The 72089-nt window shown below is 39.9% G+C and overlaps 1 protein-coding gene across 1 annotated transcript; it reads right to left on the bottom strand.

Annotated features, from left to right (window-relative positions):
* Window positions 1–11161: 11161 nt before the first annotated feature.
* On the bottom strand, window positions 11162–52043 carry SCIN (scinderin). The gene is made up of 16 exons (XM_069860369.1): window positions 51856–52043; window positions 49193–49347; window positions 47688–47849; window positions 36839–36988; window positions 27433–27525; window positions 24138–24270; window positions 22333–22421; window positions 21914–22129; window positions 21114–21235; window positions 20842–20932; window positions 18305–18475; window positions 17636–17813; window positions 17040–17161; window positions 15168–15245; window positions 13827–13887; window positions 11162–12859 (listed from the first exon to the last, which is right to left on the bottom strand). The coding sequence occupies exons 1-16, from the start codon at window positions 52040–52042 to the stop codon at window positions 12726–12728; spliced, it is 2142 nt and encodes a 713-aa protein (XP_069716470.1). The 5' UTR covers window position 52043; the 3' UTR covers window positions 11162–12725.
* Window positions 52044–72089: the final 20046 nt, after the last annotated feature.

The following is a 72089-nucleotide window of genomic DNA, read 5'->3' on the forward strand; positions in this document are numbered from 1 at the left end:
AGGACATTGGCTAGCAGCAGAATTGCACAGTGTGCTGTGGGCAAGGTTTCATGTTATTGAAATGCTAAGATACCCATTATAGTCCTAGTAAAACCAGCAAAACTCTCATTTGCCTATATCTGAGATTAATGTTTCACTGCTTTTATCTTTGTTAGTTATTTACAGTGTGATTTTGCAGATGACTCTGGAGGAAGTTTGTATAGGAAGGTGATTTTATATCTATGGAAAATTCAGGGTAACTTACAACCCCTAAGGCCAACTAGTAAGGTTTCTGATTTGGCAGTATTTTACACTACTTTTGCAGAACATAAAGAATTGCATAGCATATGTAATAATAGAAGAGCATTTATGGTGACAATAGAAATCGACCTTAATTATTTCATGGGTGGTTTTCAGAAATTTAAAATTGGTGGAAACCAGATAGAAATACCTTGTTAAGGAATATTACTAGGGATAATAGATGTTTTCATAAATCAAAATAACTTTTATCTTCACATACAAAATTATGTATTTCCTACTTTTAATGGAGAAATACGTCTATTACGTATAAAAGCCTTCTAAACATCAATGTATGATTGTTACCAAGATCTGTTCATGCTTTAGCACAGCTTTATAATAACATATTTTACAATTTATTCCACAAGGAGGCATATGGGCCAGCTCTTACTTTTATTGGAGGTATTTTAATTTTAACATAAAATGTGGAAATATGCCTTTATCTCTTGCTCTCTGCTAAAAAGCAATCAAGACATAATAGCAGATTTCAGTGCCCTTGACAAGGGAGGGATACAGAAATGATTTCCTATAGTATAGTATATCCAACACACTAAGTAGAGGACGAATATAATTGATTACATGTTTCATTGGAAGAAGAGTTTTATGACATCATAGAGATTGTTTAAAGAGAAATTAACATTTTCAGCAAAATGAGCATATCCGTACTTGTAAATACATACATGAAAATGGTCCACACTGTCCAGAAAATGCTTGGAGAAGTAGATTGTTTTACTTCCCTTTCCCTCCCTACAGTTAATTTATCTCCTCCACCTGTTGTAACTTGCTGTGAGTTGAATTATGAACTCTGTGGGGCAGGGACTATTTTTCATTGTAAGCCTTCTTAGTGTTTAGCAGCTTGATCTTAATTAATGCCTGTAGGCATTTCTGCAAAACAGCTATTAAATAACAATCCAAGTTTATCAACTCCTCCCGTGCACTTCATGATACTTTAGAAGTCACTGGGCAGGTGTTCCAGGTGTTAGGAAGGGCGTAATGGTATCTAAATTAGTGGGAGTGTAAGAAAGCTGACACCTTCAACCTCTGATAATTGAAGGTAAAGGCGAAGCAAGACTTTCATTATCCTGTAGAAGCCTTGAATGAAGGTGGTGTACAGCAAGAAGTCTACTTACTTTCTTTTCAACTATGTGGCTAAATGGAGGGGGGAGCACACAGGCACTGTTATTAAATGACAGGTGACAGTAACTGCAAGATGCATGTATGAGGCAACTAAATGGAAAAAAGCTTGAGCCATGGGCAGGTTTTGTAATGCAAGATAAGGAGGTGACTAGTTTCTGTGTTGGGGTCCTTTCACCTACTGATACTTTTCTCACTTCTTATCTAACATCTACATTTCTGAGTTCTTTCTAGCTAACCTTACCTTACCTCATGAAAACAGCTGCAACTTCACCTTCTCCAGGCTGAAAAAACTTTTTCCTTTCTTTGATACCAGTTTAACAGGGTAAATGGTAATACATTATTTTCTACATACATTTCATCTATATAGACGACATGTATTTTCCACACAGGAAAGGTAGCCTGGGACAAACCTTTGTGTTTCAAGAAAAAGAAGCAGCACCTGCACAACATGTGGCTTCTTTATACTTGTAAAATAGGGCAGGTTTTATTCCTAAATGACTCAGGAATAATTTTGGTTCAAGGCAGGTTTAAGTTGCAGCCATTAACTACTTCTCTGAAATATAGATAGTTGTTATTAGGGATATGAACCATGAAACAGATAGTGGCGAGAGGAAGGTTGAAAACGTTGCCAAGAAAGAATTGACATAGAGTGGAAAGAGATAACTCTCAGAAATCTTAATATTATTACCCAACAGAGACATAGCTTAGCTTTTGATACATACCACTTCATGTGCTGCCGGAGCTATCTCAGTGCCCAGATAATGACAGAAGTGTTCTGGTTTTGATGCTACATATGAGCTTTATAGCCTTGGCTTGTGTATTTTCTGCAATGCTTTTATACTGATCAAAGACATCTGTACTTATGTTTGCCACAGCAACAGGTGTTGTCCCCCTCCCCAGCTCTGAGTTTGTGATACCATTTTTATTTTTTCTAGACATACTGACTTGAGTCAAATGTGCTCTTTTGCTGAGAACGCTGGGTTATTGATGCTAGTGTTAAAAAAATCTCACCAGTTACAACACTGGTTCAAAGAGTTTTATCTTTTCCCCCAGAAAAGCCATAGGCACTTTAGAGCTTTTTTGAATGCCAGAGCTATTCTAGTTTAACATTCTATCAAGATGAGATTTCAATATCTGCTACCACCTCCTCAAAATGCTTCCTTTAAAGAGGGTTCCTCAATTTCTAAATATATCACTTTTCTTTAATACAATTGATGCAGTTTGCAAGCAGATTTAAAGTGCTACAGTTTCAAATAGAAAAGCAGCATCTGCTTTATTTTGTCCCTGCAGAGCTATATTTAATATGTGCAGGACTTTTCCCCACTCCAGAATAATAATGGAATTGTAGTAGTATATCAGATACTGCTATTTGCTTTGCAATATTGCCAGCACAAAGTAACAGTGAAGAAAAGAGAAAAATACAATTAAATCTTTGCTTTCCTAAGAACTTTCTAAATATTGTGTAAGTATTTGACATTTATAAAGGTGCTGAGGTTTGCTGGAAACTGATAAACAAAAAGACCTTGAACATTAGAACTAAGGCAGCTTATTTTTTGATGAATTTGTATCTCGGTTGATTGACTATAGTGAAAAAGAGATGAATGTTCTGACTGAGACATCTGACTAAGTGTTTGTGGGATGAAGCATTCATTTAAGCCACTTATTTAATAATAATGCATCTAGTTGCAACAGCCACTTATATAAAAGCTGTGCTTTGTTTTTCAGGTACTGTGTGTATCCAAAAGGAAGTGCAAGGACACAAAGTATATAGCACTTAGTTCACAGAGTAGGATTTAGCATACAGTTAATGAAATGCTTAAATGACAAGTACAGCGCACTGAAACCTGGTGTAAGAGAATTTCAGAGACTGTCACAAAAGACAAAGTGCAGAAGCTCCATTAATTTGCAGGGATGGGCCAGTCCCTGTGGCTGGCAGGGAGGCCTTTCTGGTGTGTGCACAGCCAGCTCCTAGACGTGCTCTGGCTTTTTTGGCAACAGCCAAGTGGAGATGTCCATCCAATATACAGTCCACTGTGAAAATGAGCAAGCTGTTGGTCTGTAATAGCTTTGTGTAAATCAAGTTAACTGTAGACCTTGAAGAGGGAATTCAGTTGCTCATCTCTCCTAAAAAAGGCATAGCAGCAATAGAAAAAGATTTTAGAGATTAGAGTGTATGGAAATAAAATTTTATGGGAGATACACCTCAGCTCCCAGGAGGGCTGTGAAAAATCTAAAGTCTCTGCTTCAGTGCATAAGTTGTAGGTAGTACAGTGATAATGTAACAACTTGTGCTTGGTGTTCAGAGTTGACTAATATAAAACCCTGCTGAGACAATGAAACAGAGCTCAAACAATTTATTTGACGTTCTCTGACCACTGTTCTGTGATTTATCAGTGCTCCTAATAGTAGGAGCGTGTGAGCGTTCCTTTTAATTTCTGGTCACCTACAGATCAAATACATACAGAATATAGTTACTCCAGCCTAATGAAAGCATGTCTTCCCTGGTGGACCTGTTGGTTCCCTAGATACAGGGGGAGTGTTTATTTTTATTTCTTAAAGAAGGCAACAATTTCAGTCAGATAACTAAACTCAAGTGTAGTTATAATTTCTTTAATGATGTAATTAATCAATTAACAGTGTTCCTGAAGATAAACAGTACAATATATGCTTTAACAGATAAAATAACTTGGTGTTTTGTAAACCGTAGAAAACAAAAAAGTCTACTGAGCATCTGTGCAGTCCACTAGTCTCATCTTCTCCAGTACCTGCTCCTCTTCCTACCAGAAGTCTTTCCCAGTCAATTCATTTTAGTACTGTAGTTGTGAAGAGTTTTCAAAACCTGTGTCAATGGGCATATCTTTTAGTCTGTCTTTTAGTCAACAGGTACCTGAAGCGCACAGGGGAAAACCATCTGGAACAGTGAAATACAACAGATCTGCATTCAGAACGATGTGTGGCCCAGTTCAACACTTGCAAGGAAGGACAGACTTCTGAGGGGCTTTTCATTTACAGATTTACTGGGGCCAAGAAATTTTGAGCAAAGAATTATTTATATTTTCCCTTCTTCCAAGCCAACAGCACTCTGAGGTGTAGCACGCTCAAACCATGAGGTAGGAGTAGCTCTGTAGGTCTACAGCTTTTCCAGGTGTGTAGCAGTTGCATTCAGCCTCTGAACGTGTTTGGATTTTGACCAAGACATTAAATTCTGCTTTGGATCAGAATGGTGTTAAAAAAACCCAGCTTTACAGGAGGGAGTGGAAAGACCAAATACTTCCTCACTTTGATTTCTAGCATTAAAAGTAGACTTCAGTCAGCAGCATATGAACCACAGCTAAGAAGTCTAGATTGAATTTTTCTCAAACCTAAACAGAGTTGTTGGCTGCAGGTGATAAGAACTACAAAGTTTCAGTGCAACCCCCAGGCTCATGAACAGTTTCACCACCTGGCCTAACGGCTTCATGGAGGTCTCATTCTCTTGCACGAAGACACAATGGGCATTTGATACTTGTGTAGTACTGGATATTTGTTGTGGTTTCTGAAACTTCCACAAAAAAGTGCAGTTATTCTTCTGAGTCACAATACTTAGGAGTTTCAGTGAGAAATCTGAGCCTATTACTTTGTGGTATATGAGCATAGCAAAAGGAAAACCAACCCTTATTCCAGGGAGCTCACAAGCTTGCAGTATGGTTAAGTACTAAAAGGAGGAAGAAACAAACCAAAGAAAAGAGAAGGATGAAAGAAAGTTTCAGGGAAGACAAATATTGTGTGGGTGGGAAGCAGCAGTTTCAGCTCCCTGCTGAGCTATAATCTAGAATTTTAAAGTCTTATCAGCTCGTCATGTCTTCTTTCTAAGTTAACAGTAAATTTCAAAATTGCCTCAGTGAATGCAATATTGAGCCTACTATTTGCTAAAGTTTAAATCAATTGGAAATTGATCTGAAAGCTGATCATTAGAGTGCTAGGCAGAAAGCTTTCTTCCCCTGGCCTAGGCTTCAGTTCTTGGATGGAAACAACAGTAAACTCACTTTGAAGACCTTATAAAAGCTGTTTCGGCAAAATCATTTTTGCTTTCATCTCACAGAGAATACGATTCAAACAAACCACATTATACACTCCAGTTTCATAACGATGAGAAAGAGCAGAAGTTTTTCAGAGGATCTGGCACCTAGCAGTTGTTGCTACTACAGTTGTAAACTGTACTTTTATAAAAACCTGACACAATATTAATTTTTAAATACGTTTTTGAGTCTTAAGTTAACATCACAGCTTTTTACTGGAATGTAAGTTTTGCCTGTTATGGCCGCGCCACAGTACTTAGCAGGCTTTAAACAAAGTAAGGAAGGCAGATAAACTTAGGGAGGAACAGATTGTTTAGCTGAGATTTTAACCACATCACTTAACTCCAATGAGTGGAGACAATACTGCAAGAGCCAGTAGTTCTCCAAGGGTAAGCTCTGCACTTTTCACCTAGTCTTTGAAGGCCTTTCTCTGCCAGGGCAGGACACACAAAGGATTTTAAGGTGGAGTCCAGGCAGATCTCTAGGAAGCAGAAGCAGCAGCTGTATTCTAGAAACATAATGTTGGGGTTTTTTTCTAATTTACTTATTCTATTCAAGGCTTTTCTACTACTGGGTTATAAAAGGAAAATAAAATAAATAATACCTCTTTATGTAAGGAAAAATAAGCACGGACATTCTACAAGCAGAAAGGGATTAGAGAATTCTTCAGGCTTGAAGTCTCTGGATTACAGATGGCAAGTAATATGTGATCAATATACAATGCCTATGGCCCATGAGTACATACAACCCCAATTTGAATCTTCAAATGAAGCATCATGAATCTTCAAACGAAAGCTTTAAAAGGGACAGATGGTTGCGCCCCTTTCTCCTATCTTAATGATAGAAGGCCTCTGAAACCATAGGACGTTCTGCAAAAGCCTGTTATTAAGTCTTAGAGGTCCTGCCTGCTGAGTCTCACTTCAGAGACGTTTTAGAGACATTGACATCTGTATGGTCTTTAATCTCAGCACAACTTCAGAGAGAGGGGTTTTTAGGCGAGTCCCCTCAAATCACTGGTCTTTGAGTCCTTACTGAGGATTGATTGAAGGCCCAGCAGTACAGCACATAAAGCATATACATCTTTCTGCACTTTTCAGACTTCTGATAATTCAGAATTGAGATAAAATTAGAACCATTAGCAGTCACCATGGATTCCCTAACTCCAAGCTTTCTCTGTTATAGAACTATGGAATTCTTTCTTTTATGTGAAACTGATTGTAGCAGCCAGCAGACATTTCAATAGTGGAGATACCATTAAAATGCAAAACCAAAGCCTTAAAATGAACAAGATATTTGGCAGTTTATCTACATTCTCCCATCTGCACTCAGCAGGCACTTTTTGGTCCTCGCAGTCCCTATACTTTACTGTGGATGTGACCCCTCACACTCAGCTTCTGGATTGAAGCCATGTCCGCAGATGTCTGTTACCCAGTACAATTCAGTAGTGAAAGAAGAAAGATGCCACAGTCCGTGAGTCACCCAGAAAATACCATGTGCCAAAGCTAAAATGAGCTGTACTGCAGAGAGGCCTTGTCCCTTTAACAACAACAGCAGAAAAATTTAAGGACATGGGAGATCAGACAAGTTGACATACCTTTCAAAAATAAATGTTCACACTCTCCAGGTCAAAGTAGAGAGGCACCTAAGGATTTTTCTGTTCCTTTATAAAAATGGCAAAGCCTTGCCTTCCTATCCCAGTTGCTACCCCAGAGCTGCTGGAAGGAGTTTGTAAGGACCTGATGCAGATGCAGTTGTAGTTAGAGCTTACAGAGTGCTGAGACAAAGCAAACCTGACCGGTACAGCTAGCAGGGGTATTTTTGCTAATACTGTGTCACAAGGTAAAATCTTTACTGCTCCGCTGAGCTGTCTCCAGCCCCTTCTCTGCTGCCCCAACGGCACCACTGGTGAAGCTGCATCCGTGCTTCTGCAAGTCTCCAGGACGTTGCACTTGCCTTGTCTGATTTTGCTCTGAGCAGCTCTGTACTAATAACCCCAGCAACTGTGTGGATTATGAGCAGTACCTACTAGATGACAGTCTTGAGGTGTGACTTCACTAGGTCAAGCGCTGTATAAACACACAGTAAAAGACAGCACAGCTTAAATAAACAGGGAAGATACCCTCATTTAGTAGGGGGAGAAGATAAGCACAGACATTCGGTGATTTACTTCAGGTTATACAAGGACACACAGTCTACAGGAAAGGCAGGTTACCTGAACCCTTGTCTGCTGCTTTAAATGCAGGACAAGTTTCCATCACTTCTTTTCACACAATCTTAAGAACAATCACTTTGAGCTTTGCGAATTCACAGGTGGGATGTTTAGGTGGTAGATACTAGAATTCATCTACAAATACTGGGATGGGACAGAGACTGGCTGCAAAAGACTCCTACGGTTGACTGGGACTAACTAGCAAGAAAACAGGATTGTTCGAGAGGGCTTCTTACCTATTGTCCTTGCTGATAAGACATTCACTGCCACTCCTGTCTCTTCTTCCTGCTGAAACAACTAACTTCTCACCCAAGTCCAGCAGAAGCATCTGGTTAGGGGTAGGAAGAACAGCAATCTTTAGCATCATCGAAGATTACTGCCCTGCTCAGCTGGTCAAACTCGGCTGTGCTGCCTTGCCTGTTCCAGGGCACCTGTGACCTTTCTGAGCCACCGCTGTAAAAATCTAAGCCTGGAGGAAGCTCTGTAAGGTTCCTCCTAGCAATGATCTAATTTAATGAGGATTGTTACTGTTCGTGGCTCTACTGTAGAAGAGGAATCATACAATGCAAAGCAGTCAACTACCAGGTAAATGGTGCTAAAATCACCTGATTGCATTCAGCCTTGATGTTAATATTGCCAACTGCTGTGCAATCTCCCTGAGTCACCCCTGTGAAATCTGTTAAAAGAGCAACAGGGAGAGCTGTGCTTTTGTAGCACTGGTCAAAAGGCTTTATCAGAATAATCAAAGCATTAGTGCTGTTCAAACAAATGTGGCTGTCTGTGACTTGTGGTGGGATACGACTCAGATTGTCCCAGACTCGCTGCTTGGTTTCCTGATACATTCCTGCACAAACAGCACACACCTTCACTGGCCTTACTGCCTCTACCAAGGCAATTTTCTGAGCAAATTATATGTAGTCTACCAAACAATAATTTTTTTTTTTTCACTTGCTGCTTTCATTTAATTCGCATGGAGACCCACGCTTCACTGCCAACTGATTACACGTGGTGGTAAAAAGTACAGTCTTCTGGATTTTGGCAGCATCATACCATCCTTTTGAGGGGAGACCACCTGCAGGATGAAAGTGTGGCTGCATTTAGGAAGAAGCTTGATACAGGCAAGTTCCCCTGTGACAGGGAGAGAAGAGTCAGAACAGTCATCCATTAAATTTATGGCATGGTGGGCCCCCCAGTTCCTATTGGTCTGCCTTTCTCCCTCTTGCACCTTGCAAGCTTTAACTGAAATGAGTGCAGTTTATTATTTTTAGCACAAGGTAATTTGTTAATAGCCACAAGAGGTCGAAGTAACATTAGGCCAGTCTAAAGAGGATGTAATGAGACATTACAGGTGTGTAGTGAAGATCTGATCATGTTTCTAATTAAATCACAAGTTCCTCCAATTTTAGCAGCAACAGTCCTAGCCATAAGAAAGGAAAAGTGTATAATTTATCTGATTTATTGTCTTTAAAAATGAAAAGGCAAGGATTTGGAAATGCAGCACATTAAAATAGTACTTAACTCTGGTTTTATGCTATAACTTATTTGTCTTACATAGTTACACTTGGCTCAATTAAGCCATAAAGACACAACTTCAGTGTGATGCTTAGGAAGTAATTGTATTCTAAAGCAAAATTGGCAGGTTTGTTTTTTTTAAAAGCTTTCCTGTAGAGAACTGGACTCTGAAGGGCAATTTCAGTCCATGAAAAATAGTAGTCTTCTTTTCTTGGGTTTGTTTTTTTTTTCCCCCGGTAACAATGAAGGTGACAAGAAGATCGCAATATCTCTAACAAGTGTTCCGGTCAGCTATAGAAGTGCCTGAGAGCACCTCCTGTTGTTGTCCAGTAACCAATATATTTCCTTTATGATTCCTTAGTTGTCCTGTGAGGTTTAGTACCCTCTGTCTACAATCCCACTGTCTGCTATCATTATAATTTTCTTGTTGTTGCAGGTAAAGCCTACATGAATCTGAACTAGCAAGAAATTGAGCGGTTCAGTTGAATTTAGCTACATTTAGCAACCATTTACAGCACATCTGATGCTATATACCACTATGTGCTGTGGTCAAAATGGGTATTTAGAGCAGCGATTCCACAGGCTGGCTCCTCTTCTGCATACGATCTGTAGTTATATTCTAATATTATGCTATTTTATGTAAACTACCAATACTGTGTATAGTACTATGATGTCCTGTTGGCTGTAAGGACTCCTAACATTATCTTTCTGTTGCAATGAAATTCTGTATAACAAAGATGAAAAATGATGCTGTATTTACAACTGATAAAACACAGGAGTACTTGCTGTTTGGTAGCATAATGAAACTGCTAACTCAGGGTATAATTTTGCCATAACAAATACACTGAAAATACTATTACCGGTTGATAATAATGCAAGATATAGCTTATTCTTGATTGAACTTGACTGTACTGCATACATCTGCACCATTTTTTCTGTTTTTAAAAATAAGGCAGACAGGTTTGCTATGTGAATTCACAAAGTTACGTGCTTAAGTATTTTTGTGAAAACAGCTTTAATATTTCCAAATGCTTGCAGTCCATCCTGTTTCTTCTTCAGAGAGAAACAAATACATCTTTGTGTGTACTTGACACATATGTATGAAGAATAAACTTCCTTACAAGCAAGTGAGTCCAAGAACAATGTTGCTAGCAGCCGTTGTCTTTCAAGCCCAGTTGAGAACACTATTCAGTTATGAGCTCTCAATGCTCTTCTCAGCATCAGTAATCAACGTGCCAGGACAAAGTATTGTAAACCCAAACGCCCAGGCCAGGAGACCACAAAAGCTCCTCTGTCTTCAGTGAGGGAACTGAAAGGCTTTCAGTGCTGCAGAATATACTAGCAGACTGTGCTTGGTTCAGAGCCCTCAGTGTTCTGGAAGATATTTAGTACAAGGAGGGCAAATCTTCTCTGATCTTCGGTCAAGAAGCTACTGTAATTGTTATTTTAAAAAATGAGGAGAATCATATGTATGTGTTGAAGACAACCATCAGATAATTACAGGCTGCTCAATGGCTATATGAAGTGCAGTAGCTGAGGAACTGAAAAGGTCTTTGTGCTCCTTTTAGCAGGAAAAGGACAGCTTATCTACCCTCACAAATAAAACTAAGACCTATCCTTTAAAAACATACACCTATTTCGTCCTGGTTTAGAATATAGTCTTTGCATAGTCAAGTATTTTTGCAAGCAGAAAGCTACAAAGCCAAACATTTTGATAACAATGATGGTTTTTTTCTTAAAGATTAAATCATAAGCTAATAAACACCCAGGTCTTTGATTTTCAGTTAGGTTTGTAACTTTAAAATTGTTGGGAAGAGTTAGCTGTACTTTGGGTAAAATGGCCCTGAAAAAAAAACCAAAACAAACAAACAAAACCCCCAGGCTTCTCATTGCATTATCCATCTAAAAAGGAAGATATATACTGAATTTTTTAGGAAGTGTTAGTCATCAATGGGAGCACTCAGCCACAGTGTGGCAGAGAGAGGAACATCAGCATACAGAACACTGTTTCTTGTAATTTTATTTTAAATGAAATTACATTCAGATACAGCCCAGTTATATTATCAGAGATTTAAACAAATGTTTAAAGCTAACAGACTCCCATAATTAATCTCTTATCTTCTCAATTCTTTCATCATTGATACTGATTATGAGCTCAGACTAAATTCACTCTTTTACATTTCTCAGAGGCAAAATCACAATGATATTAAAAAAGTACAAAAATGTCTAAAATTTCACTTTGCAAACTAACTTATAGCATAAAAGCTCATTGAAATGGCTGCATTAAAATGCAACATTGACATGATTTACAGCTGTAAAAATTGTAGTTTAAAACAGGCACGACAGGATAAGTGTTCAAAGCATAAATATTTGAAGCAGATTTTCCCACTGCCCTTACGGAGACTTTTCTGGCTAAGCTGCAAATAAAAAACATTGTGAAAATGTACTCTTAAATTCACCAGAATAAAAAAAAATTAATCCAAAATAACTGTGTGAGAGGAAAGAGAAGGCCACATTCTATGGTGTGTCCTCACACTCCAAGTTCCCAGAACGTGTAATGCTACCGAAACAAGGAATTTCTTTGTGCTTGATGTAACTCGTATGTATCTAAGACCTGCACAGAAAATTCCTGGAAACACATCCTGCACCTGACAATATGAGCAGGCTGCATGCTGGAAACACCGAGTAAGGCAACTGAGACAAAGTGCGGCTTAAGTGCAGTCTGGTTAAGGCAGAGTAAGCGTTTTTGAAACTGTTACTTCTGCTTCCACTTAAAGGCACTAGTGCGCTTAAGAGCTTTGGTTAAAAAGATCTGGAGCTGGAGGCTGGTTTACAGAGATAAATCTAAAGAAATTAATTACAATGAACCACGCAGTCCCAGTTCCTCAAAACATGTTGTCAACTTCATATTCTTACAACCACACAGTCCCAGGCTCCAAATGTACATACTAACAAAACAAACAAACATGTTAATCACAGCTTTCTCAAAATACCCACTCGCCCCCTGCAAGACACAGTGCCAGCTCTAGATTGAGGATCATCTGAAAGTTTATGTGAGTGAGCGTGGCAATATTTTGGCCTCATAAGTATGTCCAGTTCTACCTTTGTAGCAGATGGAGAATTAGCCCTTTATCAGGCCAAATTCTGCATGATTTTATGCTGACCTTAATCTAAAGGAATTTCTTTGGCATTAGCTTGGAATTTCAAGTGAAGGCAGAATTTGGCCCATTTAGCACATTAAAACAAACTGATCCACAGCTTCTGTTTGAAGAATCAATAGATTAAACAAAGTGTTGACAGCACTTTCCATATTTTTATACACTAAGCCCCATTCACCCCATTTGACCAGTTTACAATTCTAATTTATCTTTTCCAGTGCTAAGATTTTCTAGGTTATTCAACAGAAATATACCAAAGCTGGGGAAAATGTAACAGATGCATCATATTGTTGCATAAGCTTATGCTTAAAAATACTAGTAAATAGCAGGGTTCTGATCATTCTTTGGCTTGACGCTGATGCCTCCTTGGATACATCAGTTCTTCCATTTGTTGGAGTCCCAAGCCAGGAACCAGCCTGTGAACGTTGGGGGCTCGTGCCCCTGCTTCACGATTACAATGGGCGTCCCCTTATCTCTGCCAGAAGGATCCGTTTCAATATAGCGTTTGGCTGAAACCAGAGAGGGAATGAAACATGTCATATATTAGTTCATTCCTATGGTATGAAAAATACATTAAAAGCCCTGGTGAAAGGACCTAGGGCTACTACAATACAGCACTCAATTACATTATTTCAGAGGCAATGAAACCATTAGGTAATTGCTGATTTCTCCCAGCTGCCAATGAAGGAATTTTCCATGAGGTAAAAGAGAGGGATTGCTGCTTTGATCTGTTTGTTGCCATTACAGCCAGGTTTGGCTCCTGAAAAGGAGAAAGCATTTGCTGGTGCTGTGCAAATTCACAAGCTGCATTCCCATTTTTCCCACGTAAAAGCCAGTATAGTTTTCCTTGACACCACAACAAGACTTCAGTACGTGTTGGAAACACAGCTAAGTTATCTTAGTTGCTCTAGGGAAATATCTGCAAGAATTTTTGGCAAGAACTTTGTCAGAATGGCTCAGCTATGTTAAATCACACCAGAGATTGCATGATTTTTCAAGGATTGCATGATTTTTCGAGGCTTTTTCAAACATTCCCCATAAGTTTTGTTCTACAATTGGAATTTCCACCTCCAAATTTAACCCAGTGAAGGGGGGCAGCGTAAGGACTTGAAGATTTGTGGGCATTCCTTGACTGCATACATTAGCGTAGGGTGCAACTCAGCAGGTATCTGCTTTTATGTTCTTTTTCTTTTGAGAGCAGTTTCTTCTCATGGAGCTCTCCTATATGGTCTTTAGAAAGCTCTGCAGCCTAGTTGATTGATTTTACTTTTCATAAACTTACAGAGAAGAAAGGTACAATGAGCTTTAAATCACATTTAAAGCAGAAAATAATCCCCAGGCTTAAATCCTAGTAAGTTCAATAACCCTTTTAGGCACTGTAAACATAACTAGATTTCTTCTATATCATCTTTTTTACTTCTTTAAGCAATATTGGTGCTACTCCACTCAGAATTCTGCCAAATTGATTTGATTTACCAGATTTAACGGATTCCTGTCGCTCAGTTTCATTAGCATCCTTCCCAATCCAGACAAAAACCTACAAACGAAGGGAGAAATATTTAGCTCCCATGTTGTTATAAGGATGTTTTGTACAGCATTTTAAGTACAAAATAGTTGATTCCACCAGGAGAAGGAATACACACTCGGAAGTGACTGCAGAGGTACACAGCTCTCACCACAATTGATGATTTTTTTTTTTCCCTTGTGAGAGACTGTAGTTCTGTCCTCTAAAATCTCTTTACACTGGAAGGTCAAACACACTGATGAAAGGAACTCTAATTACCTTTTGCTGCGATATCTTTTACAAGTTGCCAAGGAAATTGCTCTTTAGGTGCAGGCAAACACACAAGAGCTGTCTCTGGGCTGAGCTCTACGTGCACATCAGCACTTCTGCCTGTCACTGGTGCAGGCCAGGGTAACTGCTAGATAATCCTCTGAACAAACCAACATCCAGAGCCTTGATCTGCATGCCCCACTAATTCTTTCATGTCAAGGATCATTCTGGAAACCAGCTGCATTCCCCAGACTTCTTCCTTTCTTACCCGAGTCAGTACGGCACAGCCACTTTCCACCCTCAGCTCTTTCACTCACTTCCCCCATCACTCCCTTCCCACGTGGACCTTTGACATTCCTTGTCATTTCCAAAAACCTCAGCCTTCTTTCCTTTAGAGTTAGGCTGAACAAGACAAATAGAACACGGGATATGTGACCTCCTCCCCCTTTTCCTCCAAGGGGAGAGGAAGGGTAGAAAGATATTCCGTGAGAAACAGATGTGCTCTCAGCACCTGCAGTTTGCCTGTCATCCAAAGGCTTTCAACATTGTCAGTTTTCAGTGAACCTGGGAAAATGACAGAGATTGTTTCTGTCACTGTACACCCAGTTCTTCTAGAAAAGAAGTCTTTTGTTTGTCCCCTTTTCTAGGAAGATTTTTCAAGGGCGCTGCTGATACATGGATTCTGAATACCTTTTATGGAATAAGTTTCTTTTTTTCTAAATTAATAAATTTTAGTGATAAAGTCAAGAGCATTATTGAGAGCCTTTCAGTACACTACTGGGGTTTATGTCTTACAGCCTCCATTGGTTTTAATGGGAAGTGCCTGCAATTGTCTCACATTATGCTTGGAAATTCAATCATGTATGTTCACACTAGCACATCATATAGCTCAAAAACTATAGCTCCCTCTGGTATAATTTTAAGGTGACAAAACCTCTTCCATTCTCACAAACATGATTTTTCTCCTATTTTATGATCGACACGGTTATAAAAAATAATTATTCTTGTTACCACAAAAAGCAGTGGTCAAGTACACAGCTTACCTGCTCCCAAGCATCCAGCAACATGACATCATCTTCAGCCAAATCATCCTGAGTGAATTCCCCTGGGACCTCCTCAATCTAAAAAAAATGTTATTATATTTTTTCTTTTTTTTTACACTAAGATATTCTGATTTTGTACAGACCAAAGATTTTCTTTTTTTAAAAAGGCCAAGCCTAGAAGCTGGCATGCAATTCTTCTTGTTCTTAAAGAGTCAAGCCCTTTACGACTAGAGTTGATGACCTCTAAGGTCTTTTCCAACCTAATGATTCTATGATATGTCCCAAACTGATTTGATGAATGTGTCAAGGGTGTTTCACGGAAAGGAAACAAATCGCTTAACTGCGTGTCTCATGAAATCAGCTCTCAGTTTGTCACAATTGCTAGGATATATTCAGGAAAGGCAGAGGTTTACATTGTAATTGTGACTACTGTAAATTGAGACTGAAATCTGCAAGAAGGGGCAGGATAATTACCATAGTTCACCTTGTATCAAGCAGACTAAATCAATTAGCTGATACCAGCTCATATATTCATGCAGCTCACATTCATTAATAAGGAAAAGAAACTGCTTTGTTTTGCAGTGGGTGAGCTCAGTGATGAAATACACACCCAAGCAAACTTTCCAGTCACTTGACAATGGGACATGGAAGTTAACTAAGCCATCAATGATTAGTCCCCAAAGGAAATGCAGACTGCTTGCTTCTTCCAAGGATGTGCAGACACATAGGAAAGCAGTTTAATGTTATTCTGTATAAGAAGGAGAGGTAATAATAGGAGAGGTAGGTAGTGACCAACCCTCTGCTTTTAAAGGACTATCAAGAACTTGGCTATGCTTCATCGTGTATGAGTGGTAAAGGGATGATAAGCAGGTGGTGCACAAGACATTCCTTTTTCCCCACTCTGTGTTATGGTGGCTAGAAGGTCAGAGTGATCTGACCTACCTCTTCGGGTGAGCTCTAACCGTGGTGGTTCTGTTACTAGAGAAATGCTCCATGAAAGAAGGGATTTCACTGGATTTGAAGAGAATTCAATACAAAACCAAAACAAGTGCATAGCTCCCAACAGACTTCTTTAGAAAGGTTGGTTCTATTACTGCATTTTACAGGAGTGTTTTAGAAGCTTGTTAGAAGAATACACTTTACTACTTTTATAAGATTTTAAAGTCCTTATTAAATTATCCCATTTGTTTTATCCCTCTCCAAATGAATGGGTTGGGCCTTAAGGAGACTGCAGAGACAGTAGCCAACTATGTCCCCTACCTAAAAATCAGTGCATCCTTGCCAAACAGTGACACAGTGTTGCTCTCCCAGAATATGGTTAGGTAACTAAGCCTGAATCACAGGCTTAATACCCTGTGCACCCCTCTGGGTTTTTCCGCTAAGGAAAGCCTTCCTGCCTCCTTGAGTACATGCCAGTGCCTTAGAGGCATAAGTACATGTCTTAAATCTCTATGGAAAATTTCTGACTGCTAGGAGTTTTTGGCAAGGGACATTTCTTTTCCTCACCACCACTATCAAACATGTAAGGGAGAAGGCACTGACCTGCACTTTCTGAGTAAAATGATAGCAGTCTGGCAATGCTCTGCAAGCACACAATTGCTTTTGACTGGGGAAATGCCTTATCTTTCTGCATGTGCAGGCCTCTAGTCCTAGACTGGAGCAGGCTTTGCCTGCAGACTTCTGCAGTGTTAATTCTTCTGTCCATCCTTTGCATTTACATTGATTTAAAGCACCAAACCTCAACTCTCAGCCTCTTGCCAAGCACAACTAACTAAACCAGATCCCTAAATTCACTGAATGTCTGCTGATTCCCAAGGCAAAATATACCAGGAACTTTATAAACAGAGAGGAAAGTATCCCTCATGTACTCACAATAAATCTGCCAGTCTTATTAGAACAACCGTACAGGCGAGGGGGATGGTCTTCAGCCTTTGTCAAGAGTTGTGATGAAGTCTGGTATTTTTTTTTACCTCCAAGTGCTTTCCAGAATTCCTCTGAAATACACAATATTTAATTTATTCATCAGTGGATTTAACATTTGCTTGTTTAACTTGCTTGATACTGCTTCAAGAATCCCCAAACAAGATCTTCTTAGCTGTCTCAAAGATGGGTGCCACCTTCTTACAGTTCTTCCTGCAGTTTGTCAAAATAACAATAAAGGAAGGACTTGTATTCCTAGACAGAGCAATGTGTTACGTCTTCCTCCCCTCCTAGGCACTTGTGATAAAGAAAGAGCTGCTTTCTTCTGCAGCTCCTGCTACTAACTAGTCCTACAGACTTCCATGGCATCACATTGCTTGTGTATCAGCCAGTTCTGGATAGACCTCCATGGTGAAATGTCAGGTTGCATTTTCAAAGAGGGAGAGTGAGTGTATGCATCTCCCTGCAAAATATATGATCTCAAATCCTATTTAGGCTGTGTATTCATGCAGTACTGCCTATTAGCAACCACGTGGCTTCATACTAACCTGGTTCCTGACATTCATTAATCTTAGTAGTCTGGCATTTAAGAATGCTGGCAATGTATTGAGCCCCTTGTTCCTCTTCTCTGTTTGCTCCTTTTCCTACCCAGGTGTAGCCAGAGTTGTTTGGCAGTTTCAGAACAAAGACATCATTAGAGTTTAGTGACATTGCATCAACATCAACCTAGATTGAGAAATAAATTGTTTTATTTGCAATGTTTTCAATTAATGTGATCACTATTCTGCATGCTTATAGAAAATGAGTAGATAGATGTTGATCAGCTGTTTCTTTCAATTTTTCCCAGGTTTTATGATAGAAGTTAGAGAAGAATGTAACTTAAAGTAGGGAACTAACTTGAAGGACAAAACTTCGGACTGTTTGGCAGTAGGAAAGACAATCTCATAAGGTTTGTTTATTTCTTGTCTATTTGTCAGCTGACAGTGTTTGTTATGCATTTTCTTATACTTTCCCCTGAAACACGTAGATTGGTTTTAGCCAGTTATGGCATGTTCTCATTGATTTAATAGATGGGTTGGTCACAAAAAGCAGTGTTGTGATTTGGAGTTCTGCATTCCTACCACACATGACTACCCAACAAGATTAGCTGGAGAGGCTCGTGGCAGCTATAACATTTTCCACGGGCAATAGCTGGTTTACTTAGCAGGTGACCTTACCTCCGCAATCCTGGTAACTGCTGCCAGGTTCCTGCGGATTTGAAAGAGTCTTGTGGGTGGAGCAGGTTTCTGACCTTCCTTCTTGGATGTCCCATCCTTGTAGACAATAAGCGGTTTGTTTTTGAACAAGCTCAGTAAATGCGCAGGCTCTTTGCCTTGGCTGACTCGGATCTGAACGGAAGTGAAGAATTGCAGTAAAAGAAACAAAAAGAAACAGGTATTTATCTTTGGTCTTTGTTGAAGAGCACTGGCGATATTAGCCAATAATGCTAAGTATGTTAGCAAGAATGAGAACTGGCAAGCTGAGAAGATCTAAAAATATAGTTCCAGACACATTAAAGTTAGAGCATTTGTGATATTTTTTTTGTCAATCAAGCTGACACAAAGACAAAATTCAAACTTCTAACATAATGTTTAGCTGATTAAAGTGGCTGCTATCTACTATAATAAGAAAATTACTCTTTCAAAAAGAACTGTCATTTCATAAGAGTTTTATCAAATGACTTATTTCCCCTGAAAAACTGTCTTGGAAGTTTAGATGCCCTGTATTTAAGCAGAAGAGAATGGTTATTCATCCTGTTCATTATTTCTGTGTGTATTTTATCTGCAAAAAGATGAAAAAGATGAGCATAAATCTATCTTATACAGGATAACACAGATGACAAAAATGAACTTCCTTTACAGACGCAAAAGATGTTACTGTAATATCAAAAACATTAAGCTATGAAGAATCACTATTTTTCGGTTAATGTATAAGAAGTTATGTATGTACAACCATTAATTCTTCATTTATAATAGCACCACCTGCCAAGGTGGAGACCTGTGACTCCCGGCCTTTCACTCCCAGGAAGAAAGGGGGAAAAAGGGAATGCAGTGTGCTGCACGGTTAGGAGAGGGAGAGAAGTGGAGAGCCCAGGCCCTTCAGCCCTGCCAGTGAGGCTCTGGGCAGCTGGGGCCAGGGCTCTGGGGAGCACAGGGACACCTGGCAGCCCAGGGGCAGAGCAGGGGCTGGGCAGCAGGAGCCTTAGCAGATCTCACAACTGGACAGACTGGTACAGCTGCCTGATAAGGACACCCTAGGACACAGACGTGTGTAGGTGCCAAACTGCAGTAGGATTTTACAAATGGGAACACCTCCCCCTCCTCTCCCTGCCAAACAACAAAAAAACACCAACAAAAAAGTGCTGAGGGACATATTCCTCCAAAACAGACATGGGAGCCCCTCTTTAGCAATCCCTTGTACTGTAGTGCCATCTAGTGACCACAAAATGGTACATGTAATCACATCCTCGAGGCAGCCATGTAAATGCACACAAATGCACACACGCCTATGTCCATACGTGTGTGCACAGACACATACACATATGTACACACACATATATTTATAAATTAACTGCAGGCTTTTAAGTACTTTTAAGTGTCACGTCCACTGGAGTGAGATGAATATCCTCCACCATTAATAAAAAGGCTTTTTAAGCACATTATTATTGCAGCTGTTAATAGTAACAGTATTATTATTTTTGTATTAGTATCAGCGTTAGGTATGAAGCGCTACTGCCTTGTGCTGAGCTCTGTCCAAATATAGATCATGTGTTAGGAATATTTCAAGGACTAATTAGCTAGAAGTGTTCTAATCCTTCTTTAATATAATTTCAGTCATAAATCATAACTGATTAATAACTAGAAGTACAGTCTTCCATCTAAATTAACTATACCTTCAAGAGTGGGGAAAGCCCTTTATTTTGGTAATTAAGAAACTGGAAGCGCAGAATTATCTCTTGCTATCTAGAAAACCTCTGCCTGTCCTCCTAATCATCTTCCAGCTCTAGGCTTCCTGTGAAAAGATCTCTCACTTCTCACCTCTCCACCTACCAACCACTTCTCACTAGTGATGAAAGGAGAGCACACACCCTAGTCGTCCTAGGACTAGCTTATATCCTCACACCTTTTAGCTGCTGATATCCTGCACCTTGCCTTGCACACTGCGTTTCTGCAAGTGAGGATGTGCATCCTGCTTTCTTGGAGCTGCGAGCACTACGGGATCAGAAAACCCAAGTTATGTTCCTTATTGAGGCAGGCATAAGCCAGATCCCATGGCACAATTCTGGCAGGCTCTCCTGTTCTGGCTGTCACGTGGCTTTCGTGTGTCCCAGTTTTGTCCCTCTTAAAAGCCAGGTGTCTTGTCCAGGCTTCAAAGTGAGTTGCCCTGGGAGGATCTTATCATTTGGTCTCCGCTGCCCATGTAGAGTCCATAAGGCTAGGCAGGACCGAATCCTAATTTTTAGACAGGGAAAGTCAAAGGAAAGAAAAGTCGGTTTCAGGTTGTATTATATCTGTGTTCTTTTGGACATCTACATTCAGAAAGGATGATTCAAATGGGAAATCTCCGGTGGCCTTAAAAGGAGCCAATGCTGCTTCACTCCATACAGACCATAAGCAGCTGATATTCACAGTCTTCAAATGTTACCTCCTTTCAGTTCTCACTGAAATTTGCATATATTGAATGTTGTGTTGACTTTCATCCAAAAGACACTAACCTGCACAGCCTGACCATTCAATAACCGATCCAGCTGAACAGTGAGAAATGCAGATGCAGTCAGTTCATCTTTGGTAGCATGGGCTCCTTGCCTGAGGAAGACAAGAAAGACAATGGTTATGGCCCTTTTCAAAATAAACCAGTGCTTATACTGCATGATAAATGCACTGTAAACAACCTTGCATATACATGTGGTTCTACTTGAAAGGACACCAAGTCAGCATAAAACAATATCCACATGCTGGAAGTCTGTGCAAAGCTGATCAGGCATACCATGTGTAGATGATCTGCCCTTTCGGGTAAGTGTAGAGGATAATGTAGCAGTCGCCACCATAGAACTGTCCATACGTCTCAGGTCCCACAGGAACTCTGCCACTGCTTTCCACACGCCAGATCTGGGGAAAAGGAGAAATCACTGGAGAAACCACACCAATGAGATTGTAGGTATTTATCCCTTCTTTTTCTTCCATAATCCCCACACGCAGGCCTATATTCAGCAGGCTGTGTTGGTACAATGCCAAACCATCCCTGTGTAGTCCAAAGATACTCCTGCAGTGGGATACAGATAGACCTAGAAAGGCTGTACAGTCAGTCATTTTTTTTGTCTCTAAATTCAGGCTGCTTTAGAGACGCACTAGGGACAAAAAAGGCTCCTCTAGGAAGCAGACTGCACACATACATAAAAGCACAGAATGAATTTCTGACTTCAAGGGCAAGTTTTCCAATTCCAAATTTCAAGCTGATGTGAGCTAGAAGGTTTTCTCTAGGCCAACAATCATTTTTAAAGTATGTCTTTAAGAAGTATTCTGTAGAAGGGGACTGTTTCTGCTGTTTGATTTCTATTGAGGACTGGTACAACGTCTTTCGTAAGCACCAAAAATCATGACCCAGCATACAGCTGACAAAGAGATTCACTTTCTACTTTAAAGTACCTTTTCTGATGATTGAGGTAACACTGACACTAAGGTAGTGTTAACTATACACAACAGTGTAAACGGCAAAACAAAGAAGCTTATGCCATAACAGAATAAGCTAGGTAGGTAGAATACAGTTTAATACAACACAAAAATTACCTCTACTTTCCCTGAACCATCATCTACCATGTTATGCTGGGCAGCCATTTGTGGAGACTCATGTAACTTGGTAGCATCAAATTCAATCTGCTCAATTTTAGCCACTCTCTCTGTGACATACACTTTGCCAAAACCATCACTTTGATCTTTATCCTTCCAGTCTTTGAAAAATTGTTTAAAAATTGGCGTTTCACCTCCTTCAGGAAGGACTTGAATCTGAAATGAAGCAAGACATATGAAATGGAAGGTAAATAAAACTGACAGTTTTATTTTTGAACAGAAACTTCTGTATGATCTCTTAATGAAACATTGCCCTTAAGTCTTATAAGCCCTAAGAAATACTATTTTTTGCTGACTTAAAAGCAAAGCCTTTAACAGACCTCATCCTCTGTGGGTATCATCTCATAAATAGATCACACCTGTGTGTTGGCAGGATAATTCATCTGCTGTATGAATTGTTCAGCATTCTTCATGGCAGCTTTTCTTTCTTGTGGGTTAGCATCTTTGCCTGGTTAAAACAGAAGGATAACAATACATGGGAAAGGCAATGAGCTCACAGATCCCTCAAAAACATGCCCTTAAGCCAGGTTCTCTTCAACATTTCTTTTGCCTCAGTCTTGAACAAATATTTACTGTGAGCTATAGATTCACACAAAGTCAAATAGCCAAAACAGTACCTCAGTGGCTTTGAAAAAAAGTTAAAATGGAATAAAATTAAAAAAAAAAAATAGAGGGAATTGCTTTTTACTTAGTGTGTGTGTTTCATCAAAAAAATGCAGGTCATAATATATGCTTGCTTCAAGGCACAAGAACACCCTGGGCTTTTTTCTCTGAATCTTCCCTTGTTGGACTGCAATGTGGTAAATAAAGCTACTGTCCAGAACTGCCTTCAGTTCGTCAGGCAGTGCCACAACCCTAGTAAAAGAAACTCCCGCTTCATCTGGCTACGCTGTGCAATTTACCATCACCATTCCCCATCCATTGTTCAGCCTTTCTCAGTGTTAGACATCTCTGAAAGTCTCTGGGGGATAAGACTGCATATCAAGGTCTGTGTCCCAGATGGTTGTCAATTACTCTACTCCAAAGACCTCTTAATCCAATAAGAAGCTCTGATAAGCTATTCATTGTATTCCATTTTGAATGAGACTATTAGCGAAGTTAATTCACACTCCTTATTTTGGGGGCTTTACAATTTCCAGAAGAGAGAACTGCAGACTCGCAGTGAAAGGGCGAGTCTCACAGACTAATGTTTTTTTACCACAGATTATTGTTACCAACAGCAGCAAAGTGAGGATGCACAGAGGGGCACATAGGGCCACATTCAAAGGACCTAAATGGTATTTTTTTGTTATACTTGATCCTATTAGCTTGGTTCTTCCAGGAGCTGTCAGGCAGAGAGTGAAAACCAGGAATCAGGGGGTGAAATAGAACTTAGGCCATCTAAGCACAATGCTCCCCAAATGCTCTCTTTCCAGGGATGTTTCCTTAACTGCAAATGAAGTTTTAAAGCAAAATCCTTACAATGCTTCCTGGACTGATTTTAGTGGTTTGGCAACTGCATCAGTTAATTATTTGCTATTGCACATAGCTAGAAGAAATGCAAATGCCACAAAATAATTAATACTAATGCAATGATAGCACCACAACAATCCAGCTACAAGGTGTCCAGACCTAGTTCCCCAGTAGGATTCTTCTCATGGGAGATGTTCAATGAAAGCAACTGTAGACACTCCTACAAACACTGATGATACCACAGAGAAATAGTCATTAAAAAAAAGAAGAATCAAAGTATTTGCAAGCTTATGCTTTTAGTTGATGCCTGGACGCTCACCTTTTCGTTTCGCAGCTCTGTGGAGCAATGTATGGAAACATATTGTCTACCCATTAACCAGCCCTCAGTGTCTAGATTTTGTCCCAGAAGACAGGGACTGGATGACAATATAGAGAACTTGTAGAATTCTTTGTCTGCTTTGCAACTGCCACTTAGATAAGCATTTAAGCTTACAGATACCTCAAAAATAGCCAGGATCCTTAGACAAGACCTGGTCTTGAGGCCCTTACACAAGTGAGCAATCCTTGTCCACTGACCACATCAAGGAAGAACTGTGAGCAGGGAGCCAAATCTAGTCAGTATTAAATTCTTGCTAGTGTCCCAAGGGTATTGTGTCAACTCCTTAGATATGTCTGTGTAGCTTCTGCGTCTGCAACAGAAGTGATCACCTACCTTTCCACACAAAGATCTTCTTCGCAGCACCATTGTCCAAAATGAAGCATTCCTCAGACAAAAGCATAGCCATGGAGAAGGGGTTTTCCTCTGCTACCACAGACACCTTCATGGATCCACTTGAATCTGACACCTAAAAAATTTAAAATTTAGATCAGCTCCAAATTTTACAAGTAAATTACTTTCTGCTCCCCAAGTTAGTATAAAAATCACTCAACAGTCCTATACAAATGGCTGCATGAAATCTCTGTACTGCTGGAAAGTTAGGTAGGTAGGCTAGTTTATTTTTTTCTCCTTTCTTTCTTTCAGTTAATTTTACATCCAATAGAGGGAGATGTAGTGCTGCTTTCAGTGAGTTTGTTGGATCCCTGTCTCAAAATTTCTTAAATCGGTTTCTCTTCCACTTTCAATTCAACTGCTTATTCAGTGAACACCTCATAGTTAAAAATCTGTACTTTCTTCTGCCCAGCCTATATGCGCAGCTGAACTGGTAGAGTCCCTAGGTTTCATCTGCTGCTACCAAGCAACCCACACTGAAGCCAAAAGTACATGTAAATGCTGAACAAGAGCATTTGAAATTATAATCAAATAGTCCTACACTGATAATAACACATGAAATACCTACATTTATAGTGTACGGTTCTTTAATTGGAAATTATCATATAAGACCTGTTGCAGAATCTGGTTTGTAATGTCTGTGAACACTATAAGTCCATGTAGACCTTTACAACCTTTTAAAATTCACTCCTGTGTGGCTGAAAAGACCAGTTATTACTACTGAAAAGAAGTTATTACTATTGTGGTTTCCGGTTTTCTAGCTAACTTTATTTCCTTTCATAATTAAATATTAATTTTAAATACATCATTATATCTTATATTGTATAGTAGGGAGGAACAAGATGGAAATTACCACTGCTTACAACAAATAAAAATCAACTGTCATACCTACCGTGACAGCTGACTGTAGACCTTTCTCCTGACTTTGACACTCCCTGTTATATGGCAGCACACTCACTCTTCGCTAACACACTCCGTCAGCAGGACTCCTGTACTTAAAGGATTAGATATCCAGAGCATTTTCGAGAGCTCTTAAGATTCCAAAATTCACTGCAAGGACTTTTCTCTAGCACTGTCTTACTACACTGCTCCTGATCATACATACTGGCCATCACCTTCTTTGTTTTTCTTTTTTTCTTTTTTTTTTCCTAAGACCCTGCTATAAAAATAAATAAGTGCCAGATATTTTTGCAAGAATGAAATTATTAATGGGAACTAAACACATGTATGGCCTTGTAGCATGGATCAGACAGGCTTCTTGTAAACCCCAGCAACACACATGGGTAAGGGAAGGATCACATAACAGGCAGGGAGAGAGGTGGCTCCATCCTGCTGCGGTCTGTGGGATGCAGGATCTGCGGAGCAAATGACTCACCCTCTCTCACTTCACAGCAGCTTTGAGGCTACTGTAGGTGGCACCTAAAAGGTCACACACACAGGGATGCAGTAGCACTTAGTGCTGTCAGAGTGTTGCCACTTGTTGACCAAATCCTTCTTGTTAAGTGAAAACAGGGAAGGGAAAAAGTACATTGTATGCTAGTGAAAGACTCTTTTCTGTCACACAAAGCTCATTCCATAAGCCAGAGCACAAAGTACTGAACAGAAAGGTCCAGATCTCAATTTAACGAGAGCTTTAAAAAAACCCAAACCACTCTTCCTGTGGTGTTCAGGAGAAAGGAATATTTTTTTTCTTGGAGGGGGGAGGATAAAGTCTTTTCTAGATTTCAGTAAAAACATCCCATTTTTTTCAAATATTTTCTTACTTCTTTTGTCAAGTGGGAGAATATGAAAGAAAGGGGAGCTGTGGGGTGGGGAGAGGAAGAGAGAGAGAGAGAAAATACAGGCCTGGAAATAATTTTTTTTTTTCAGAAAAGGAAAAACGAGTAGTTGTGTAGCTTTGAATATAGGTAAGATACTGTATCGTTAGTGCGAAGAACAAAATCCATGCCTAGTCCAGGGAAAACCAGCATGCCTAGCATGACATGAGGGAAAATCATAACTTCACTGAATGTAATCATAAAACTCCTGGTGATTTAAATGGAGTAAATGTTTATAACATTTTGTTTATAGGTAATTCTTATGGCAATGGCACTGTCCTAGCCACTGCAGGTGAGGAAGGAGGAAATAGGCATTGCAAAAAGAGATTCGCATTCAAAATCCTTGGATTTAAACATAAAATACAACACAACTGTGTACCTCTCAAACTCTGCTAAGAATAACAAAATTAAAGAATTAAAGAATGCCTTGAAAGCTGCCTGGCAGAGAACGATCTAGGGGTGTTAGCCAATAGCTGACTGAACATGAGTCAACTGTGTGTTCAGGTGGCCAAGAAGGCCAACAGCATTTTGTCTTGTGTCAAAAACAGTGCAGCCAGCAGGACCAGGGAAGTGATTCTCCTTCTGTACTCTGCACTGGTGAGGCCACACCTCAAATACTGTGTTCAGTTTTGAGCCCCTCACTATAAGAAAAACATTGAGGTCCTGTAGTGTGTCCAGAGAAGAGCAACAAAGCTGGTGAAGGGGCTGGAAAACAAGTCTTATGAAGAGCACCTGAGGGAACTGGGGTTGTTTAGCCTGGAGGAGGCTGAGGGGAGACCTCATTGATCTCTACAATTACCTGTAAAGGAGGTTGCAGAGAGGTGGGTGTTGGTCTTCTCTCCCAAGTGATAAGTGATAGGATAAGAGGGAATGGCCTTAAGCTGCATCAGGGGAAGTTTAGACTGGACACTAGGAAAAAATTCTTCACAGAAAGGGTTACCAAGCCCTGGAACAGGCTGCCCAGGGAGGTGGTTGAGTCCCCATCCCTGGAGGTGTTTAAAAGTCGGGTAGATGAGGTGCCTGGGGACATGATTTAGTAGTAGACAGACAGGGCTCGAGTTGACCTCTAAGGTCTTTTCCAACCTAATGATTCTATGATTCTGTATATGACTGCTACAACTCTTACTATTACAATCAAGAAGACAGGAAATATAGTTCGATGTAAGACCAGTTAAGTCTTCTTTGACCTGCCCTGAGTGGTTCACAGGCCATGCCTGCTTCCTGAGTAAACAGGACTGTACTCCATAATTTTCCTTCAAATCACCTGGGCTGTCTTGATTGACATCCTTTGAGAAACTTGTACATTGGATGCAAATTAACCAATGCAACTGCAGTTCTGTAACTGAAGCCAGAACTATACATGAGAGCACTACGTGCATGAATACTGTTGAGTGTACCTAGCTAAAAAATAAATAACTTACCATATATAGTTTAGCGCTTCTCCTGTTTGTAACATCAGCCAGTTCATCATCATTGTCATCACACTCGGGAAGCTCTGGCTTGCTCCCTAAAACCTGTACAACAAAAGAGAAACAAATTCAATGCAGAAAGTAGGTTCTCTAGTAGAAATACCTAAACACTGTAATGTGTTGTCCCACTAATGAATATATGGATGCATTTAAATAACTGTGTGAAATCTCCACCAGCTTTAGATCTACATACCGTCTTTGCTGCAAGCCAACTTGCTGACTGTCCGTAAACTAAGACTGGAAACAATATAAAGCAAAAAGCTTCAAAGGTTACATGTGTGCACAGACATGCACAGAATAGAGAGGCCTCTGTGATCCTGCTCTACATGTGTGTTTGCGTATGTCTTGTCTTCCTCTTTTCTTCCCAGTAACTACTAAACTGTCAGCAAGCAAGTCTTACAATTTTTGGACCAACATTACTCTTAAAATGTTTGACAATACTAAAATTAAGGCAAAGTGAAATATACAAGTCAAAATTATCTTTTAAAATATTTCAATTGACAATACAAAATATCAGATTATGTATGAATTCAAAACCCTTAAAAATTACATATTCTTAATCCCATTTTACAAAGGAAAAGTTAGCTAAGGTCTGTACCACCAGAATGTCAATTTTAACACTGTGGTGACTTTACAGCAGAGAGGTTTTATACCGTGGGTAATCTCATAACAACTATCACTACAAGAAATTTATGGATGTTCATCAAGAATATTTTATGGTCAGGCAGTCATTATTAAATCCTAGTTACTCATTCTTAATGACTTTTCCTTACTGTTTCATATATCAGCATATCCAAATGTTACATGAAGAATTTTATAGATTTCTATTAAAATATGTCCCAGAGTGAAGGTGGTAGTAATTGATACATCTGAGTAATTAAATATTAACATGAAGTACAAGGGCAGTGCCCTTTTATTGACACAATGTATTTGCATATAACACAGAGTCAATGTAAAAACATTGCAAATATTTGATAGCAGAGAAGCCCGACAAAGCACGCTGCTGCAATTTGGAAAAAAAAAATCGCCACAATATATCCTAAATATTTAACATAAATCTGGCATCTGTGGAGTTTCCTGACCTGCTAAAGCCAGTGAAATACCTTGACTTAGTAAATGTGATTGATCCAGTTTAATCTAAAACATGTGACTTGTTGAAGAAGAAAAAGTGATGTCCCGAGTGCTTAAGAAAGTTGTTACCAATAGCTTTTCAGCAGCTATCAGTCTGCATTTCTTGAATTTACACTACATGGCTGCAGATTTACCAACATCTAGGCCAAGCAGGGCTCCGTTTTCATAGCAGATCCCCACCACACTGGGGAATAGCTACAAACAGCTCATCAGTGAAGCCAAGACTGGAGGCAGCCTGGGCTGCAGTGAGCAGCGTTGATGGAGTTCAAGATCCTGAGTGACATGGAACAGGCTAGGAGTATAGTTAGGACCCTAAATTTCAGGAAAGCAAACTTCCAGCTCTTCAAGGAGTTAGTCAGTAGGACCCCCTGGGATATGGTCCTCAGGGACAAGGAAGCAGAACAGAGCAGCGAAATACTTAAAGACACAAGAGAGCTTAGTCCCCAGATGTAGGAAATCAGGCAGGGAAGGGAGAGATCAGCATGGCGAAATCAAGACCTGCTGGTCAAACTGAAGAACAAGAGGCAACTGCACAGGCAGAGCAAGCAGGGACAGGGAACCTGGGAAGAGCACAGGGACGCTGCCCGGTTCTGTAGGGATGGGGTCAGGAAGGCCAAGGCACGGCTGGAGCTGCACTTGGCAAGGGAAGTGAAGACTAACAAGAAGGGGTTCTACAAGTACGTCAACCAGAAAAGGAAGGTTAAAGAGAATGCATTCCCAGTGACGGATGACAACAGTGACCTCGCATCAACAGACAAGAAGGCTGAGGTACTCAGCAATTTTTGCCTCAGTCTTCACTGACAATCACTCTCATCATCCCTCCTGGGTCAATGGAGAACAAGATGGGGACCAGAGGGGCAAAGCCCCCACCCACTGTAGGGGAGGATCAGGTTTGTGACCACCTGAGGAACCTGAACATGTATTAGTCTATGGTGAGGTGCATCCCAAAGCCCTGAGGGTATTGGCTGATGTGGTTGCTAAACCACTCTCTCTGATATTTGAAAAGTCATGTCTGTCAGGAGAAGTCTCTGGTGACTGGAAGAAGGGTAACATTGTCCCCATTTTAAAAAAAGGCAGAAAAGATGACCCTGGGAACTACCGACCTGTCAGCCTCTCCTCTGTGCCTGGGAAGATCATGGAATAGATCCTCCTAGAAGCTCTGCTAAAGCACATGAAGGACAGGGAGGTGATCAGTGGCAGCCAGCCTGGCTTCACCAGGGACAAATCCTGTATGAGCAACTTAATGGCTTTCTATGATGGGGTGACCGCAGCAGTGGACATGGGAAAACCAATGTTTGTAATCTACCTGGACTTCTGTAAAGCCTTTGACACAATCCCCCACAACAACCTTCTCTCTAAATTGGAGAGATGGATTTGATAGGTGGACTCCCTTGTCTGCAGAGGGTAAAACAGCAACTCAATCTGCATTAATTTTAAAAGTTATGGGTTTTTAAGTTCTATTAAAGCTTCATGTTGATGCTCTTTGGTTACTGCGAGAATATCATAGTTGAACCCAAAAGAACATCAGTTCCTCTACAACTGCCCAAGTTTACTCTTATTTTGTGGTAAATGTAACATAGTTTATCCTGCCTGCATAACCATAATCCCCTTTCATATTCCGATATGCACAAGCTCTTCTCTGCAAATATCTGTACAACACACCCTACAGCCCCCAAAGATAAATTACAGAGCCAAAGGTGTCTAATCTGTAGGAATGTGACAAGGTAAATAGTTTAAAATAAACCTATCAAAAGAAGAAATTTAGCAACCATTGTCTTCATAACTGGAGAAGCCAGCTCTGCATCATAAAACAGTTGATATTGATTTACTGGGAGCAAGAAGTTTAAGGAGTCAGTGAGGCTGAAAATCCAACTAGAAAAACAATAGTTGAAGAAAATGTCAGGTGAAGTTTAATTAAGAGAGAAAACCAGTTTTGTACAGTTTAACATGTGTAAACTGGCACTGTGTTTGTGTTTCCTCTGACTATACACAGTTGGGTTAGGTTTCTGGGTCTGAAACTGAACTATTTGTTGTGGCTGTGATCCCAAGAATCAGATCTCACAAACACTCAAATTCTCCTCCTTATACGCTAGGAGCAATGGAAAGAAAAGTGAGACATTTATATAACGTAAAGCTGCTCTCTGGGCCTGATGTTTTATTAGTTAATAGTTCTGGAAAACAATTGGGATCAGTAGCTGATCATTTATTTTCTTGCATGCTCTGGCATAAGCAAATACATCCTTCTCACACAAACTAAAGGTACACATGTAAGCTCTGACAGAGAATAAATCTTCTGTGCAGGGCCATAGGTCTGAACTGTAGGCACAATGTGAACTCAATGGCAGATAAAGGCTTAGATTTTTATTAACCTTCAAAGCAGAGAACACTACAATGGATGCCTCTCTCAAATAAATACTGTCTCAAATATCTACTCCAATAGCCTGTAAAACGCAAAACTCGGCAAAGAGAGGGAAGGATGAACATGATGCAGGCTAGTAACCACCTAGATGACCTTGGGTACCAGCAGAGACGTACACCCTGAGGCTTACTGGGCAAAGGTGGCTTTAGGCTTTGCTGCCTAAGCAACTGGCTACAATTTCATTTCTAACCATTCTCCTGTCAAAGCACAGCCACTGCAGAGGATATTCTGGTGCAGACAAAAATTACTTTTGACACTGGTCAGACTGTGAATAGCCAAATATGCTTATTTCACTGGTTATTGTAATTTGGAGCGCTTTCCATCTGAGCATAAATTCATAGTCTTACAAAAAGTCATATGCCTCTCAGGAAAAAAAATAAATCCTTTCACTAAACTGCTCCTAGACAGCTAGCAGCATTTCTGCTTGAAATCACCTCTCAGTAGCAATTCCAACAATAACAAACATCATTACATGCTCACCTTGAGCAGAGAACCTCACACCTGCCTGAACAGACTGAAAATAAGATGGAAGCAGCCATAATGTACTGAGAAGCAGATAAAGGATGTTTTATGCTAGCAAACTGTCCTGGCATGTTGTTAATTTTGCTGTTGTTGTTTTAGCACTTAATTTATGGAAAGTGGTTTCTGCCACTAAGGTCTAAACAGGATCTGTATGCATTCAACTTGCTAGTTGCTTGTGGCAGGTTTGACACACAAATTATGGCCTACATTTTTAGCCCCTTTCTGTTGTTTCAGGAATTTCAAATGCAAATCATAATTTTATTCACAGTTCTGTGCTTAACCTCCTAAAAATAGGGCATTAGGCTTTGGCAGCTTTTCATATAATATTTGCAACCTTGCATATCTGTCTGGGATAATTTCAATATAAAGCCTTTACTGGTAGGTTAATGATATTCTGATATTAATTTTACACTCTGTGAAACAGGCCATGCATAACATATTCACAAAAAAATTATCAAGATCGGTCCCGAGAGACTAATTTGATGTTTTTTCAATAGTTTACCTCCAAGGTAAAATAATCTACTGCCAGGACTGCACAGCTGGCAGTACCTAAGCTAGTTATTTACACTGACATCAGGTGTGCATGAAACAAGTTGAGGAACCCCCTAGCCTTTTTTATCTTCAATTGTCTCCAAGATAAACAGTAAATCCACGCTAATGAAACCGGGAGTGTGGATGGCAGGAACTATGCAAATACTGCAGACTTTTTGTAACCCTTACTGCTGATGAGCACTGAGAAATGAGCTATTCAGTGACCTGCCTACCTGCGGGATAATGAAAATAAAGTAAATGATCGCCCCTACTTCTTTTTTGTATTTATACTAACCCTTTCTACCTCTGTTTTTAAATCTTACTCCTTTGTCACATCCTCCACTCATACCAGCAGAAGCATTAGAAATGAGACCCAGAACCTGCACGTGTTTGAGATGTCTGGTTTTTCTGCTTTACTACAACATAAAGTTAGACACACATTCAAGTCTGTAGCTTTGCAGATCTAAGTTTGAAAGTTTTGTGGAGTAAAAAAAATTATATATTATGTGCTGCATGACAGTGTATACTTACACGTTGGAAAATAATGAAAATAAATCAGCTAACAGGAACCTCAGACACAGAAAATGTTTATCTGCTAAAATCCACAAAACTCAGCTTTTTTTTCCCCTAAGTGCCTCCACTTTTGCAGCAGGGCATTTGCAGTGCCACCACACCAGCTGGTCCTGAGGCTGTAGCAGGGTATCCCACATCAATATTGGGGTAAAAATGGGGTATGGCAGATACTCTGTGAAGCTTGAAGCAGCAGGTAGTGAATGGGAGGCAGCAGCAGGCAACTGGCAACCAGCAACCCTACTAGAAAAGCAGTGTTCCCAAGTGACATACAGCAACTGGAGGGAGAAGCAGGCAGCTGCAATATACAGCAGGAGCAGAAGGAGCAGAAAGAGCTGTAGCAAGCTGTTTCAGCACTCAGTCCATGAGATCTTAAGGTGGAAAATGCTACTCAGGGAACTGAAATATTTTCCCAGTACACCACTGGCTGTGTTCACAAGCTCAGCATTTCCAGTCCCATACAGCCCAACAGACTAGGTATTCCAGAGGATCCTCTCTGGTACAACACCCAAACTCTTGCATCCAAGACAGAGCACAGATTTGGACCCTTATGTTTAAGAAAGCTAACCAGAGAGTATTTTGGCCAATATTCTCTAATGCTTTCTGAGGAAGCTTGAAATATTTATTAGGACAGAGAAAGAGCAAGAATTTTTATTTTACCTGGTTGCATAGGAAGTACATATTGTACTTAGTTCTTTGAAAATCATTTCCTCCTGCTAGTTTAAGTGTCCTCCACCGATTTCTCATTTTACAGACCTACACATCCTCAAAAATATGTTCAAAGGAGACAATATATTCAAAGAAGCCATGATTTACAGCTCTTACAAATTAGAAATTGCACCAATGATTACTCCAATATTTAAATGAATCTTACATAATTTTAACTGCTTCTTATTTTAACAGGCAAAGCCAGGCAGTATCGAAAGTTGTAGGCAGTTATGTAAGCAAAAGACCTGGCCCTAACAACCTGCTTTGCAGGAAACACAGTAATTATATTTACATATTTCTTCAGCACCACATGATCAGTGGTGATAGAAATACTGAACTGATTCCACAACACATGGAACAGCTTCTTTTATATTGCTGTTCTCCACTCTTGCCCAGCTGTGAGAGGATTTCTACTCCAGTGTTACAAGTCCTGGATAGAGAATAGCAGTGTGTGCATATGCAGACTCCTCTGGAAAAAAACCCTACCGTTTTATTCCCTGAGCCCTTCCTGCTCTGCAGAACTTTCACTACAGAAAATTAAAAGGCAATCCTGAGCAGAGAATCTTTGAGAATTGCTCTGTCAGGGGCTGGGATGGAGCAGACTTGGTGAAAGAGAAGAAAATTTCCTTTCAAGGTGTATTTGTCTTGGGGAGATGCTGGATTCCAGGAATAACACAACTCTGAGCTTTTTATTTAGTAAGGAAATTCTGCCATTTCAGTAGTTCTCTCTGAAATGCCCCCAGTGCTAGAAAGAACGTGGAAATAACTGCTAACAACTCCATGTGGTGACAACTGCTAACAACTCTCTTCTTTGGCCTTCTCTTATTAATTATGGTCATTTAATAACTGAAAACTATAGTTGTTTTTCATCCATAGATTCCTTGATACTCTGGCACAGGATGGAAGAAAAAAAGCCATTAAAAACTCCATTAACATTCTAATATATAATTATAAGACTATAATTGACTAACATGGCAAACCTGCAAGCACTACAACTGCTGAAGAGGCAAACGTAATAAAATGAGTGGTTTTCTCACCCACAAAAATGCAAACGAGACATGTTATTACTTAACTGCAAGCACTACCAGACATTCATTAGAATTACAGAAATTCACTGAAATATCTAATATAGAAGCATCTTTCCTAGCATAGGAAATTATATTTTCAACCATCTATTATTAGAGCTGTTCATAAATTATTTAGTTCATGTTATGCAGTATGATGCACCTAAACATGTTCTGAAATAAATTTTCTAATGTAGGCACTGAAATACATATTTAGTGGCTTAATTAAAAGCCCCCCATTCAGATGTACTTGCCACCTGCAGTTCCTATTCAGTTCCCTGTCATTTAAGTATCTGGCTTTAGGCAGCCAAGCTTAAAGCTTGAAAAACATTATGGGTAACGCACAATGTTGCTGAAGAGTCCTCCTTACTGCTCTCTGCTGTACCTGGACAAAATCTCTGCTGATTTTCCGCTAGGGCCCAAGGATAACACTGGGCCAAGTGCTCAGCTGGTGCAAAGCAGCTAAGCTGTACTCAAGTCTAGGCCACTCATGTTCTGTGTGAGTACAGGTTGTATAATAGAGTACTTTAAATGCACATTTGCACCAAGAAGAAGGAGATAACACTCAACAATTAGAAAGAAAACACAATGACTGGTTTCAACGGCTTGAAACTGGCTCCCTGCAGAGCAACGGGATTTGTACTTTGTATCCACATTCATAGCCCATCATAAATTTTAATTAAACAGTGCAATGATTAATAAACTTCCACTCCTCAAACTGGACAGATGTTGCTTTGAAAGGTATTAAGCTCATGTGCAGTATTTTTCCACGCAGACTGTTCCGAGTACATGTCCTACAAGCTCTTATTCATTGTTCAAACCATGAAGACTCAAATTGTGTTCCTGCCGATACCTGCATGTATCCAAAACCACTCCAGTGAAAAAGGGTTTTGTCTTCCTGAAAGGTAAATTTGACCCATAGTTTCAAAGCAGCCTGAGAAAGTTGTTTGTTCATCTGTAGCTAATACAACTACTAGTAGTTTTGCTACTTTCTGCCCATTAGCTTTCTTAAGTCTTTACATCACCATGGTTAACTTCGCTGCGTGTGTCTGACTGTGCAGCTGAGTCCTTGCAATGGGGACTGCTACAACTTCCATTGTCTTCACACCTCTCTCCATGCATTCATTTTTCTTTGCACAGAACTTTTCAATAACAACTCTGCGCTGGGGCTGAAATTAATTTCTAGTATTTATTTCATTATATTACTTTGGCCTACATATTCCCAAAGCCACGCGCAAATCGGCCTAATATGACTTCGTTGAGATATTTTCATGTTGAGCATTTTCTGGCTAGTGAAGAGATCAGGCTAGACCATAATAGTTATACACAATTTACTGCTTTTGAACTCACAGCATTTGAGTAAAACTGTGTACAAGCTACACAATAAACAACGATTTAATCTCTAACAAATGCCCAGAGTTTGTATTCTGCAAGAGACGTTACCCCTCTCTTCTCCTCCTCCACCACCCTCATCCAACAATACCTCCATTCTTCTGTATACAAAACCCAAATTCAAGGGAACAAGAAGAAATGTAAATATTATGACAGCAGCAATAGCAATTCTTGCTTTTACAGAGTTGTGATGGCAATTCCTACTCTTGCTGACCCTGGAAAAGCAGCAGGTACCAAACCAGTGGGGCACGCGCTGCTCTTCCAGCTTTACGCAACGATGTATATGGCAGGACCAGAGTCTGCAGGAACCTGCCCAGCTCCTTACACAGACGCATGCCCTTGCACTGCCAAACTCATTTATGCTAGTTACAAGTCACAGCAAGCCTTAGTTTTTTTCCCAGCTACCTCACTGTGTTCCATACTGCCCTTGGAAATAATCTTTGGGTTTTAGCAAATAATTTTTAGGGGCTTGAATTTAACAAGGAAGGAAGGAGTGATCCTGCTCTTCTGCCCATGTGCCCAGACACGTAACCAGCTAATTTAAGGTTTACTGGAGCTTGACATTGTGATGATGTTTGCATTATTTGGGTCTCTACAGAAATAGTCTTTGTAACTAGTATTTGCAATAGGCCCCATACATCTCCATGCAATTAGCTGTTTGTTGACATCATAGACAGTAATTTTACGTCCTTCCTCTTGTTTGGTGCTGTCCCACCTCAACGCTCCCTTTTCCCCATATGAAGCAGATAGCGTGTGTAGTTCAGGTATGAGCTGTGCTGTTAATTCAGTCACCCTAATATTTCCAAAAAGCAAACATTTGGGTCTTGAAAAAGTATTCTCACATGATTAACTATCTTAGACTACACTGCTTGGATAAGGAGGAAGAAGTAGTATAAATCGGCCTACCTCTTCCAGGAGTCCTTGAAGAACATAAGGTTTGAGCCTATTCCTATTTAGTTCCTGAGGTGTAAAAACATTTTATTCACAGCTGTATCAGTAACTGGTAGACATATTACAATACCTCTATAAGCTGGTCTGGTTCACTCCCTTCTTCCACAGTAATTAATTTAGCCCTTCCATTTCGTTCATTGTCCCGAATGCCAATAGCAACTTGAGTAGCCTTCAGCCGCTCGTATTTATTGCATGATGAGCCACACCACTGATAGATTTCCTAGAATAATTAAAAGCACACAATTATTAGCAATATAACTCAACACTGGGCAAAATTACAAAATTAATATTTTACTAATAATTAACTTACTGGATCTAAACCATTAGAACATCAGTGAAGCTAGAACTTTCAGAAATACTTTGTAGAAGACACCTGCTAAATCACCTAGATATTTGTAATATGCAAGATAATAACATAATGTAATTTAGCACCTGCATGTTAGGAGATTGCTCACTCTCAGAACAGTCAGTGTTTTGGGTTGACCAAGTTTATCCCAAATACAGATATATCCTCACCTATCTAAAGAACCTGAAACTCCTAAATTTGCTACTGCAAGGTGTTTTTATTTTATATCTGGCAGTTCCTCTTCTGTGATACTTCAGCAGTGCTGGTTCTTATCTGCAGCAAGAAATAAAGAAATTACAAAACCTCAAGGATAACCTTGACTGTATCTGCTACTCAAAGGTCAAGTTAGATATTTCAATCCAGTTTTTATTTTGGTGACTTTTTGCTGTATCATGATATTTGTCATGTGCTCTGTCACCACAAAAACAGCTCAAGTGCAAATGGATGACATAGGTGTTTTAAATAAAAAAATCTTCACAGAAGGATTTTTCCTCAGTGTACAGCTGTTCCAATGCTTGTAAAAGTATATTAACCTCTAATTAATGCAAACCTTTCCAACTGTAGTCACCACAAATGTCTCTATAAATTACTCCTAAGTATTTACAGATCACGAATACACAGTTTTTCTGGTCAGTTAAATCAAGTTCCTCCCTAGCAGAAGATAGACGTATACCTAGTCCCCTCTACTACATCAGGTACTGACTAAAGACAAGAGATACATCTGTAAAAGATGCCTCCATTCAGCAAGCACAGCAGCTACAATTAAGCTGTTCTCACACAGGCACTGCAGTTGCCACCTGTACAAGGTGCTCCTCAGACACTGCAACAGCTTTTCATGTTGATGAGCAAGTGTTCTGGTAGCAGTAGCCACCTTCGAATCCTTCCTTTCATCTGTCTGAATAGCTAGTGAACGTGCGCGCCTTGCACATGAGCAGGGAACAGCAATTCAACCAGACCGAAGCATATTCCCAAGGCTCCTCAGGAAGGAGGAGCCACCACGGCTACCTAAGAAAGGTCACCTAATCCAGTCACACGACAGATCGCTGACCCCCACCTTGGGCAAATCTCATTATTCATTGTGAATGCAAAGCATTTTAGAATAAAGAATTTAGATTTCAGTCTTGATGAAAAATCACTAAGAGGCAGAACATAAGCTGCTGAGCCACTGGAGATTAAGCTAGAAGGAGCTAGTCGAAGGAAATAATTCAGCTTGGTTGGTTGCTTTTTCCACCCCCCTTCCTTCTTCTGGAAGAAAGTAATGTGATTCTTCCTCACGTGATTCTATCAAATAGCCCAAAGAGTACAACAATAAGGGTACACAGTTGTTTTCAGCTTTAAAAAACCCTGAACTTGGTTTGTGTCCATATACAATGCAAACAAATATTTAATCAGAGATCTCACCGGGCAAGGTGAGGGGCCTTAGTTTTACAATGTATTTACAACTGTATAAAATTTAGATTTTGGATGAAAACCCATTTCAGTCAAAAAAAAGCTTTCATAGCTGTTTCTGCTGACCACTATTGTTATTTAATGGTACTTGAAAGGGTTGCTTGAGACAAGTGAGAGATGAAATACAGCTTCTCAGTACTGGCAGATACAAACTTTTCGAAGGCAGCTAACGTCGATACCATCTGCACATAAAACGGGAATCAGTAACTTCTGATATTTACTTTTCACCAGCTTGGACAAAAAAGGACCCCAAACTCTGATCTCACTGCCAAGTTTCCTTCCTTTCCCTTTGGAAGCATCCTTCAAGGGCAAAGTTTTAAGCTTACGTCAGGATTACACATATTCCCAGAACTGGATCCCTTTCAAGTTGCAGATGTTATGCAGTGAAAGCTGTGAGGTTTTTAGCTTGCCTTTAGCAACCTGACTGTAGGCTTGAAACAAACAAACCAACCAAGAAAAAATATCTCTGCATACTCAGGGGAAAAAAAATTTCTAAAGAATTAACGTAAGTGCCTTGAGCATGCAGAAAGTGAAACATTTCAATTTGAGCAGTTTCTTAACATAGTTTTTTAATATAGTTATTATAGCCACACACAGCTTCAGCCATCTTCTCCCAGATTTTGGGAAACTTCACAAAACACGGACTCCTTTAGTTTCTGAGAATTCCTGCACTCAAACTTACTCATTCTCATCTTGGCCTACCTCCTACTAATTGGGCTTATTTCAAATTATATGAGAAAACAGGAGTCACAAGAGATATAGCAGCAATAAACAGGAATCCTTTATTTCCCATAGTTTATAGAAGCAATAAGGAAGATAGGACTACATATATAGATAATCAGTTGAAGACATTAGGCAGCTCTTGCCTTATCTCAGTGTGCATTCTGCAATTCATGGAGATTACTCATTCAGAAAGGCTAAAAGTTCAGTTTCAGTTGAAAGCGTCAGCCTCCTCTTGGTCTTTTGGTAACTGGCCATCTAACCTCAAACAAGTATTCGCATCTACAAAATGAACAGTATTTACTGTACTGACCACAAGGGATTTGCAAGACTTAACTGTCACTGCAAATTACAAAGACCTACACTTGTCAGAGAAAAAATTCACATTTTCTTTTCTTAGCATCTCCTTAAAGTCCCACTGCAAGTGTGCCTTGGCTACCCCACATTCATAGTATATTTTCCCCACTCTGCTTTCAGTCAGCCAGCGACTAAAGTGAACTTACAGTCCACCAGCTCTTTGCTTCAAATCAGCCTGAGGAAGGAGATAGACTTTTAAAAATTTATAGTAAAGGATTTCAGATTTTTTGATTTGCAGAATTCATTATTCTCCTTACAGAGTCGACATTCCTACATGACAGAAACATTCCCACAAAACAACACGGCCTGAATGCTTTCATTCTAAACTAAAATAAATATGAAATGTTGTTAGCTAGAACCTTGAGAAACCTTGTGTGGTAAGGTTTTCTCCTGTTGCATAAAAATACCTCAGTCAATAGCAGTATCTGAAAACATCCTTGATCTGGACTTCTGGACTTCGAGGTGGTTGACTCGCCTTCCCTGGAGGCGTTTACGGTGCGGGTGGATGAGGTACTGAGGGGCATGGTTTAGAGACTGGTGGGAATGGTTGGACTCGATGATCCGGTGGGTCTCTTCCTACCTGGTGATTCTATGATTCACATAAGTGAGCCATACCACTCCTACAAGCTCCATTTTCCCTGGTACTGATTTTGAAAGCTAGAGAAACAAGAACCTGATTCTTTTCAGCACTAGGGAATAAAGACAGAATTTTTTATTAAAACTCTGAAAGCTAAACTTCATGTACTGTGTAATTTAATAGAAGTGTGCTGTCACAAGTCATGAAAGCATCCCAAAGTATACAATATTTCACTGTATTTACTATAAGCACTACACAAATCTTAAGCATGCAGTGCTACAAGCCTTCAGGAATGTAGATTGAGTTAATTTTCTCAAGTAAAAAAATATTCTCAATTATTTTTAAATTTCTCTAATTTCGAGGCCTCATGGGAGAAGTTGCAGCTCGATATTTACACGTTTGTCTTCCTGACGTAACTTACCTATTTGGTTTTTAAGAACATAAAGCCAGAAAAAGATACTTTTAGAAGTTGAAGTCACCTCTTGACAAGGGCAATATTTAGACCTGGATTTACCTGAAATAGTCAGCTAGTTATCTAACCACAACCAACAGACCATTGAGCTCCTAGCTCGTAAGACATTATTTACATATTTATATTTAGATGTAAGTAAAGTTCTCAGAGTCATAATGTGGTATTTAGCTTTAGCTCACTCAGTGCTTTCAGAATTTCTCAGCTGTACTACACCTTCACTATTTTTAGGCTTGTTTTGCTAACCTTATTTTGAATTGGAAGGCTGACCAAAAATATTTCCATTAAAATGAAAATAGACTTCAACTGTTTAGTCCCCTCATAAAAAAAGAAGGAACTTCATTCACCAGTAATTCCTGTGCCAAGTCCATTTTTTTTCCCCAGAAGTTTGTACCAGCAGTATTTAATTTTTTCCTTTAACAGAGTTTGAAAGAGATGCTATGGAAGAGAGCTTTTCTGCTATCTGGTATTTATTAGTTGACATCAATATACTTGTTGAATCCCAATGGGACAATTCACAGCTGAAGGCAAGAAAATATTATTGTGAATAATCACAATGGCCACCCTAGAGTTCCTGAGGGAGGTCAGGAAGGTAAACTGGGTCTGTGTCATGCACACAGCAGGCATAGCAAGGTCTCTCCTCATCTGCACATTTTGGTGAATGCAGTTTGGTCTTCTACTTGTAGAGTAGCAGAACTGACCTTTTTTATTGCTGATAGCTTCTGGCCTGCAGAGTGACCTTAAGCAGGTCACATGACATTTCTACAGCACATTAAAAATGGACCAACACAGCTTCTATTCAGAAGTGTATGGCAGGACAATTATGTATGGCTTGTGTAACTCTTACTCAGAGTACGCTAGCACTTTTCTCTGTATAGAGAGTGATTGTGAAAGCACACCTCCTGCCTTCCTGCTCCAGCTCAAAATGGCACATAGAGCAAGAGAAGGAAAAATAAACAAAAAAAAATTTGCATATTTCAGAAGTGACATAAAAACAAGTTTTCCTTTTCTAATACACAGCCACTTCTGTATTCCACTGGCAGCCTGCTTGGTTTGGAGGCAAATGAAAATATGCTGCGTCCTGGTGTCTTTACTATGAATCTTGGCCAAAACTATGAAAGCAAAACCAAGCAGCTTAAGTCTGCGAAGAACTCACTATTTTGTTCAGCTACAAACACACCCTGAACATAAAATCTGCTTTTTACATTCGTTGAAACAGTAATACAGTGAACCATTGAAAGTTGTGGAGTTTTGATAATCCAAAACAAACTCCGAATTCATTCAGCCAGAAATGCTGCTGAAGACACCACAATCCCGGCCCTAGTATAAATTACAACAGTGTCTTGTAATCTCTCATTTGATTCAACTGGAACAAATTAGCAGAATAAAAAAATAAGTTGGATACACCACAGTCTTACTACGCTTATTTCTCCTCTCACGCCTGCTTTGCTAGTGTATTCTGGGAATAGCTGTTGCTATACCACAGTGCATTAGAGTCTGAGTACCAGGTTATTCGTTCTAAATAATAACAGCAGCTCAAGCAGCAAAACCTATGCATTTTCTACAGCATCAGAAAGAAAAGTAACCTAATTTTATCCTTGTGCATGCATGTATGTTCCGTCCGCCTGAAGCTTTAATGATGGTCTCCATTTCAGCTACTTTTCTGTATGTAAGTAGAGGCAAAAGGAGGCTTTCCAGTTCACACAGTATGAAAATGAATATACTAACTGAAGTTAAGGGGAAAAGTTTTAATATTTATTTTTCTCTGATGACTTTGCAGCTATAACAATTTCCAGAATGCTGGAGTTTATGCTGCTGGAGCTGTAAAAAAAAAAATGGGTTCACAGGCTGTGCATAGATATAACCACATTGTTAAGCTGCTACTAAGTCCATAAAGTTAATAAAGAACTAAAGCAGCTTAGTTTTTCAAGTTCTGCTACTTGTTTGGCAACTCCCTGCTACAGCACAAGTCATAGTTTAACTCTTGGCTAGGGGAAACTGAGGAAGAGGTTAGTTGTACAGCAATGAACTCCAACATGCAAGAATCTGCTCTTCCAGTCCTGTTTATACCCAAACACTGACTTTATTAAAGCAATTAATATGCTGACTGTGAACTGGTCCCTCTAAAGGAAGAGAAGCAAAGCCACCCAGAAGAGACAGAGCAGGCAAGAAACCAGGGAGGTTACAGAAGCAAGCAAAACTACAATTGTGCTTAAGGTTGCAATGTGATGCTGAATCACACCACATAGTCATCAAGCAAGTGTCTGTCCTCTTGGTCTTTTACTGTTAAAAAGCAGAAGTTAATTTTCCTTTTTGTAAACATAACTTGATCTAGACCAAGTTAACGATTTTTATGAAAAGCAGCCGTCACAAAAACCAGTCTTTTTGCTTGTTGTGTTTTTTTCCTAGTGTCTTTGTGTAAGACAGCAATATTTTTTCTTTTAACATACCTATTATGTCAGAAGTTCAAGCAGGAGCGTACTGACACAACAGCTTTATTTAGTCTTACGATTTTGAGCTCTAACATCGTAATTTTTACTTGTGATTAATGCAGCCCTTGAGAAGTACATACATTGACTGCTGGATAGCCCAAGAAGTTGTTTAAAGCGCACTGCAGGCTCTTAAATTTCAAGCCAGCAACCTCTTGGCTGTTCATAAGTCAGTTTATAAGCACCACTACAGGAAGGGAAAGGATGGACAAATGAGTGTAGTCTGCCTTCAGTCTTTGCTTAACTTGATATAGTTATCACCTCACCATCTGCATTCTTCCTTTGAGATGAAGGGTAATGTTTTATTAGCAAAACTTTGTACTGACAAAGCTTTCCAGCTTCTATCAGGCCTAAGCTCAGAACTGCTTGGTACTTATCACGCATTTCCTCCTCCTCCTCCCTTCTAACAACTGTCTCAATTTCTTCCAGGAGGCAGTGGTACACATCCCTCTCTTCCCCCTGCAGCCTCTTGGCTCACAACATTACTGCTACCTCCCACCAAGAGGGAGGTCAGAGGGAACAAGGTTTTACATTTTACAAAGTTCTATCTGAATAAATGCATAGAGAATATTTTTAGTGATCACTGGATGACAATTTTAGATGGCCTTCATACCCTACAGCTTCGCAAACTGAGTTGAGAAGCTTTAAAGAAAATCAGTTGATCACTTCATGTTGGTTTAGTGTATTGCTAGTCCCATTACTTCTGCTCCATGCTTAGATAACTACCCAAATTATCAACACTCCTCAACATGTACGTTATTCAGATCAACAGTGTACACCAACGTACATAGGATGAAGTTCACAATGCCAATAAGTTTCCTTCCCACTGAAACCAATCACTATGAAAATCAACAAAACAGATCAAAGTCTTCAGCACATCTTTTCAGAAATATACATATATAAGCTATATTAACACATACATCTGGAAAATACAAAAACAGCCTGGAAAACAGTGCATACGTTATTCACTGAACAGCACAATGACTAATCTTTTCCCTGCCTTTCCACAGTCATTTTCCATGCCTTCTTGTGCTCCTTACTGTTTTGAGAATTCATCTTGGTGAGAAGGATGTGGCTAATGGTAGGTGGCTGGAGGATGGGGTGATGCAGAAGTAAAGGGGACAGCACAGAGAAAGTCCAGAGAGCTTATGACCACCAAGAACTGCCACACCCATCCTCATGTATCTCAGGTGGGACACGAGGAAGAGTTAAGCATCCCCCAGCCTAAAGGACAGGATGGGAAGTGTGGCAGAAGACCATGACTTCTGGGAGAGCTTAAGGATGCAAGATGCCAGGGCAGGATGTGCCAAGCAGCACCTGACAAGGTAAGGTGCACTTTAGTTCTGTGCAAAGCCTTCTCAGCAACTGCCCTGCACTTGTCTGGCCTGCTCCGTCCCAAAGGCTCCCTTACAGGGAGATTGCCAGGTTCATCAAGGAAGTACCAGTGAAATTCCTTGTAAAAAAAAATAACACGAAAACCATAAATCAGAGTCTGGCATCCTAGTAACCCTCCTGGATCACTCATTGCACTGGAACATCAGTTTGGTGGTCATAGCACTCATGTCATGGTCTTACAGAGGATTGCTTGAACAAGAGGTCTTGGCACATTTCCCACAGCTAATACCTCCTCTCATATCAAAGACTGTTTCCTCTGCCACCTGCATCTACTTTCTGTCTCAGCCTCAAGAGTTACAAGGAAGCAAGATAATATATCCCAGACAGGATATTAGAAATGTTGTAAATGCAGTCTAGTAACTATGTAAGTATGAGGCAACCATGTCAACTTGAGTTTTAAATACATGAACCTAACTGGAAATGCATACAAACTTTTTTACTTAAGGCACTATCAGCAGGAGGGAAACTTGATTGACTTCAAATCATTTTATTTCTAGTAATTATTACCTTTCTTAATAATCCCTTATCTGTTCCAACCACAGGTTTAAAGTGCTGCTGTAATTGAGCTCAGTGGGAAAACTGAAATGACTTTTCATTATATTCATAAGTGGCTTGATAAAATGGAACAGGAAATGAATCACACAAGCAGTTTTGCAGTGACATGGAGACCATCCTTCTGGTTAGCTAAGAGACAGGGGAAAGTAAGTCTCGGATATTCATTTTATTTGACATGTTACAATAATGTGATATTAAAAGCACAGACCATAAGCTCATTATTTTATGCAATTACTGCCCATTATTCTTGGACAATGGCTCAATAGTGCCCTGCAATAAACCCCAAAACTCATGAGCAAGCCTAATAAAGATTCATTTTATTTCAATTATTAAGTAATTACCTCAGTTTGAAAACTTCTATGACTAGCAGCCCATTATAAACGGGTGAGTCTTCACAGGAACTCTTAATTGAATTTAGAGAACATTTTAAAAATAGAGAGTATTCTATCTGAAATACAGCTATTCCAGCTTGAAATATAGTTCTTCAGACCTTGTTCAGGATTCCCACTGTGACTGTTTTCTACCACACCTATTTCTCTATTTCTACAGGCTCTACGCTATACCTGCATATTTTCATCTTGAAGTATGTCACCCATTGCCATTTTATCTCCCACAAAAAACGTCTGGTTTACAAAATAACCTATGATGAAATGACCACAAATACCTGGATGCTAAAACACTTTTTTCCTTAACTTATTAATATATCCAAGAAAAGCCATCCATCATATACCACTGACACGGCAAAACTAAAAACCATTATCAGTCATGTGATTTGAGTTGTATTTCCCATACTGTGCAAGGAAGAGATCTAGATGTTGTTCACATCTAATCTTTCTTCCTGCAAAGGCAACAGGATTGCATTGCTGCTTGACCTCTGTCTTGTCAAACAGGAAGTTAGAGTGATGCTATACTACAAAAGAAAGGCTCATAACGTACATTCAGTATAAAAAAAAAAATCAAGGCTCTAAAACCAAATTACATTTAAGTTGTTTAGTGATAGTGCTATCCTCAAAAAAATCTCATCAAAAGGAATGAACCCCAAGCCATGTACATAACTATATACCCATACTATATTTCATCAGCATCATTGCCACGTCTGCAGTGTGACTTAAGTAATTACTTAAGGTGCACTGAGTAACTACAGCAGAATATGGGTCAAGACAAGTCAAACTCAGAGTACAGTCAGTTCCACAGGGTGTCCGTGGAAGGTTATACCAAACCAGAAAACTCAAGCCCTGTGACAGCCTGACTGACAAAGCAACGCTTTCTAGTCACGTTTTGTTCCAACTTTTCCATCTCCCTTGTGAAATGGAATAAATGAGCTGTGAAAGGGAAAAACTTTGAGTCTGCTCTGCATCCTAAATAAAAAGTGACATTGAGAGACAGCTGTTTTGATACTAATCAGTTGTCTGTTTCAGATGATCAGACAATAGTGCTACAAGAGAAAACACTTATGAAAACACTGGTTGTTTCATCCCTCCCTGAAGGCTGCTAAGTATGATAAAATTCTAACAGACATGATCTGTACAGCTACCTGATACAAAAATCTCCAATTATCACACCAACGGTTGCTTTTCAGAAGAAACAGCTAAACCTATAAAACAAGTGCACAATGTTTAAGGCAAGAAGCTCTCTGAAATCTTGCTAAAGTAACAGACCACTTCCTTGTGAAGCACTAAACTTAAGAACAACTGCAGTTGCTACCTTGTAGGTAAGTTATTTTTCTCATATGCACTTAATTTTATAAGTGTCTGCATATTAGAGGAATAATTTCAAACTGATAACTATCATCTAACTACCACAGACTACATCCCACCTGCTACTTTCAGAACTCTTTTTAAGACTTTTGATAATAAGGCCATGTTATGTCCCAATCCCCCTCTGCTCCAGAGAGGTTGAAGACAAAAATATGAGGAAAAATTTATCTGTGGTTTACAGCACAGCCCTTTACTTGTGACAGTACTGTAAGTCATCTGAAGCAAGCAAAATTAGTGCAGAAGCTAGTGGACAAATAAGTCTGCTTTCAGCAGAAAGCCTTGAAGCATGGGATTGCTGCTCAAGTGATTTCTTTAAATACTCAAGTCGTTTAACAAGTTTATTACGACATCATACGACAAGTTTATTACAACAACTTCTTTTGCAGCTATTACTTTAGGGTGAATTGTCACAATCAAAGTTCTATGAATACAAAGAAGTGCTGTTAAGAGAAAGATCCAGTCTGTGTTCTGCTCTGAACACTAGCACTGATCTCATTCAGCTGGTAGATAGTGTCAAACACTGAGAGCGCTTCCATTGAAGAGCTTAACAGTAGTAAAAAAACATTCCAATGTCTTGAGTGGGAAAGAGAACCATTTCTTCAAGGATAGTCTGTGCATACTTCATAAACCATTTAAGGCAGTTTTGAACATTCAAAGTGTTGTGACCTAAAGCTGATTTTCTAAAGCAGATTCTTTGTCTAAGTTTGAGTGACAGAATCACTGCACATTCCAGGGGAGGGTTCACACCTTAAAAGAGATGCTGCACCTTTTACTTTTCAAAGTGTTTTCTCTAGGAAATACTTACAGTTCCGAGGTCAATAATAAAACAATCGCCTCTGTTGAAGCTGGTCCAAGCCAGTGGGACTTCTGTAGCTCTTACAACTCTCCGGCCCTTGACATGCAGAAGTCTCTGAGCACTCAGATCATTAGTAACTACATGATTAAATCCAGATGCAACACCACCTGCCTAAATAAAACAGAACAAAGCAGCAAGCTTTATTTCACTTCGACTTATGCAGTGAGAAGCTACTTTAAGTGTACTGGTTAACAGTGCTGACCACAGACCAGACTTGGAGAACACAGTTGCTGCTGAACTCTCAGGTGAGAGCCTTTATCTGAGGAAGCAGATGCTACTCTGCTTCAAAGGGTTTTCAGATGATGTGGGAAGGACTAAGGGAAAGCAGAGGAATAGGCAGCTTCTGTACTAGTTTCCACAACTTCCTTATAATCAGAAGCCTGGGTGGTCTTAGTGACTGGCTAGGAGTAGAGAGAGGAGTCATTCCACAGCAGCTCTGTAATTTTCTGAAAGGAGTATCTGCAACTTTGGTGCTTTTTGCTAGATTGCTTCCTAGCTAGGGGACAAGAGTCTGAACTATTAATTCACAATCTAAAGTTTAAGTTCAAGCCTAACTTATTCCTGTAAACTACGTCAGCTGTCCTGCTCTGTGAGGCAGTATTCTGTACTCCTCCCTGATACCCAGATCTTCAGTTGGAAAAGAAAGTCTCTCAAAATTACAAAGAAAGAAAATGTAAGAGTGGGCGGGTCACTGTCAAGCTCCCTTATGCAAGCAGAGATAAAAGTTTCAAACTGCTTGTGTAGACTGTGACAAGTTAGAAACCTCCATAATGGGTAAAAGGATGACTGAGCAATGGCTCCCAGAGTTTCTACTGCAAGTATCTCAGGAGATACATTACTTTAGTCTTAAATTTTCAAAAACTTCCTTCCAAAAATTCTGCTTCTGGAAATGATTCAATGAGGAAGGTGACAACACAGCTTTTTAAAACAATATTTTCATGAAAAGTATCTGGGAGTTATTTTACCTACCTCAGAAAAAAATAGTGCAGTAGGACTGTGAAAGCACCATTTTTAGACTAAAGTGAGGTTTTGGTCTTTTCCACTCTGCTCATGTTTTTAACCACTTACGTCTGCTGGGTTCTGGATTTGAACAATATTATTCAGTCTACAACATAGAAATGGTTTCTGTGTAATTTACTGCCTCCCAGACAGAGTCCTTACTGTAAGCACTCAGACACAGAAGTGTGAAAACTCAGCACGGCTGGATTTGGGGAGAGGGGATGGAATCAGTGGGATGGGCTTTCAGTTATCAGAAGAGACACTGGTAAACAAGCTGCTGTTTTCTGTACAAGTCTTGGGGCTCCTATAGTTTAGGACAGGTAGTTGCAATATAAAACCACTTCACATTAATAAACAAAAAATTTGAGTAACAAATACAAACAAAAGATTTTATTTTACTTAGGGAACAATATTACATGCATCTTTGGAATATGTTTCAACAACTGGCTCTTTACCTTATATTTAATTCCTCCCTTGAAGTAGCTCACAAATTCAGTAGACTCATATCCTTGAATTTCTCTACTCTGCACAGGCTTTCCTCCTAAATAGTCATCCAGTTGAACAGCAAAGATAGCTGCTGCTGTGCTTTCATCCTGGGTACACTCCTTCCCTGAAATAAGATGAAATATGTCTATATTAGCAGGAGGGCTTTGATGGGGGTGTGGGTTTATAGGGTTATTCATATCCATTAGGACTAAACCATTCCAATATATTGCTTGCAATTACATAACAGGGTTCGGGGACAAAAACTGGTTTTGGAACAGTGTTGGAGACAAGAACCACTACTAGGCTTGGTCTCAGATCTGTTATACAATAAAATACTCAGTGAAACCCTGTAAAGAAATAAATGAGCATCAATCCAAGTATAGATTATTCAAGTTTGTATGAAAATAGATTCACCTTACTGTCTGAGGCACAAGCAGCCTTAAATAAGCCAGAGTATATTGGAAAAAAATCAGATTTTTTTACAATACTAGATCCTTGTTCACACCAATAGGTCTTATCACTTAATCTCCGGGGACACAGGTTTAAAATAGTTAAAATACACTATATTATTTTATTAAAGATGGTAAGTGAGATACAGCCAGTCTTAATCCCAAAAGTAGCCTCATGCTGGCATAGTACATACTCTTTCCACCAGCAAGGAGTAGGACCGCATCACCCAACAGCAAGGCCCTTGTAACTATCTAAATCTAAACTCTGTATGGTTTCCATCAATCTAATTTCACGAGGGTTCTTTCCATCCCTAAGTCTGACTAATAATGACTATTATAACTGTTTAGAGATGGCTTATGGGATGTCTTCAGAAAGAGCCTGCTGAGGTCTGCTTGGCCCACAGGTTATACAACTTTAGCTCTCAAGGGAAAGTTCTGGTGTACATAACAGTGTTGAGAACCAGTCAGCAAAAACACCAAAACAATTCAAACTCTTACACTGGGCGTGACTGCCTTTGCCCACACACCTTGTATAAAGTTCTGGTCTCTTGTTGCTATTAAACTTGCAGCAGCATTTGAGTATCTCCACCCCACCAGCAGAGTGTATCTCAAGCAGGAAAGGATTTCCCATCAGCTGCACTGCTGCCAATGTACCAGGTGCATAGGAACAATGTGCCCAGATCACCTGAAGCTATTTACAGTACCTGGGTATCACCACATCAGCATGAGACATGCATCAGCATGTATAAAGGTTTTTAGCCAACAGTAAAGAGATTTTAATTAGTGCAAATGTCACTAATCCGACTTCACTTCCAGTTATAAAGAACCTTTGCATCTTTCCCTGGGAAGTGTTTATGATACTTTAACTACTACACAAATAGTTCCAACTTCATTAGCAAAGGTTGAAATAACCAAACCCTGCTATAAACTAGCAGTACTGTTGACATAAGAATATCTGCCATAAATTAAATTACGCTGCTTGACTCTGCCATGTCAGTCATACACTGTCCCACACGCCAGCCGTGCAACTTCTAACACAGACAAAGCTAAACAAGCTTCACACATTTACAGAGATAATCCTAGTTTTCTCCGCTATTCTTTTTTCAATGCATCCAGAAGTACAATCAGAACCAGGACAACTCAAACACATTAATGTTAATACACGCTGAAGGGTCTCTATGTGCATTGACTGAGATGATCGCCTATGAGCACAAACCTGATGGTGAAACAGGAACAAAGATTTCAGGAACCAGTCTGGTGAGGTGACTTAAGTGACCAGACAAGGAATTCTCAAGACATCTCCAGAAGAGGAGAAAGTCACATCAAACTCATCCTCATGCCAAACTTTAGCACTATGCTGGTCAAGCTTCAGGGCAAAAAGACATCAGCCCAACTGCAGTATTCTTGGTTGCTTCAGGAGAACCTTTACTAGGCTATCACATTGATATTAAAGAGGAGAGGTTTTACAGAGCACCTGGTCAAATTGAATCATAGAATCACCAGGTTGGAAGAGACCCACCAGATCATCGAGTCCAACCATTCCCATCAATCACTAACCCATGTCCCTCAGCACCTCGTCCACCCGGCCCTTAAACCCCTCCAGGGAAGGGGACTCAACCCCCTCCCTGGGCAGCCTCTGCCAGTGTCCAATGACCCTTGCTGTGAAGAATTTTTTCCTAATGTCCAGCCTGACCCTCCCCTGATGGAGCTCGAGGCCATTCCCTCTCGTCCTGTCCCCTGTCCCTTGGGAGAAGAGCCCAGCTCCCTCCTCTCCACAACGTCCTTTCAGGTAGTTGCAGAGAGCAATGAGGTCTCCCCTCAGCCTCCTCTTCTCCAGGCTGAACCCCCCCAGCTCCCTCAGCCGTTGCCTCCAGTCCCTGTATCACAGAGCGCACAACGGGTCCCGCTGAGCAGCACAACACCCGGACACCGGGCAGCGCGACACCACAAGGAGACGGTGGATCGGAAACGTTGGTCCCAGTGGAAAACAGAAAACCCGAAAGAAAACTTCTCATCTAGCTTATGACAGGATTCCCCTCGAGAACCTTTCTCGGGCGCTGCCAAGCTCTGACTCCAACCCCTCAGCGCTCGCCCCAAGCGGCCCCGCGCCCTCCGCCCCCGCCGAGGGGCCGGGTGGGGCCCGCGCTGCGGCGCTGGGGGCCGCGGGGCCGGCGCTGCCCTACCGAGCCAGTAGTGCAGGCGGAGGGCGGCGGCGGCGCCGCGGCGCTCGGTGCGCAGCACCAGGTACGCGTCTCCCACGAAGAAGTCGCCGTGGCGGCTGGGGGGCACCTCGACCGGCTGCAGCCGCTCCACCCGCCACACCTGCAGCCCGCTCCGCTCCCCGGCCCCCGCGAACGCCGCGAGCGCCATGGCGAGCGCACCCCCGCGCCCCGCGCCGCCTTAGAGCCCCTTATAGCGCCCGGCCCGGCCCGCCTTACAGCGCCTTATAGAGCCCGGCCCGCCCCGCCGGCCCCGCCCCGCCGGCCCCGAGCCTATCGGACTTCAACAGGACAGGGTGGTGTTTCCAGAGGAGGAACGCGAGGACCCCGAAAGGGCTCCCCGAGGCTGAGCTCAAGCGTCTTTCCCGGTAGGACTAACTTTCGGTGCGGATTGTTCTAGGCGTAAGCTTTAAGGCCCGCTACAGGGCTGGTACCTTGCGTTGAATCAGAGTCCAGGGAGTGACAGTGAGGGAATGAAAAGGGGATGTGAGGAGACTTATTTTCAAATGTCATGAGCGTTTGCTTCTACAAAGCTTGTTTCTTCTTCACCACATAGGCCAGACACCCTCCTGAACTCTGTGACTCTACCTCAACAGTGACATTAAAGGTGTTTAGTGTTTCCCCTGGTTCCACGTTAGGAAGTTTGCTGCACAGAGTTCTGTGTGTCAAAAGTACGGCGCTGTCTGGCAGGCACAGACGCCAACGTGTGCACTCACCTGTTCTGTCGCTGAGTGTCGCATCAATAGTTATTTCAGATTTACCCCAAATACACTTAAGTCAGTTCACAGATCTAAGCTAAATTCTTATTTCCAATATACTTCTAAAAAAAAAAATAGATACCATATGAGCAGGAGAATTAGACCACATGGCTTTAAAAGCCAGGTTATCAAAACGAGGCTGTAGAATTACATTGCTTGCTCTAATTGTCTTCATTTTCTCATCATCCCTCAAGTCATCCTGCTCGGTATCCCAGCTTCAACACAAGAGGCTTTAGGAAAGCTAGAACATACTGAAGAAACTCTGAAACTTAGCTTTCCTCCCTCCTGGCAAAGTGTGAGTCCCAAGGCTTCCAGATGAGGCACGCAGAATACCAACCAGTTCCCTGACATGAAAGTGTTAAGTCCTCCTTTACCTTCAAGAGAAAAGTCTGGTTTTAATCCTTTGAGACCGGAGCAAATAAAGGGTCTTAGTGTGTGGATACCTTTGAGGCAGGTGTCTAAGGCACAGAGAGGGTAGGATCACAGCTATGCTGTGTGCTCCTCTTGGCAACTGGTTGGCTCCTCCCTATGCCCTGCTCTGCTCACGTGAGCACTTTCTCACTCACTGTGGCAGTGTTCCCTGTACAGGTAATGAGGGATTCTTCAGTGGCACCCTTCACTCTCAGATGTGCAGGTGAGGACACCACATGCACAGCAGCTGTGGACCTCTAACTCTCTGAATGAATTCTTCAGCTATGGTGCTGCCGAAGTAAGGCATGCAGAGGAAGCGATCTGAATGCTGGCTTCGGTTAAAGAATCTAGGAAAACATTTTTGACGCTGGGCTAGTGAGAAGTGAAGTATAACTATGAAGTATGTTATAGCTCCCTGCATTTTTCTTCTATTCTTCCACTGACATATTCAATAAGCTGCATAAAAGTTTAGTCAAAAAATTCTGATTATAAATTCACCCCAAGCCAAAGTATATTATGTCTCAAGAAGGCGGAGAAAGGGAATTTAAGCAGTCCTTCAGCATTCCTGTGTCTTCCAAGAGACAGAAGGTCTCCTTTATGTTTATAAGACATACTCCAGAGTCACCAGAATTATCTTCCTTTCCTCTGAAATATTGAAAGTAGACTAAATGGTTAAAAAGCTGCTGAGAACTGCAAACTTGGTAGAGGCAGCTTCTAAAATAGTTATCTTTTGGTAGTGCATGTTAAAGATGTGGTCTTGATGTTGCTCAAGAGATTTACAGAAAGATCTATTTTAAACCAAAGCTAGGACTGGTTTCTGTTTCAAGAGTCTGAGACATGCTTGCTGGAAAAGGACCCAACCTCTGTTTTCTGATTAACACTGTGCATAGAAAGGGTGGAAGTGCCTTGACATTAAAAGCTGTGTTCTCGACATAACATCTATTTCAAAGTTGATTCCATGAATCTAAGTGACAAGGAAAGACACAGAGCAATATTTTGTTAGGGTTTTTTCCCCTCTGATTAGTAAATCACGCAACTCCTTCAGCCCTGGACTCCAAGGGAACTATTAATCTTATGGGAATCTATAGTTTTTCTTAATGTCTTGTTTTAAGGAACCTACTATTCTAGAGAAGACTTGTCCTCAGAGACACAAGCATATTACCTTTTGAGAGCCTGTTCTCCTGACTCCTCTTCTATTTTGTTTGTACACTGACATAGGGCAGATACCAGATAAAATAAACTGTAAGGTAAATGCACAGCTGATGTGAAATGATGAAATGTGCATATTGTTTACACACCCTTAATCATAGCTGGCATTAGGCATAGTTCCCAGAATAAATGAATTCTCTGACTGTAAAAAAAGAGCTGTCTTCAATATTTGTCATCCTCTTGTTTCTTACATGTCAATAATCCCGTATTTACTTATGCTCCCAAACAAAACTACAGCTTTCAGTCCTTCAAAAATAAAACAGTTGAACAGCTACAGAGCACTCTTTACCTTCTCCTCCAAATTAGTTGATTAGGTACTTCTGTCCCCTGGGCCTTCACTTCACTCTGTCCCGGTACAATGCTCTGAGGTCTCCTGCATCTCTTGTACTATGTTTCCAAGCTCTGGTCCTGAGCCTTCTTGACTAGATCTGTGTAGAAGCCAAATATAAATGTTATCTGTATCCCAACCATTTCCCATTCTTGATTTACATATATGACTTCTGGGAGCACATTTTAATTTCTACTTTTAACAATAAAATCCTGAACAGCACCACAAAAGACTGGGGAATGCCCACTCTTATGGGACCTATAATGTTGTGAAATTGTGATAAACTGTGTAGTGCTAGAAAAAACAAACACCACCTCCCCAAAAAAAATTCCCAAACCAACCCATCTCAATAAAATCAATGAAAATAATTGATAAATTTTGCATTCTTTTTTCTTCAGTGACACAGTAAAACAGCAACATAGAACTATGTGTATGCACTTTGTGCCTGAAATTCCAGATGTAGAAGTCACTTACGATTTTGTTCTGTGTTTCCTGAATTCAAGAGACACTTTTTCCTTACTCAGTGCAAGAGAGCCTCCATTATGTGATTACACAGTCTCTGCTTGGGCTTGTGTTTCACATAACCCATGCCAGCCAGCTTTTAGAGACGTGATCAGAGGGAAGTGTGCATATTGGTACATTACTCTAAAGTACATCAGGCCATTATATTCCCTTTCCTTCCTTGCCTTTTCCACAAGGCCAAAAAAATTCCTTTGTAGGGAAAAGAAAAATCCCTTTGGTGTCCTTGGACTTTCCCAGTTTCTAGTTATTTTCACTAATAACATTGTTTGTTATTTACTCTCAAAGGTACATAACCATCAACAAGAACAATTATCCTCTCAGGAAAACACATACGGGAACACAACTGTTTATGGCTCAGTGTTTTGACTTTCTGCTGGCTGCGAGCTGATTGCTGTTCTCTTATCCACCTTTTGAGATGAATATTCAAGAAATATCACCATTGCTTAGTTACTGTCTTCTTCAATCATGTAGGAAGCAAGTAAAAATAAACTATTTCTCTTTACAACATAGAAGATGATAGGTAAAGGGTTGGCTGGGGAACATGCTATTGCTGATAAGTTTATTGTGCTAAGTATAATTTTAGTACAAGCTACACGACAGGCGCTTCCTTGTTTTATTTTTCCAATGAAGAAAAGGCCTCTGTGGAGGAAAAGCAGCACTTCAATATTTATAAACATTATCTTTTAAATGGTTATAGAATGGACCTTGTGTGTTTCATGCATTGTCTGTTGAATTGTGACTTAATGAAATCCCCTGGTACTAAAACTAAACTTTTTTTTTTTTTTATTCAAAGAACTATGAACAGGGATCCTGGGATGACTGCAGCCTTTTTGTCTGTGCACATCCCACTGCCTCCTCTGAGGGCCTCTTCTCATGGCTTGCTACCCCTCCTTCTCTCTGGTTCACTCTCTGCTTGTTGTGCTTTGCCGTGGTCTGCACAAAATTCAGCCAGAAGGTTCCCAGCACCTCCTGTAATACTACAGCCAGTGTTGGTGAAGTAAAAGCAAGTGTTAGTATCACGTAAAAGAAAAGAAGCATCCTAGAACATTTTTCATTTAGGCCTTATTCTTTCATTTAATATTGCACAGTTCTTCTATGTGTCTTTCTGAATGCAGTTAGTGCCTGTTTTTAAACAGTCCCTTATTTAAAACAAATTAATGTTTTTCTTCCTTATATGAACTAAACAGCACGTCTGTATAGTGTTTGCTAACTGTAGTTATGTTATTAAGTTATTAAAGTTATCATACTGCTATCACTACAACCTGATAAGGTATAACACAATGCTCAAAGTAGTGTTCAATGGAGCAGAGAAGTATCTGGCAGAAAACTATGCTTTACATTTTTCCACTATGTTAATTTTAATTATGGTCAATAAGTGATTTTTTTTTTATTGCAAACAAATCTGTGATGTTTACCAGCACTTGTAAATCAGGTCTCAGAGTGTTCTTAAAAAATTAATAGCAATTCTTTAAAGTTTAAATCATTAGCCTATTGTTAGTCAGGTTGACTGTTTCATGTCTTTTTATTATTTTCTTCCACATGAAAGGCATAATATTTGGTATTTCAAAGGCTCAATGTAGCAAGGATATTAGCACTTTCAGCACAAGCAGTATGATGCTGGAAGCATTTACAGTACCTAAAATTTGCTCGCCATCTGAGTACTCCATCTGTATGTTCTTAATTTTTCAAATATTTGGGTTTGTGATGGTGGGGGAATATAGAGAAGTGTCTTTTAGTTGAACTTGAGCATAAATTCATGGCAAATAAAATATAAAAAAGTTATAGAAATGTTGACACAGCTCAGGCTACAGTTAGGAGTCGTGTGTATAATTCAAACACTGATTTTAATCTGCGTGGTAATCATTCACATAAGTAGGATCTCAGTTCAAAAACATCACAGAACACATGGCTAAATCTAGCCCAAAGTACAACAGCTTTAGAGATAGCATTGAATTCAAAGTATCTGTGGGGAAGGAGGAGCAGAGGATGTCCCAAAAAGACACCTCGAAATCTGTTTTATAATAAAGATAGGTAGAGTAAGCTCTATACATACACAAAATGTTAATATAGATAACTTCCAGCATCTACTGGCTTGTTTTTATAGATTCAGTATCCATGGGCGGCAGATCGGCCATACTTTTGTGTAACGCTTCTTCTGTTCATTTATGATACCACGGTATTTACAGTCAAACCCGTAAGCCTGCTTATTCCTTTCAGAATTTTGGAAAGTATCCAAATTCACTGTAGAGGTTTTTACAAACTGATTCTGAAGAAACAATCCAATAGTCCTGCCTAAAAGAAAATAATTCACTTCTGTAAGCCTATGCCAAAGTACAACAAAGTCAATGGAAAAATACCAACCAACTGGAACAGATTTTAGATTAGCACCATTTTCAGTAATGGATACTGGTCATTTCTTGTATACTGGGCTAAATGGTTGACTCAGCTGTCAGCAAGGATTTGCAGTTCATTTGCACCCCCACAATGAGAATGCAGAAATAAAATGAATGAAGAGATTTTGTGTGTTGTCTCCAACTGCCGAAGCATGAGAAGACAGTTTTAGCCAGCACTTGATACAAAAACTATGCTATAATTTCTATGAGGTTTAAGAGCTTTGTGAAGCATGTCAAGGGAGATGGTGAGCAACCAGACTGGCAAATGTCTCTAAGGGGGAAATCTAAGGCTGCCTTTGGGCTCTGGAAGAACTCATATGTGTGACAGAGGGAAAGGTTGATGCTAAGCTGAGATCAGCACAAGTACCTGGCACAGAACTCTGCTCAGGTGAGCGCTTCTCCTATGAACCATTGAAATACTCAGCGGTGTGCAGACATGGAGCAGAAGGCTGGTTATGCTGCACTCCTGCTGGGCTCTGCTGGATGCTGAGCACACCAAGCTGACATTGCAGCTGGGACAGAACTGCTCTCCAGAGAGCACCAAAATCTCTATGTTGTATGGCAGCATTGCCAGCGCCTTCTTACCAAGCCGCTACATTATATGGGTAAGCTTGACAGGGTAACAGGGGATTCTAGCTGCACAGCTGCCTGGTGGCACTAGGTCTGCCTTTCAAAAGAGCTACAGCTGGGTGTCATGAACCTGTGGGTATTTGGAAGCAAGATAACTGTCCTGTCAGTGGCATTAATGCTCTTCAAGCTGCTTCCCAGAAAGGATGTGGTGTTGGAGAAAACTAGAACTTTGTACTACTTCATAGCATCCTTAACAGAAACAGGGTTTTTTTTCTTACTGATACATACTTCATACGGTAAACATATACAGTATGTGTAACAGTTATATCAAAGTAGAGGAACAAACTGAGCCAGTATTTTCAGGGAACTCTTAGGTAAACAATTCTTAGCTTAAACTCTTAGGATATGTCTTATGGTGTATTGGGCAGTAAGCATTATCCACACATAGATTTATAGTAGGTGCAGAGCTGGTATCATATGTAAACTTGTTGAGGGTGCTCTCGATCTCACTGTCTATATCATTGATGAAAATATTAAACAGCACTGGTTCCAGTACAGACCACTGAGGGACAGCACTAGACACGGATCTCCATCTCATAATTTAGCCCTTAACTGCTACTCTCTGAATGTGACCATCCAACCAATTCTTTATCCACCAAATGGCCCCCCCCATCAAATACGTTTCTCTCCAATTTAGAGAGCAGGATGTTGTGGAGGACCGTGTCAATGGCTTTATAGAAGTCCAGACAGATTACATCAGTTGTTTTTCTCGTGTCCACTGATGTGGTTACCCCATCATAGAAAGCCACGAGGTTAGTCAGACAGGACATGCCCTTGCTGAAGACACACTGTCTGTCTCAAATCACCAAGCTAAGTCACCAGTCATAAGTCTTTAGTTTGCCATGCACAGAGAAAGCACCATTCACTGGGCTGGGTTTGCCTGTCGTTCAGAAAATGGGGAAATTCTGGGCAGACTGGGGATTTTATTATTTCCAAACCCAGATTTGGGGAACCCCAAATTTCAAACAAGAATCTGGAGATGCAATGTAATTGCTTACTGACTGGCAGGAAGCTTTCTTTAACAAAAAAGATGTCCCTTTTCAGTGTTAACATCTCACACAATTTTTCTTTCTACTATGTGTTGTATCTCAGAAATCCTGGAGAAACGCTGAACTCCACAGCAGTGCACACAGAGCTATGAGATCATTGCCTAAGGAATTCTTACTAGCATCCCAAGCTTTCCACTGTGTTGTGTAGCTGACTGTGTTTTCGAAAGCACAAAACAATCCAATATGCAATGTTTTTATGCTAAATCACAGCCTGGGGAGCATTTACTGTGCAGCTTACTAACAGTTTAAATCTAGAGGTTTGCGCCCAAATCTAGCTCTGGATATGCCTCCAAAGTCCTCAGCAATGGTGACTATGACTAAAAAGTTCTTCCCCCTGTTACGCTCAACACCCCCTCCACACTGTTTATAAAAGGAATTGAAACTCCTTGATCATGTTGGGCTTTCAGCAGTCAATCCTGTAGTAATTACAGTCAAGAGCAACGCAGCTATTCCTATCAAACAAAGAGGAAGCGTGGGAAGGTTCATTTTGGCACAGTCTACTGATAACCACCTCGTGGGGAGAGAGGACAGGGAGTTTCCAAAGTGCACTCATGATGGCATTGAAATGCTTAGAGGCATTTGTGTTCAGTCAATTGATGTATTTTACAAATATTCATATTGACTTACCACTATTCAGTAGAGTTATGTTCACAACTCAGAATCTACCATCACCTACATTGGTTCCCTAAACAGTTTGTTTTCCCCTCAACTCACTATTTGTTAATCTTCAGTAATGTTAATGGAAATTATTTTATAATGAAAATAAAAACATTTTCTTTTTGGAGATGTCTATATTTAAGTATTTGTAAACCACCAAAGCATCCACTGTGTACCTGCATATTCTGAAATAGTCTGTGTCTTTGAAAAGTCTAATATGGATATCGTAATTCTTGCAGTTGAATTGCTATGTGCAGTGCTGTTTAATTTCCTACTAAAGACTGAAATAAGAACATGGTCCACGATAGATTATCTTTCCAGACTCTTTCAAAGTCAACAAGAGCTGGAAACAGAATTATGTTCTTGAAAAGCTAAAGGAAATTGGTGGTCCATGTCCCTAGGTCTCCATTGCAGTGATGCTTCCTTAGGAAGTGCCAGCTGTCTCCTGAAGTTCACCTACTGAGTCATCCAAATCACTCTTAAATAAATGTAATTCAGAAGTAGTAGTAGTAATAGTAGTAGTATTAATCATATTAATAATTTTTAAAATATTTTAATGTGGAGAAAGGCAGGCAGTTGTCTTTTAATCTGACTAACTGTAAATTAAGGACATTTAGGTGGCCAGGGATTCTTTGGGAGTATCAGCCGTGGATCCCATTTGCTTTCACAAGACCTATATGTAATAAACCTCCTGTGAGAGTTCTTTTGCTTTCCTTTCAGTGGTTCAAATCCAGGATCTGAAAATAGTAAGCAAACAGTCTGGACTCCAGAATCTGAGAATAGATGTTTATTGTTAGTCAGATGAGATTCCAAAAAAGGGGCCCACAGTAAAGATTATAAGCAAAAGAATATTTTGTTCATGGCCTTGCAGTACATGTGCAAAGAAACTAGTGTTTCATTCTATGTACATGTGTGTACTTTAACTAATGTGTAGTTAATTATTTTCAAATATGCTATTCTTATGAGAGGCAAAGCTATATAAACTACACTAAAGGGCATATATCCCATTATGGACTATCCACCACAAGTAGGAGTGCAGATATGGGCCATTTTATCTACAATGGGGACTGTAGACATTGGACCTGATTTGGTCGCCTAGGAATCAACCACCATTACAAGGTTAAAATTACAGTCTTATCAGCAAATCTACATTGGCAAGCAGATTTTTGAGCAGATAATCCTGCATTAGGTACCCTTAAAACTAAATGTCTTTGCATGAACGAGCTACTGTATTTTCTGTGATCTGAGTCATTTCTTTTATAGCTAGAAACCAGATTTTCACTGATATTGAAACGGGGGAAAATGTTGCTGTTTGGTCATTAAGCTTCGTCTGAGGCCACTTCAGCCAGCAACACAGCAGAGGGGTTCTATGCTCTTACTCCTGCTCCCTGCTGCTCACGTACTGATTCCTAATTTCTTTAATACAATGAATGTACACATTGTCAAAGACTTACCTATGCTTAAATGCTGTGATTTTAAACTTCAGATTTACAGGAGGAGCTCTGGAGGAGCTTGTCACAAAATTTGGTAAATTAGCTTCATAATACATTGTAAGATCAGATAAGCCATCATGCCTAGAACCAAGAGCCAGAATTCAACTGTAGAATAAACACTACATGTTGGATTTAAGTAAGATAAAAAATACTCTGGTAACATTACTCTTCAAAAAATTGCAAAATTTAGGAGATTTAATTAACTGTTAATTAACTCATTAACAAGATAATATGTTGAGTTGACAAGCTTTATCCTTTTCCACTATCTTAAAATACTTTTTTACACAACTATTATTACCATGGTCTCAATCTCAAATGAGTCCAATGGCCTTCTAAAACAATAGAGATGAGGAATAATAACAGAAGCAGAACACTCTTTTAGGGAAAGGAGCTGTGATACTGAAAACACAGGGGATGCAAATTCTTGGAATAAATATGTTGCATGCTTTGGAGTTACTTGCATTATTTTTCAAACCTTTCCCTGAATTAATTAATCATTAACATACTGTGCAGTTATCTGCATTACAATGAGCTTGAGTGCTTTCTGTTGCTGGACAATTTCCGAGAGGGATAAAAGCAAGGCTGAAACAAAGGAGTCATTTAACATCAATAGCACATCATTTTTTAGAGATGTATTCTCACTGTTTGGAAGAAAAAGTGATTTTGCATTCTGAGTGGATAGGATTTTAAATAACTGGTGATGCCTTGTGTCGGCTGCAAGAGGAAATTGTGAGTTTGGCTGCTGGTAGTGCCGCTCTTCATCAAACCACATTTGGAGAGTCAGATATACGTAGGATAAGATATGACATCGGCACATTCACTTTAAAATCTTTTTGAGAAAAGGTGTCTTAAAAGGGTAATTTTGCTCTATCAGCCTACTCTCAAAAAGCAATTAGCTTCTTTGTGTAGATCACTTTTATTTGACTACATTGCTAGGTACACGGATTTGACTGCCAATTTTCCCTGATCTTCAGAGGTTGAAATGGATATCATAAATCAATTGGTTTCCTGTGAGTCACAAGACAGAAGATCAATAACCCTGATGTTCTGGAGGTATCAATATCATGCATGGATAGGAAGATCTGTTTCTTTGATTAACCGAACAAGATAAAATTGGTGGGGTTAGGAAGCAAGTTGAGCAACCTGGGAAATGAGGAGTGTAAATGGTGCATGAAGTTATATGTTGAAAACTTGATTGTAATACATCTTTAACTGTGAATTGATGGGTGTGATATATATCAGAAGTGTATTGGAAAGAATACCACAAGAAGGAAATACTGTACACTAGTAATTCACATTTCTTAGTTATTGTTTTTCTCTAATACACTCCTTTTTCTAATTTTTTTCTGACTAAGTTCTGATTTCCATTTAATGAAGCATTTCCCATTGGCTTAAATGGTGAAAAAGGGACTCCCAATCTAAGTGAACACAGAAATTGCCTCTTTTGTGTGTATGTAAGATCAAGTCTTAACTGATCAAGTCTCAATACTTAAGAATTTTGGACCATTGCAGCTAGTTCTTAGGTACAATTTTTAGAGATCTTGACTGAGATTGCTCATTTCCTTTTAAATTCCTGACAATAAACCATTTAGGGTTCTCACCAGGGGATGTTTTAGTGGAGAAAAAAAAGACAGTAAAATCCCTTGTAGAGGCAAGTCCATAGTTCTAATGAATATACATCATTGTATAGTCTGCCAAAATCAAAACCAGGAAAGTTAAATTCCTGCTGTAGCAGCTTAACAAATAAATGAAGATATGATTTATACTCATATGAAGACAGAAGGCAGAAAAAAATATTGTTTTTCATGAAAATGTAATATTAGCTGTATGTCATTGTGTGGTTCTTCAATAAACTACATGCCAGGTGTAAATGTTTACTTTAGCGAACAGAAGGGGGTTGTTTACTGTCTTGGTTTTGATTTGTGTTTCAGCAATAGTAAGTTTTTTGACTTGCTCTTTGATCCTTTCTGAAGGTCTCAGAGGAGGGGAGATAGGAAGGTTTCTGAGTAAAAGTTAATTGAGTATGGATAGAGTACTGAACCTTAATAAAAGAGCTCCAACCCTGGATTCATCATCTTTCCCCATGGAAGTATTTTTGGCAAATAATTTGTGACTGCTACAGCTATCTATCACAGTTAGATTCTAACTGCTCCGTTTTCCTTTTTTGCCTAGTGAGACTGACACCTGGTGGCTTCATTTACTGATCCCCAATCATCCTCTCTATTTCAGCACATCTGCTTTATAAAATCGTGGGGGCCACACACTTTACCTCCCTGTAATCATGCAGTTTGGAGTCTTCATACACACCAGACTTACATTTGCCATTCTTCACAAACAATATTTTGGCCAATCCATGGAAATCGCGTGACAAGGTGACAGAAATCCTTTTTCTTTTCTGAGAGAGGAAGGAGCAGCATGGACCTAAGTCTGGAAAGCTGTTGCATGACTATGGACTGAGAGGTCATTTTCAGCTTCAGTTCCTCTTTTCCCTTCCCACATGGCTTCTGAGAAGCTTTGGTGATCTATAGACCTGGTAGCTAAAATCAGGAGGCTGTTTTAGCCATACATCTGCATTGGCTTTGGGTTGCTGCAGTACAAGTTTTCACCTGGAGAAAGGTAAATTAAGGCTTGCAAGAAATTGTGTTTGATTTTCAAATAAAAATTGTCACTTGGTTTGGTGGAGAGTGAACATAATGGCCTGATGATGGATTTTGTCTTCTCAGATACTGTAATGCCTGGCAAAGTTAAAAAAATCAACACACACACACACACACAAAACAGAACTTCTATTATTGATTGTTACTTGCAATCTGGATAGCTCTGTCTCTGTAACCTAGTACAACCTAGATAAATGTGCACTTGTACTTCAATATTATTTTGTGTGTGCTTAGATGAAGAACTGTTACTTGATTCCCTCCTTCTGTCAGTTCTGCGAAGTAACACAAAGAAGCAAACTCCTAACCCTAAAGAAAGCCCATCTGAAGCCAAAATCATGGATCTTCAGGAACATACATGTTCATACCAGCCTGTAGGAACAGGAGCTCTGGGTTTTGTTTTGCCTGGAACACCAGCCACTGAGCAGGATCACAAATACATCCTTTCCTTCAAGTTTTCTTTCACGTCTCATCCCACAGTACATCCCTGAGGGGAGACTAAGCCCTGTGCCCACACGGTGCAGCCGGCGTCTGGTGTGAGCTGGGCAGGGCTGGGCGCACAGTAGCCTTGCTTTGCACAAGCAGGAGTGACAAAAAATAAGGGAAATGTTGGAACTCCAGTCTTTAACCTTCCTGATGCTTTCATCATGTTTCTCCACATTCCTGGGCCCGCCCAGCCCATTAATTATTGCTGCCCCATTGCTGTCCCAGTATGTGCCCAGGCCCTGCCATGGGCTGTCTCATCAGCCAGTGCCACTGGAGCTTCACCCTCTCCCTCGGAGGGGAGAGAGGCCTTTTCAAACACCCAAGAATGCCTTGGGCAGGGTGAAAGTGCACTGGACCAGTGGAGTTAATAAGCAGTAAAGAATTTAGCTCTGTGCGCAAGGTAGATACTGCATTATCTCTGTTCTCTCTCCGTGATCTTAAAGACACTCCCAGATTCTGTCACCCTTTTTACTCTGCAAGAGCAGCCTTAAAGAGCTCCTGGTGTGTCCTGCAGAGTCTGGAACAATGACATAGATCACAAGGGTATCGCAACAGGCCCTACGACATTTTTCCTACTTCCTTTAATATTCAATGCTTGGGAAACCTGCAGGAAAGCTATAACCTTGTAACTTTCTTCATGTTTACTCATTCTGAGGACTAAGTATTTTTTTTCTAAGAGAAGATAGTGGTCCATTGAAGGACAAATGCAAACAGAAATGTGTCCTTGCCAACAAAACTGTGGTTCTGAATGAGGGTTTGGGTAGGATTTTTGGTACTGGAGATAAAGAAGGTTCCCATTAACTGTTTTTCTTAAAGTCACATTTCAGTGGTCTCTTTTTCAGATGAGTTTTGCTCCCAAACCATGCTCAGCTGATCTGTTCTGTCAAGCTGGGCTCTCCCAGTGCAGGGCCCCGCTGGTGGGAGCGCTCCCGGCCCCAGCAGGGCCCCGCTGCAGGGAAGCCCCCAGGAAGGGGACAAAAATCACAGTCTCTACTTCAACAATTATTCTCAGGCTATCCAAACACCGACGCGCAGCCTGGCTCAGAATGCCTGGGAGGAGATGAGTAGGCTTTTGTCACCTAAGGTGGCCTTGGCTTCCCATCAAGTGTGTCTGTGGGGCAGTCTACAGGCAAGAGAGTTGATCTGATAAATTAGTAAACTGTGGAGAAAAATTGACAGCTGATAATTTATACATTTAAAGCAGCTTATTCTTGTTTTGCAACTAAACAGAGATACTGACTGACTCATCAAGCTGGCTTTAAGTGCAGGTGAAATAGGAAGCTGCCAAGGTCAGCAACCAGCTGTGTGAATTAATAGCAAAGGCACGTCTGCTTTTCTAGTCTGTGCCAAAACTGTAATAACCTAGGCTTTGTAGCTGCCATCACAAAAAGGGTGTGTATACAGTTGTACCTCCACAGGTGTCAGGAGCAAAAAGGCTCAGACCTGTGCAGAGCTATGTGTCCTTCCCTGCCTTCCTGGCATTCCTTTCTCCCTATGTCAAAGTCAGTTCCACAGTATGGAGACAGCAAACTTCAGATTTTTCCTATATTGCCAAGAAGTCTCAGAGCTGTATAACCTTTGCAGAGATTGTATGGGAAGGGCAGCTCTTCTCTTTTATATACATTGAATAACATACAGCACGAATTTATGAGTCCTGTGAATACCTATTTCTTCCTTCCCTCTCAAGCATCCACTGATTTTCTCCAGCCTCAGTTTTTTACAAACCAAGGTTTTGCATCTGGAGGGAGTTTCTAAAGCAATGCAATTCTATGATTCTCCATTTATTTCACCAAAGCAAAAAGTCTGTGCATTTTCACACATCCCGCATCTACCAGCTTTGTTACCACTGATTTTTCACACATGACTTCGCACCCTAGAAACTGAAACTCACTGATCAAAAGTACCTACAGATCCACATGCACAGAGGTGACTAAGGACCCCAAAGAAATGCAGTAGGCTGAAAAGACAGAGATGGAATATCACTCACCACTCCGCAAAACCAGGGACTTTCTGACAAACTTCATACGCTGTATCACAGAAGGCTTGTTTTCCGTATCTCCTGGGGGATGTTAAGCAAAGGGATGAAGTTGCAGCACACCCTTATCCAGAGAGTTGTTTCTTACGTTGTACTAAAGAGCTGGAATATACAGTCAACCCAAGTGTGTTGCTAAGAAACAGGGCCCTGTTGCCTTGGGACTTGATTCAGAATTCAGAAATGAAAATTGTCTCGGCAGACTGCATAAATGCACCTTGAAACCTAGCAACAAGGCCACAAGTTCAATATGAATCTCTTACATGTTAGGAAACAAGGATGCTAGAAGGAAAATATGACTGAAGAAAAGAAAACAGTAATTTGAAAACAAAACAAAGCAGTTGTATTACCAGTTATCCTAAGGGATGGAACTATCTTTTACTAAACACACTTTTATGACCTATAAGAACAGATGCTTTGCTACCCTGTGCTTTGAGCAGGTTTGCATTTACTACAACAAGCAAATACAAAACAGCATCAGATTTTACACCAGTATTTCCTGAATATCCAGCTTGTGCAGCACAGGTGACAAGAAATTAGTCAGGATAGCAGAATTATTTTCGAGTTTGTTTTTCAGTTTTTGAGCACACTGCCAACAGAATAATTAATTACTTGTTACATTCTCCTTGAAGTGATCACTCTTAACATGGCATGCATTGTATAACTGTGATTAATTACATAACTACATAAACATGAATGTTTTGTGTATTTGATTTAGTGCAAGTGAGTATAAATAATAATAACACAGCACAAGCATATAATTATAAATATGTTATAGCACCCTTTCATCTTAACAAACAGTCATTACGTGCTGTTGGAAATTACCTTGGATCAATCAGCTGGTTTGTTGTAAAAATCTATTCTCTCTGGTCACAGAGCTTCGTTACACAGCTGAAGCTTTGGCCAAGTCTGAATGCAGTTACAGTCCTCAGCTGAGTAAACAGGGCTCAGTTGTTTGTTTTTCTTTTCAGATATTTCATCATCAATTCATAAAGACCTATTCTTCAGCTATGTGATATGATTCTGTACATAATGGATTTAACTAGAGATGAAGAAGGAAGCAAAATGCAGTGGTGACAAATCATCTAGACCACATGAAGTTTTTACATTCATTTCTCCTCTTCTTCTTCTTGTAACTGTGCTATTTCCAAAAGAAAGGAAAAAAAGTTTTCTTCCCTAAGTATTTCTAAGTTTGCAGCACTTCCATAGGGTTCCTTCAACATTTATTTTGTTGCCATTGCTTGGAGTCAAGGCCTTTAAAATAGTATCTGGGAAAATATCTTTGTTTTTTTTTCCTTGTTTGGTTTTGAACGACATTCAGAATCCTTTGAGAGGGTAAACTGTACACTGCTATGGTACATTTTACTTTGTGTTTAAGGGAATTAAAAATTCTTCAGGCTTCCAGCTGAAAAAATGTGGCAGATTGTAGCTGAGATTTGTGATTGGACATTGTATTACTTCAAATATTGAAAGATCTCACGGAGATCCTAAAGTAAACGATGAAACATTATCCCATGACCCTTTGAAAAATTGTGCTGCTGAGATACCCTTAGTTTTACTGAAAAGAAAATGGCGTCAAACAAAATTCCTTAAAATCACTTGAAGAACTAAAATCATGTTGTGCTGCCAGCAGATGGCAGCATGTTCCCTTTTTTACGAGGTAAAGGATTCTTAAAACCCGGGAAAGCTGAGCAGTAAAACCTTTCTGCTCTGCAACAGCGTAGGGCAAGAGAGCTTGAAATTTTCCTACACAAAACACTCTCATGTTTTCAGCTGAATATAAGCCCTTTGTAGACTTAAATAAGATTAAGGAGACCTTGAGAGTACAAGCTGGAGAAAGCAGTAAAGCTAGTCAGGATCCTAGTCTGAGCTGCACAATCTTCTTAGGGACAAGCCAGCACAGATGGAATATTATACCCAGCTTTAATCCTGAAAACCATAACCAACAGTGTGTATACTTATTACCTAGAAAATAAGAGATTTTTTTTAAAAAAGAAGGGGAGGGTAGGGGAGGGAAGGGAACTTGTCCATGCATTATTTATTTATTAAATGTTAAAAGGGAATGGGGTAAAAATATTTTGTTCAATCAGTATATAATAAGCATTATCAGTCAGAACCTCACCTGTACAAAGCCTGCTTCACATGACAGCATCATTATCATGACCTTTTGAGCCTGTTATGTTCTTCAGTGTTTTTTAGGATTTGTGAAAGTTCAGTTCTGTGCTGTATTGATTCCCAAGAGTCTAAATAAATAAATAAATTTATTTACTTTTTACTTTGAAAACAGACAATCATCACCAGTCTGCAGTGTATGTTAGAAAGAGAATCCTTCCTTTCCTTTAGGGTCTCGGCTTTTGAGGATAGAGACTTGTATTTTTCCTATATTTCTGTTGCACTGAGCCAAAGAGGTTCAGTGCTGTAGCACTGAGTGCTGTAGCAATGCTTCAGTGGTATCTCAAGAAAATCAGCAAGATGTCACTAGGTGTCTGCAGTTCTGATTTACTTCTTATATTTGTGCAGAATCTGAGTATGTCCACTGAAGTTGGCATAAAAGGAGCGCAAAATATGAGTTAACTATTTAAATACACTGCTGAAGAAACAGAAAGAAAGATTAAATTATAGAGGGTTTCATTACTGTGTAAAATGCCAATCAGCATGTGATAACGAATTAGTAATTTTTTTCTCAACTAGGATATAGAATGGTGTTTGAGGGCAAATGGTGGCTTAGTGTTCCTTTGCTATAACTTGTGTAAGTAAAGAACGGGGCTACAGATTTCATAAATCCTCTTCTTACTTCTGAAATCTTATTAGCGACTGAGGACAATAAATCCTGGTTTACACAAAAATAACTGTGTCATTTCCCGTTTTCTGAGTAGTAGCTCAGGAATTGGAGGCATATCTACTCCATGCAGTGCAACTCTGAAATATCCTGGCTAACTCCAGGATCAATGTTTACCAGTCCAGGTCAAGGCAACTCATCCATGTCAGTTAATTAGCCCTTACTCAGCGTCATGCAAACATAACTATTGCATTCAAGTGCTGGAGTTAAGATAACACAAGCCAGCTCAGGGCTATTTTAGGCTTCTCTGCAGTACTCCAGGAACTGTGAAGATAATTCCTCCTCATCATTCCTTCCACAGAGATGAAGGAAAAGAAGAACAATATTGAAGCCTAGATAGGGACAATTCCTAATTCTTAAAAATGCATCAAACAGGCAAAACAGATGGGATATCTAGAAGACCAAAACAAACAAACAGATTTGACTTGAGTTGTACCCAGCTGACCTGTGGGCAGGTGGGCGCATTAACACAGATTAGCCCTTGGCTATTGTTTTGTTATCCATATCCCCAAAATCACTGTGAGGTGGGTGCAGGCATGATGACCATCACCTACCATCACAATCACTACTGGTGGTTATCATATGATCAGGTTTTACAGGACCTAATAATATTCTCTGCAAATCATCTTTGAAAGACAATTTCAAATCATTGCCTTATCCTCACTTCCTAAATGCAGATGAAAGTACTTTTCTGCAGGATGTTTTTTTCCCAGTAGGAAACTCACTTCTTAAAGAGCATACAAAATTTACTATTAAGCAATCAATGACTGCTTCATAAAGACAATTACTTAATTTTATAACAAGTTCTTTCCTCTTTCAGATTAATTTTCCAGTAATCCCTGTATTTCTCTAACAGATCAGAATAACTTTAAGCCATTAGATTCCTTCAGCTAAAGAAAGTTTTATGAAACAGTCAAACAAACATTTTCTTTTTAATGAAGATCTGCGATCCTGAATGCTTTCTAGTCTAAATATAAAATTCTACTGTTAGAGCTGGATCATTGTTTCAATCAACCAGGACTCTTCCAAGCAAATTGACTAATTGTTTTCTAACACACTCAATTGTAAACTGTAAAATAAGGAGTTAAAGGCTCTGAATTCCCAAGATTTTTTGTTGTGTTTCAGAAGCCAAATCAAGTATGAAGGTGCTAATAAATATACAACACTTCCAAAGGCTTAATATCAACTCAAATAGTTTGTCTATATGCATAGCTCTAAATCACCGATTCATTTAGAAATTCAAATCATTAATCCAACCACCATATTACAATAATGTGTCACATTGTAGGACTTACAATATATTCAGATGAAGGTGAATGGAATTTGCTTTCATTATTCAGTATGCTTATCCCTACAAAATAAATGGAAAATAGTAATGAGTCACAGAGGTGTAGGTAGATCAGCACATGAAGAGACCTGGCTTTCATTTAGTTAGCAACAAAATAAAAAATTTTCAAAAGGAAAATACCTATCTAACAACACTCAAATGTTCTTTTTGTTCTCTTAAATATTCCTCTAACTTATAGTCAAAACCCTTTTTCTTGTGAAAAGAATATTTGGTGAAAGCATCTCACATTTATGAACCAGGCCCTTTGTATATGGATCTAGTAACAAAATCTTGCAGAAAGCATGAAAATAAGAATTTTAAAAGGCATTCAGACTTGGCATTCAGTTCTCTCCCTGCTGCAGTCTATGGCAAAACTTCTTTTTCTGTCACAGTTTGAGAGGCATATAAGAAAACAATAGGAGAGCCTGAAGTGATCCAGGATTTCAGGAAACTGAAAAGTCATATAGTGCGGCAGAGATAAGGCGTACTGGAATCTATATTCTCCCTAAATTGGAGCCCATAGCTGCATGCAACTGTAAATACCTACAACTAGCAACTTCTCCCATGAATTTTAGAAAAGCTTTACACTGTTTTTACTGTTGATGCAAGAAATTGCCTGCCCAACAAAAGAGGTTGTGACAGAAATCTCACGCTTAAAGAGATTATAGATGAGGTATTTTACATGCGTAGCACCTGGGATCCAGTTAAATGATGAATGTAGACTGCAGGTGCTCGAAGGGATCTATTAGCAACAACGTCCTGCAGTGAGAGTATCCAGCAAGTTAGAAAAATCATTTGTAATAAGGATATTCCCTAGAAAAAATAAATCATTAATGTGTTCCTGCTGTGCTAGAAGTATTCACAGCTTATGGAGAGGCAGTGGTGGTAAGTGGGCTGGAGGAGGAAAACAAGGGGTCCTTTTTACAAGATTGATGGTGTTATTTTATACCAGGCAGGTACAGAGGGGAAGTAAAACCAATATGTCTAATGACAGCTCACTAGAGAGGTTATTTATGATATGCCAAAAGATTTCAGATGCTGAATTTAAATAGCCACCCACCAAGGATCAAGGAAGTGTGGAGTAATAACAATAAGTTATAAGACCTGAAACTTAGTTTAGTTTCCAGGCTTATTGCCACTAAAAAGATGTTTGTTGATTTTATATTAACAGTAAGATTTGATTGCTGTTTGATCTTTGAGTTTGTCTCTTAACAACTATTTGACCTGGGCGTCAAGACCGAAGTTCAGCAGAGGTTTGGCACACAACCCAGAGACCTCAGAATTCTGGAAGGCTCCTACCTCACAGTCACTACTCCACTGTATATGACCAATGGTGAGAGTGGTGGTCAAACCAAATTTCAGAACACTTTCTGATTGTGAGGGCCAAATCCCATGAAAATGCATGAGAAA

The sequence above is a fragment of the Phaenicophaeus curvirostris genome, chromosome 6, assembly GCF_032191515.1.
Source record: "Phaenicophaeus curvirostris isolate KB17595 chromosome 6, BPBGC_Pcur_1.0, whole genome shotgun sequence".
Classification (NCBI taxonomy): domain Eukaryota; kingdom Metazoa; phylum Chordata; class Aves; order Cuculiformes; family Cuculidae; genus Phaenicophaeus; species Phaenicophaeus curvirostris.

Excerpts from the sequence above, each read along its gene's own strand:
- SCIN (XM_069860369.1), bottom strand. The coding sequence starts at position 52,042 with ATGGCGCTCGCGGCGTTCGCGGGGGCCGGGGAGCGGAGCGGGCTGCAG. Across the intron at positions 13,888-15,167 it reads TGCTGGATGCTTGGGAGCAG|GTTTTTGTCTGGATTGGGAA; the intron begins GTAAGCTGTGTA and ends CTTCGTTTGTAG. Across the intron at positions 12,860-13,826 it reads ACAGGAATCCGTTAAATCTG|CCAAACGCTATATTGAAACG; the intron begins GTAAATCAAATC and ends CTCTGGTTTCAG.